This window comes from Clytia hemisphaerica, unplaced genomic scaffold (genome assembly GCF_902728285.1).
Source record: "Clytia hemisphaerica strain Z4C2 unplaced genomic scaffold, Clytia hemisphaerica genome assembly, whole genome shotgun sequence".
Taxonomy (NCBI): Eukaryota; Metazoa; Cnidaria; class Hydrozoa; order Leptothecata; family Clytiidae; genus Clytia; species Clytia hemisphaerica.
This window is the reverse complement of record NW_027103635.1, coordinates 66,224-138,312: the sequence shown is the minus strand read 5'-3', so window position 1 is coordinate 138,312 and position 72,089 is coordinate 66,224. Positions and strand designations below refer to the sequence as shown.

The window sequence follows — 72,089 nt, the reverse complement described above, 5'->3', positions numbered from 1 at the left end:
ATCAAATCAATAACTCTTGATTGAAGGCGATATATCTTTCGGTAATTAGTTATTAGAAAGTAAACAAAGGATGGCGAAAAAGATGGGCATATTTATCTTTGTTATAAGCATGTGCTTTATAAGAATCAAATCAGTAACTCTTGATTGAAGGCGATATATCTTTCGGTAATTAGTTATTAGAAAGTAAACAAAGGATGGATGAAAAGATTAGCATATTTATTTTTATTATAAGCATCTACTTTATAAGAATCAAATCAATAACTCTTGATTGAAGGCAATATATCTTTCGGTAATTAGTTATTAAGTAGTAAACAAAGGATGGCGAAAAAGATGAGCATATTTATTTTTATCATAAGCATTTACTTCTTAAGAATCAAATCAATAACTCTTGATTGAAGGCAATATATCTTTCGGTAATTAGTTATTAGAAAGTAAACAAAGGATGGCGAAAAAGATGGGCATATTTATCTTTATTATAAGCATGTGCTTTATAAGAATCAAATCAATAACTCTTGATTGAAGGCAATATATCTTTCGGTAATTAGTTGTTAGAAAGTAAACAAAAGATGGCGAAAAAATGGGCATATTTATCTTTATTATAAGCATTTGCTTTATAAGAATAAAATCAATAATTCTTGATTGAAGGCAATATTTCTTTCGGCAATTAGTTATTAGAAAGTAAACAAAGGATGGCGAAAAAGATGGGCATATTTATCTTTATTATAAGCATGTGCTTTATAAGAATCAATTCAATAACTCTTGATTGAAGGCGATATATCTTTCGGTAATTAGTTATTAGAAAGTAAACAAAGGATGGCGAAAAAGATGGGCATATTTATCTTTGTTATAAGCATGTGCTTTATAAGAATCAAATCAGTAACTCTTGATTGAAGGCGATATATCTTTCGGTAATTAGTTATTAGAAAGTAAACAAAGGATGGATGAAAAGATTAGCATATTTATTTTTATTATAAGCATCTACTTTATAAGAATCAAATCAATAACTCTTGATTGAAGGCGATATATCTTTTGGTAATTAGTTATTAGAAAGTAAACAAAGGATGGATGAAAAGATTAGCATATTTATTTTTATTATAAGCATCTACTTTATAAGAATCAAATCAATAACTCTTGATTGAAGGCAATATATCTTTCGGTAATTAGTTATTAAGTAGTAAACAAAGGATGGCGAAAAAGATGAGCATATTTATTTTTATCATAAGCATTTACTTCTTAAGAATCAAATCAATAACTCTTGATTGAAGGCAATATATCTTTCGGTAATTAGTTATTAGAAAGTAAACAAAGGATGGCGAAAAAGATGGGCATATTTATCTTTATTATAAGCATGTGCTTTATAAGAATCAAATCAATAACTCTTGATTAAAGGCAATATATCTTTCGGTAATTAGTTGTTAGAAAGTAAACAAAAGATGGCGAAAAAATGAGCATATTTATCTTTATTATAAGCATCTACTTTATAAGAATCAAATCAATATCTCTTGATTAAAGGCAATATGCCTTTCGGTAATTAGTTATTAGAAAGTAAACAAAGGATGGCGAAAAAGATGAGCGTATTTATTTTTATTATAGGCATGTGCTTTATAAGCAATAAATCAATAACTCTTGATTGAAGGCAATATATCTTTCGGTAATTAGTTCTTACAAAGTAAACAAAGGATGGCGAAAAAGATGAGCATATTTATTTTTATATAAATGTCTACTTTATAAGAATCAAATCAATTTCAGAATTTTTTGCGTTTTCACTGTGATTAATGTGAGCGATAACTTTTCTTTTTGAGATGTGAGCGATCATCTATCCCATGTCATCTCAAAAGTAAAGTTGAAACCAAGCTTTCTTCCTCCAACTTAAATTTTATCGATAAAACGAATTTAAAATCTACACATGTGTAATCTTGCTTACTTAGGTATATTTCGATAGGAAGCTCTGCGGGGCATTCTTAGCGACAGCTACTTGCTAGTATATGTTGATAATGACCTTCATTTTTAAGGAAATATTTACTCACAATTTTGCGATTCTTGTTCCTAATAATTTTCCAAACTTTCACTGTAAAGCATTAAAAAGCTTTAATCAGCATTTAGTCGTTATAAGCATTTGTAGCGGGTGGCAGTTAGTGAAAGCTATGGCTAGTTAATAGAACTTATCAAGAGTCCCCCTTAACTAACGTTTTTTTCGAGGTCTGAAAATCAAATATCTGAGGCTACCACGGGTACCAACGGATTCAGTGTGAAAAGTAGATAAAGAAAATGGGCTTATTTGTTAAGTTTTGACTCTGGTGCCGAGAAATGGCACTTTGAAGGCGAAAATTAACGTTTTTGGTGTTTTCCGAGGACGTCAACATTTTGCTGGGAGCATTTTTTTAGGAACAATCTTTCTTACAGCTGGCGGCTGGATAGCTCTAATTTATTAGTATCCATAATTCTAATTGGTATTGTTTGTTAACTTTCGATGTCTAGATCTCGACAGACAGGTTTAAGTATTGAAAACTATCGATATTTTCAGCTGAGTCAGCAGTTTTTCAGTATATACACACCTTAGATTAGACTTATGTTATAGTCTAAGACGAATCACTATCTAAGAAAAAAGCCCAAAGCCGAAGAAAATTCGCAAACGGGTTTTTTTGCCGAAACGAGTTTACAGTCGGTAGAGTTGCCAGTCTTAGACTATATGATTTTGGCGCAAAATACAAAAACAGCCAAAATCGTATGAATTTGAGTTTCTGTATGCGAGGCCAGCCGTCAAAAATCAAAACAAAATAAAAACAGGCGGGAGAGAAAAACTGAGATTCCAAGAAATAATATCTTTCTTTTTGGATACCCTCTCCCTTTTATTCCCTTTATATTTTCTTGGAACTACACTTTCTTTTCTAAGAATAACAAATTTTTATCAACAGTCATATTTTTTTTAAAGTTTGTAATTTCTTTGCAACAAGAATATCTAGCTACCATAAGCTTTATAAGATTCCTTAAAAACATGAAATCATAATCCTTATTTTTATTCCTTTTATATGAAAAAGTCTATTTTAAGAAAATGAAAAAGTTCTAGTATCTTACCCCACCACCATTGCTCAAAGACAAAAGCAAACATAAAAATTATTGAAAGCTTGCAATTTGTGACTTTTACGTTGATAAAAAAAACATAGTGGATGAAGAATCTCATGATAATTTTTGCAGGGGAAGTAAAAAAGTCCCAGCTTGTAAATTGTAAATAGCTTTTGCAATATGTCGATCTGGCTTTGATTTGAGCTTGAATTTCTTTCCACCCAAAGAGTTTTTGAGACATTGAAAAAGAAAAGAGGATGAAAGGAGAATCATCCATGTTAAGAAATCCCAAGAAATAATAAAGTTTAATGGAAAAATACCAATCAGTAGTTTCTTTCCAAATTTTCTCATAAGTGAAAAAAAGATTGAAACCTTTGAGACTGAAACTACAACCTTTAAACGATTCATTGACCAAAAGTCAATAAAAAACTTTCGTGAAGCCTTATCAACTATGAATTGGGAACTTGTAACAGAGACACATCATGCAGAACATTCATTTCATGCTTTTAACGAAATTTTCACAAGAACATACAAAAAGACTTTTCCAAAACAAAAAATCGAAACAAAACCAAAGACGATTAAATTTCCGTGGATGACAACAGGATTATTGAAATCTTCAAAACGCAAGCAAAAATTATATGACAAATTCTTGAAAAATAGGACCCTAAAAAATGAAAACGTCTACAAGGCGTATCAAAAACTCTTCGAGAAAATCAAGAAAAAAGCCAAAAAGAACTATTTCTCAAAACGTATCAATAAATTTCAAGGAAATTCCAAACAAACATGGAATGTAATTAAAGATATTATCGGCAAATCAAAAACTTTAATAAATTTCCCCAAGAACTTACTTACAAGAACATCAACTATGATAAAAAAGAAGATAGCTGATATTTTTAACGACTTCTTCTCTACCATAGGAAAAAATTTAGCATCAAAAATACCACAAACAAATCAAAATGTTTTGTCATATATTGAAAACTACCAAAGCTCTATGAATACAGAACCTTTAACTCTCGACGAACTTGATAAAGCATTCAAATCTCTACAAGCTAACAAAAGTCCAGGAATTGATGAGATTGACGTCAATGTTGTCTTTAAAACATATGACATTATCAAACCTTTTCTTCATCATATTTTTATAGTACATACTTTTCTGTAAACGCAGTAAAGTTGACGACCTACCTTTAAGACTCCCTTCCTTACGAATTAACGATACAGAAATTAAACGAGTTTACGATACAAGCTTCCTTGGAGTAATAATTGACGAATCCTTAAATTGGAATAAACACATTAAAACCATTGAAAATAAGATATTTTCTTCAGTGCATATATATGACTTTATTATATTCTAGTTCTATGAAGTTTTTTTTTTTTTTTTTTCCATTTGATGTTTAATTATTTTCAATTAATTTAATTTAGATAGTTGATAGCTCACTTATTTATGTCAAAATACTGGTCGTGTTTTGCAAGGTCCAGTACACTTTTACACAGCCTTCGGTGTTGCAATCTATGCAAGTTTTACTCATTCTATCTTACGCTCTGTCGTGATTCTATCTCACCGAGTTCTTAGATCTATTTTGTCGCTTACTTTACCTCTAGCCACCAATAGTACTTGAACCTTAGTCTAGTCTAGCTTATAACATTATGTTATTACTTTTTTTTTAAATATATTCGTTTTTTTTTATAATAGCACACATTGCGATGGCCTCAGCTAGCATACTCAGATACTCGGATTTGTTTAGGTTTTAGTCTAGCTCTATCACTATTCACATTTTACCCCTTATACTTCTTAATCCTAATCATTTTATTCGTCATACTAGCCCACCGCTTCGTCCCTATCTGCTTGTCCGCATACGGCCCCAATTTTTCTTCAGTATACTACCAGGTTATTTTACAATTTTTTTCTAGACATTGCACATATATTATATACAGAATTTTCAGGTGAAGAGCCAAATGTAAATTTTGGAAATGCCAGAAATATATCATTATTATTATTATTATTATTATTATTATTAAGATCTCTAAAAACATCGGAGTTCTTTTTAAAGCTAAGCAAGTCCTTGAACTAAACTCACTCAAAAAACTTTACTTTGCATTTATTCATAGTTATTTAAATTATTGTAACATAAGGGAGTGGTCAGAAAGTATCTACTAGGGGGGGGTGGAGGATTCTAGGGGGGGTTCCAAAATTTTTTCGAGGGTTTAGGGGGGGGGTTTCAAATTTTTTTTGAGGGTTTAGGGGGGGGGTTCCAAATCTTTTGGGCAACTCAAGAGAAAATTTAGGAAGTCTAATTTCATAGTTTTACGTTTCCAGATTTCAAAGATTTTTCGGCCTGGCGGCCGACAACTCAGAATTTATTTTATTTGATATATGTACATGTCATACTAACATTATTTGGGCATCATCGCCTTGCCCTTTTGGTTTGTAGCATTGAGCTAAATGAGGGAAGTAGATTAGTGGCTTTCACAGCTCATCAGAGTGGTTTGAAAAAGTACTTTTTAGAAAGAAATTTGTCTAAACAAAGTGTCTTTTAGCTAAAATGGTGGTGAAAAACATCGACATTTTCTCCCTTCGGCGCAAACCATGGTTGTGCCTCCTTAGTCTCTACTAATATCTTATAAATTATATACACAGAGCTTTGACAGACCCTGGAAAACCTGAAAATATAGGTTTATAGGGAAATTTCAAACTCAGAGAATTTTATTTTTCAGACTCCTTTTAACAACAGAATAGCTTGTATTTTAGGGTCTCGAGTATCTGATCTTCAAAATTTTCTCCCTTCGGGGCCAACCAAGGTGGCCCCTCAGGATATTTGCTAAACTATCTCCCTTACCTAATATCAGTAATTTTGACATAAAAAACTGTCATACAAACAAATAATACTTTTTGTACCGCATCTGTACGAATTCTTTTTTTGCGTAAAAATTTTTCTAGTGGGGGGGGGGGTGCGAAAAATATTGGGCCTTATGGGGGGGGTTCGAAATTTTTTTCCAGGCTAGGAGAGGGGGTGCGAAAGTATTTTGGGATTTTTCAAAATATCCTCCACTCCCCCCTAGTAGATACTTTCTGACCACTCCCTAATATGGGGTAGTACTTTTAAATCGAACTTAAAAAAACTCTTTAGTAAACAAAAACATGCACTCCGCATCATGTTTGGTGTAAATAAATTTAGTCCGGTTAATCATCACTTTAAAGACTTAGGCGCGCTTAATATCTATCAAATAAACATCTACCAGACAATTGAATTTATGCAAAGCGTTAAAACTAAAACCTGTCCTGACTTATTTTTGAACCAATTTCCTCAAATAAATCATAAATACCAAACAAGATACTCAAAAAATGCTTTTAAAATACAGGGTGCGCGATTAGATGTCAAAAGGTTTGCTATTAGATATAGGGGTCCTTTTATGTGGAACAATGTTCTTAGTAGTGATCTCAAAGAAACTTGTGGAGAAAAATCAAAACTATGTTTCCAAAAGGCTGTAAAAAAATATATCTTTAACACAGATGTTGAGAAATATTACTAAATGACAATTTATCACATAGGTGTAAATAAATTATATAATCCTTTTTGGACCTACCTTGGAGGTCCTATAAATTAACCGATGTCCGTTCGTCCGTCCGTCTGTTCGTTCGTTCGTTCGTTCGTTCGTCCGTCCGTCCGTCTGTTACCAGCTTTTCTCAAGATTGGCTCATTAGTTTTTTCTGATTTTTGGCACAATGATGCAAAATGGTAATGCCCAAAATGTGACGGAGCCCGATTTTCGAAAAAAAATAATTTCCGGCCGAAAATGCCGGAAATATACCGGAAAAACCGGTTTTTTGGCATTTTCTCGAGATTTCATCATTAGTTTTTTCAGATTTTTTGCACAAAGATGCGTATTAGCAATGCCCAAAACATGGAAGAGTCCGATTTTTGAGAAAAATTCTTTTCCGGCCGAAAATGCCGGAAATATGCCGGAAATCGCCGTTTTTGCAGATTTTCATCGGACTTTTTCCTTATAATTGGTTGTTTTTCATTCAAAAACATTACTAATAGCAATGCCCACCATCATGCATATTTCAATTTTCAATAAAACTGATTTTTGAAGCCGGAACTTTTTAAAAATTGCCGGAACAGCCGATTTTCGCCGGAAAAACAGTATTTCTTGAATTTCTCGAGCTGTACTTTATATTTTTTTATGAGATTTTGCACACTGATGTAAAATGACAATACCTAAAAAGTGACGGAGCCCGATTTTCGAAAAACATTTTTTTCTGGCCGAAAATGCCGGAAATATGCCGGAAAAACTGTTTTTTTGGCATTTTCTCGAATTTTCATCAAAAGTTTTTTCTGATTTTTTGCAGAAAGATGCGTAAAAAAAAAAAAAAAAAGTATAAAAACCCTAAGGAAGATTTAAAATGACACTAAATTTCTTATATGAAATAACTGATAAATAGGTATATAATTCAACCATGATAAACTAATGATCCTAAACTGTTCTCTGATGCAGTACCATATAATAGTCTCGACTTATTCCAGAAGGCTGGTGTAAAAGTTTCTTCGAAACTCTCCCGCCGATTTTTTCCCGTATACCGCCATAACGCCATACCGCCATATTTTCCCGCCTTTACTATCACTGTAACGGACGATAACATCGTCTAACCTTAGATATGAATTATCTCGAGATCTAGAACCCGGGGGTTTTTTTAAAAAAAGAAGATAAAGTCCGCAAAAAAAAGAAAAAAAGTTGTTAAAAAAAGAAAAAAGTCCGCAAAAAAAGAAAAACAGTTTTCAAAAAAAAGAAAAAAGTTTACAAAAAAAAAAAAAAGTCTTCAAATCAAAAAAAGAAAAAAACTCTGCAAAAAAAGAAAAAAAGTCGACAAAAAAAGAAAGTTTGGATGTCCCTTCTCGGCTTCCGTAGAATTCTTTCAGATTATGAAAATGTTTCCAAGTATATAAAAATGAGATTTTTTTTTTTTTTGCATTCTGTCGGAAATTATGAAATTGTTCCCTGTTTTGAAAGACTTTTACTTTTTGGCATGTATTTCAAAAATTTTAACTCCAATGCAATCATCTCATTTTGAAAATATAATTTCCTTTGGTTTTCTTACTGTAAAATATTCTCCTTTTTGTCATTCTTTCATTTTAGATAATTGCCCTTTTTGGCTATATAGTATTTCTGGAAATCAGTGCTTAAAATAACTAGCCATAACTTTCATTAAGGTGCCACCGCAGCAAAACGAACACATAGAGTTGAATTTGCGTTCAAAAGGAATGATCTTAGCCCTACAGTAATTTTTGTTAAGAGTGACCTCATCTGAGACAAAATTCTTTCAAATGCCAGCAAATGTGTCAAGGGAGTGATTTACAGTCTACTTAGAGTGACATCCGTGCCTTGTCTTAAACGTTTTTTATTAGAACGATTTCATAGAGTACGGGGCTGAAATTTGGCCAAAACCTAAGAACAAATTAAGAAGAATCTGAGTCTCAGATTTCAGAAATTACTGAAAAGTACATGTGTGAAATCAAGTGCGTATTACTTATGGGTAATGAATCAACGGATCCTGCACTAATGTACTTCCCACTTCCCATTAGTGCAGGATCCGTTGATTCATTACCCATAAGTAATACGCACTTGATTTCACACAGTGACTGTTGATGGACTAGTTGTCCGAAATCGGGGCTCCGTTGGGCTAATGCCTCTCCCCAATGTACATAGCTTAACAGTTCTCTCAAAGTTAGCGGGTTGGGTGGAGATTGGACACTAGCTGTGTCTCAGTTAGTGGCAATTCCATTGATTCGTAGAATTCAGGTACCGGATGGTGAACATTGAGCACGTCGCTCCCCTCGTCTACTACGAACTAGTGTAATAGCAACGAACCGATAGCGCAGTTGGGAGAGCAATCGCCCGGCAAGCGAGAGGTCGTGGGTTCAATCCCCACTCGATTCGTTACCTTTGAGAAAACTGAAAAGTACAGGTTTCCATTTTCATTATTATTGACATTTAAGCCTGAAAAACTCATATTAAATTAAGATCAGCCCAGCCAGAATCATATGACTTACTGGTTTTTCCTATGAAAAGCGTATATCTGAAGATACTGCTCTTCATATGTTATTTCACTAACGTACACCTTTATCAACATAACTGTACGAATACTTTGAGTAGAGTAATATTTTTAATCTATGAAGATCGCTTAATAACTACTTGTGGTATAAAAAGGGAATTTCCCAGAAAAGGGAATCTCTCTCTCCAGGGATAAGAAAAAGACAAACTGAGATTTCAAAATGAGTAATCAGATCAAAATAACTCTGGAAAAGTCTTTTTGATGATAATAAAATAATAGAGAGACCGTAACTAAAGTTACTGCATCCAACTGGTTACTGCATTGTTGTTCTCAGTTGGGTTCAGCTTGGATATATTCCGTGATCCGTAGGTTTGGAAATTTGCAAATATCTTTTCTGATTTGCCAGCTGGAAGGAATTCCCCGAAATTAAGAACAGTTCCTCGTTTTCCAGGGGAGAAATCTTTACTTCAGAATAGTTATATTTTTCCAGCTAGGAGGTAAAAAAAACTTTCAGAACAGGCACGGAGTTACCAAGCGATTGATTTTATGCGAGTTAACTGTTCTTATCTACCAGGGCTGACAAAATCTTATAAGAACAGATCGCTAAATTCCAGCTCGACTCGACTGAAGGACTTTTAAGAACAGAAACTTAATTTCCAGCTAACAGTTTAAGCATTTGTGCGAACAGATCGACAATTTTCAGATGTTCTACACAGATGAAGAATTTCAGCTGCCACTCCAGGCAACCACATTCAGAAGGAAAAGAACAGATCTAGAAGACTTTTTGACTTTTTTTAAATTCCCTCAGAACAGATGAAAAATTCTTAGACATCTTATTTTTTGGATATCAAACTATTTTTTCATAAGAACAAATAATATTTTTCCAGCTTTTCCCAATCTTCAGTAGAACAGACCATGTTTTTCAAGGCTGATCCCTATCTTCAGTAGAACAGCCCACTTTTTTCCAGCAGACTTTTTTCTTTAGTTCGCTAAGAACAGACCACCATATCCAGCAGGAACGTGCCTTCAGAACAGATATTTTGAAGTCCCTCTTCGGTGGATGCTTTCGAGGTTTGAACCTACAGTCAACTTATGAATAATCCTGTAAATACTGGCAATTACATAAATGGATTTTTGAAATTCTTAGGGGCTTGTGTTGCTTGATGTTATCTGAGATTTAAAGCACTTTGAAATCTTTTGAGGACATCAATTGTTTTAACATTTGTAAAGGAAATATTTATCCGCATATTTGCAACTCTTGTTTTAGTAAGTGAGGACAGCGCTAAATTCGAATTCCCCACTGTAAATTTTTTGAGGCAGATTATACATCAGATTATAAAAATACAGGACGGGTCTCCTGCCTAAGAAATGGTAGGTAAAGAGCTCCTTTTAATCATAACTTCTTTTCCTCTTGATGAATTTTTTGAAATTTTCAGGAGAGATCCATAAAATTATCATCAATATCATGTTCAAATATCAGAATCATTCTCTTTAAAGGAAAGAAAATATTGACAATGTTTACATTCCTCTAACATTCTACAGTGAATAAAGTGTGCATTTTTACCAACTGTTTTTACGGTGGAACACGGTGGAGATAGCAAGACTCCCAAACGGTGTATTCTAAGTTGCTTTTTTAAGGGGGGGGGGGGGCGTACGGGGTTTGCGATTTCCGAAATACCGAATAATTTTGCCAAAGTTTCCGAAATTCCTTAAAAAATACTTGCAATTCCGATACTGATTTTTAGGGTTTTTCCCCCGCTTTGAATAATTTTTGATTTTTCATGTATAAATTCTGAAAAAGGGGATAAAATCGAAATCGCGTCGAAATATCTAAACTTTTTGATATTCACGTTTAAGTCCTAGCAAAATCAAGGCGTTTATGTGCGCCTAAGCGCACTTAAGCGTGCTTCAGGGCTCTGTCCATAGTGAATTTTTCATAATTGTGGTGTATAAATTGTGTTTTCCTGATTGATGTAACCAACAAAACTATGGTCTTTTTGTGTTAGACCAACTATTCCTGAATCTGAAAATTAAAAAAATGCATTGAAAAAATTTGACGAAGAAGAAAATGAAGACATTTGCGAAGGCTAACTATTTTAACTTTGAGGACCTTAGTTTCGGCGAGGAAAAAACATTTTGAAAAGATTTTTGCACTAGATGGTGTATCTTTAACCAAACTACCTATTGATTTTCGGAAAATTTTTGTAAAAGCTTATTTGTCTCAAAATATTGAGGATAGTGCTTTTTGACCCATTTTTCATCCCAATTTTTCATAGAAAAACAGCAATAACTTTTGATTCATTAATTTAGAAAGATTTTCCGAAAAATTTAAAACAGCTCAATTCTTTGCAGACAGTTCAAAAAGATTTTGAAATAAAAAGGTTAATAACCCATTAAAACATTGCGAGGATGGCAGTCATTGCTTCACGCTAGGATATTGGACACGCATCTCGAATTTTTGCGCGCGCGTTTTTGTTTGTTTGTTTGCGTTTGTTAGTATCGTATGTTCCGGCTGAAATGATATCCCGTAAAGTCGGCTTCCCGGTAAAGTTTCATAGCTTTTCCCTTTTAGCATGCGCGGCGGACGCTTTTCCTTTCTTTAACTATTAACTTTCGATAATTAGTTCTTACAGAATAAACATTAGGTGGCGAAGAAGATGATCATATTTATTTTTCTTATAAGCATCTACTTTATAAGAATCAAATCAATAACTCTTTATTGAAGGTAATACATCTTTCGGTAATTAGTTCTTACAAAGTAAACAATGGATGGGGAAGAAGATGAGCATAACTATTTTTCTTATAAGCATCTACTTTACAAGAATCAAATCAATAACTCTTTATTGAAGGTAATACATCTTTCGGTAATTAGTTCTTACAAAGTAAACAATGGATGGTGAAGAAGATGAGCATAACTATTTTTCTTATAAGCATCTACTTTACAAGAATCAAATCAATAACTCTTTATTGAAGGTAATATATCTTTTGGTAATTAGTTCTTACAAAGTAAACAATGGATGACGAAGAAGATGAGCATATTTATTTTTCTTATAAGCACCTACTTTATAAGAATCAAATCAATAACTCTTTATTGAAGGTAATATATCTTTCGGTAATTAGTTCTTACAAAGTAAACAATGGATGACGAAGAAGATGAGCATATTTATTTTTCTTATAAGCATCTACTTTATAAGAATCAAATCAATAACTCTTTATTGAAGGTAATATATCTTTCGGTAATTAGTTCTTACAAAGTAAACAACGGATGGCGAAGAAGATGAGCATATTTATTTTTCTTATAAGCATCTACTTTATAAGAATCAAATCAATAACCCTTTATTGAAGGTAATATATCTTTCGGTAATTAGTTCTTAAAAAATAAACAATGGATGGCGAAGAAGATGAGCATATCTATTTTTCTTATAAGCGTCTACTTTATAAGACTATGTTAAAATAAGGAAATTTTTAGTTGCGATTTCAATTCTTATTTATCAACTTAAAATTTTTCAACCACCAGTCAAAATCAAAATGCGTAATCCATAACTTACTTAATATCGACAGTCTCTCTCCAATGCATTGCTTGTACCGGCTTGTACTTCTTTAGAAAAGATTAACGAAAGATTCTATGATTATTAGAATTAATGAATTAAAAAAGGTATATCTATTTCTTTTTTAGCTTTTTTCGGAGATTCGAAGACATTTATTTCATCTCAAAACTCATCATACAATTTGCGAAATGTTCGACTTTCAAAGTGGCAGTTAGTGCAAACTATGACCTAGTTATAAAAGAAGGTGATGCAACATATTATTAACGTCTTCTTGAAGTTCATAACGTCATTTTTGCAATTGAATTCTTAATTACTTTGATTGAAAGGATTTGATTAAAAAGCAATTTATAAAGGCAATTATTTGTTAAAAGTGTTAAAGAACCTAAAACAAATTTTTTATGTCCAAATACTAAAATCAATTTTTCGACTATGGTCAGAGTCCATAAGTGCGCTTAGCGAATGTACTCACTAGAAAGCAAAAATGTGTTCGACGCACTTAAACGCACCTAGGCGCACTTAAACGCGATTTTTTGCACAAGTGAGTACCAAGCTTTAGGCTTCCTTGTTCTTATTAAAAAAGTCGTCATCTAATTGAGAAAAAAGTGCATATAAACCTATTGGCATTCGCATGGAATATCAACGAGTTAATCCACGAGAAAAAATAGAGAAGAAAATTCTCTTTATCTTTTTCAATCATTAATATAGGTATTTATTCCTCACTTCTGGAGACTTTTAATTGAACATTTAAAAGGATTACTTGCAATTAAGATATATTCCGCCTTGTAGAAGCTAGCTTGATCTTATTTTCCTTAATCCATTCATGTCTGACTTTCACAATATATAAAAGGATGGAATTAGCTAACTATCCATAGGGCTTATTGCATATTAATAGAAAATTTAATCCCATAATACAAAACCTTAGACTAACCCTTTTCTTTAAGGACTGTATCTTAAACAAGTTCAACAAGATTTTGTATCCCGCTGCATACGGTTTGTTGACTAATTTCGTCAGTCCCTTTAAGTCTCAAAATTAAAACTCTACCCTTCCAACATTAGAGCGCTTCAAAATTATTTGTGGTTTTCAAATTTTGCTGGGAATTCCCCTTTTGTCTCAAATATTTCGACCATGATTGTACAGTGAAAGACTTTGGATAGATTGCAATATTTTGCATGTTGCAAAGATACGGAGAAGCAGAATTATCTTGTAAGAAAAGGCCTAAAGTTTCTTTTAAAGCATTAGCTTAAGCATTAGCAAGTCTGTGTAGATTTTGCATGAGCTCAAACTATTTATTTTTTTATATAAGCAACTCCAACTTTCAGGTCAGGGCTGGGGTTGCTTAGCATTGAAGCTCATTTTTACAAACATCTGCTTTAACCACCTCTGATATTAAACCATAGTTAGTCTATCCGGTTAGGGCTATTGTTTGCAACCATCTTATAGAGGAGATTTATTGTTTAAACAATTTTTTGGAGCTTTGGACTGTGGAATGTTTTTATTAGATTAATCATATGATTTTACTCGGCTTGGTGCAAAGTTTTTCATTGTCAAAGCAATTTCAAATCGAGACAATGCTAGCATGCGAAATTCGTCCGTTGATTGAATAATGGGTGATTAGATCTTTTATGAACTCGAGGAAAATAATAATTAAGAAACTCTTTTGAAGGTCACAGTTGCTTGCAAGGTAATTTTCTCAAGACCCTAAGATGTATTTTTGGCTGATGTGACTTATTCGCATACAATAGCTATTATAGTATTCATTTGATTTCATAATTTTATTTGTAAAATTAAAAAATATACACTTCTGTCTGTTTCACGCTGAGTGATTGTCAAGCATGATTTCCAAGTGACTAGACTAGCAAACTAGTCTGTTAATTAATCATGTGAGAGGGCGGGAACATAAAGGCAGCGGACGTTTGCTAGAATAGGAGCTGCGTAGGAAAACGAGCAAAAGTTTGTGAGAGGCTGCTGCTTTCAGCCCTTGCCGCCGACAAAATTTCTTCCTTCGCTTACCTTACTCCTACGCTCACTTTTCCCGCGTGATACCGTTCCATCCCGACTGACGTGCCAGTCTACCAAGTGACATGTACGCAAATCGACCTTTTGTCCCGCTGAACGCCCGCATCCTCTCTTTGTCCTGCATTTTTAAATATTCAGTACAATTACGGTAAAAGTCACATAAAAATCACAAAAATGAAGAAACACAGCCAATAACGAGAAAAAAGATTAATTAATGATAAAAAAAGAGAAAAATTAGACATGTTTTGTAATTTTCCAATCAATTCAATGTTGAAAATTTTTCTAAGGGGGCTCTGATGCAATTTTTTTTTCTGTACATGGACGGGAGTATTATCGACGGTCGGGAGTATCTCATCTTTGTTGTTTGGTTTTGTTGTTTGGAATTGCTTAGGTCAGGGTTGCTAGTAACAGCTTGTCACTGTGCCGGATGTATACTGGGCGCCTTCCCCGCAGGGTTGCTAGTAACGCCTCGAATTTCAGTCAGGTTAAAAAAAGAGCAATTTTACCCATATTATAATAACATTACCCCAGTCTTTCTATAAGTATTTCCAAATTTTGTGTTCTGCTGTGCGAGTGTGTCTCAACAGATAGGGCGCTGGGTTTCTCATCAGAAACTCTTTCATTTGGTGGGTTCGAGCCCCGGTCGGGTCGATATTTCAAGGTTTAAGATAAGTTTAAGGTACTCCCGCCCGTCGATGATACTCCCGACCATCAAGATGAGATACTCCCGACCGTCGATGATACTCCCGACCGTCAAGATGAGATACTCCCGACCGTCGATGATACTCCCGTCTATGTACGGAAAAAAACTTGCCCGGGCTCTCTGCCCCCAAAACCCCATTGGAAATGCCTAGCTCAATTTTTGTTTCACTCGTTTCACTCGCACACTGTCCCATCAAATTCAGAATTTTGAAACTTGGCAACTATGGTCAAGTGTAAAACTACTTCAAAAAAATCTCAACAAAATGTACAAAAGGTTGTTAAGGAACATAATAATTCAATATACTGTAGAGTTAATAAAAGATAAAAAAATGCTAAAAGAGACCGTTGTGAAATGTAAAAAGTTTAAAATGCCGTTGTAAAATATAAAGAGTTTTAATCTTCCGGAGGGACTGCTTTAAAGCTATTAAAATCGGTGTATTGTCTTATTGTTTTCATTCTGATAAAAACAAAGAGTTGCACTATTCGCTTTGTGACTTTCCCACTCCTTCCTGAAGAATTGTCATTTCAACTGGACGGCATATTTAACGCGAGCGAAGCGAGAAAAATAAATTCCTGCAGAGTCGTTTCAGACGCAGTAAATGTAAATGATACTCTTCTGATATCTTTTGACTTAAACAAAAACTTATGTCACAGATCCAAATATGGTTAAAAGATAACACACCCAGGGCGAGAGAGTCAAGAGGGTTAGAGTCAAACGTTGTAGAGATTTCGTTTTTTTATTTGATCGTGCTTATTTATTTTTTTTATTTATTCTTTATTTAAAGTTGGGTAATAAAAATAGATTTACATAAAGTAACTCTAATAAAGTCCAACTATTATAATTTCAAAAAATAAAAAACAATTTAAAAACAAAATTAAGATAATTTATGTACAAGCCTTACATGTGCAGATTGGTGTAATAGATGTTAGAGCGTTTTTAAAAGAGACTAAAGAGTTCTCATTTTTAATTGATGAGGGTAATTTATTCCAAGTGGATACAGCTCTAAAATCGAATGTGTTTACACCAAAAGCTGTGTTATATCGTTTGTATAATGGCAAAGCTAGGGATTGACCGTTACGGAGCTGATAGACTGATTGTCTAATTGTGAAAATTTCATGCATAATCTTTGGACCAAGATTATGGATAGATTTGAAGACTTCACAAAGAAGGAGTTTTAAATTACGAGAATGTATGGTTTGAGTATTACAATTAGTCAAGAGAGCTTCGTAATCCAACCCACTATTGGTCATAACTCGAAGTGCCCTATGGTGGCATTTCTCAATGCCTAGGAAATTTCCTACCACTAGACTTTCAGTCCATAGTCCAATTTCCCTAAAGTTGTCTTATTAATGCGCAAAAGCATATTTGGGGGAAAATTGTTTAGTAATGCACTACAGTGTACGGCGTTTTGGTATTCTCCAAATATTAAAATATAAGAAACGAAAGCTGGATATTGTTTGTTGAACAATTTTTGAGCAATTTTGACGTCTAGGTCTGTATTTTTTACTTTTCGTTTTTCGACGTCAGTTTTATAATTTTGTTATGTTTTTTATTATACATGCTTGTCTTCAAAATTGAATATCTTGAGTTTCACTAAAGCTTTTGAAACAAAAGTTTCAACAGCGCTTACTTATATGCTAAGGATTAATTCGATGTAAAAATACGTCAAAAATTGTTTTTGAAATCATTTTTCAGTAGGAGTGGAAAAAAAGGTGAAACTTTTGCATAATCACCAGGAAATGAAAAAAACTGGTAGGGACACATCAATGGTTTTGCTATGGAAAGTTAGCCCTATTTATCAGTAACAATTTGGCAAAGTTTCGTTTGAATTCCATAAACCGTTTAGAAGTTAAATATAATTTTGAAACAAAATTGACATAAAAAAATAACACTATTTTTGCATTCTGGTCCGTAAAATAGACACCTACAAGAAAATTTCGGACAGCAAACAAGTAAATTCGGAAACTTCAGACACAGTGCTACATGATGAAATATGTTTGCACGTGCCTCTATGACTGTCATAGTTGACCTCCCCCAGCTCCCGGACTATATCTGTTTTTGCTACCATCTTTGCTGTTTTTTTCCCGAAAATTTATTGCATAAATTAATTCTATAAGCACTATAATTCCTTCTTTACTGTCAAATTCCTTAGGCGGAGAGTCGATTGTTTTTACATAAAAATAATCCTTTTATGGAAGTTTAAAAGCTATCTCTTAAATTTCTTAACTCCTTGAATGTGCATCTCAGAAAGCGAAGGCACATAAATAGAACATTTAACAATGCTCTTCATTCAATAACTATCGCGATCTTGGATGTGAGGAGTTGAAAAAAAAGAAGCTTCGGAGGATATTGAAAACATCAGTAAAGATTTCTAAAGGTATTTCAGTAACTATGAAATTTTCTAAAATACTTTAGTCCTAGCTAGCGTAATAAATTCTGGTAAAGACTCTTATCTCGGGGGGGTGGGGTAGGTGTTGATGGCCTTGCAAACGACGGGAATAACCACTGAGCTTTTAATCGGAATAAAATCTCGAAATTTTCTTAAGGGCTCTGGTCATAGTCAAAAATCAATTTCAGAATTTGAAGATAAAACCTTATGTTTTTGCTTCTTTGGCATGTTTAAGAACAAACTGCTTTTGAAAAAATGAATTTAAGTAATTACATCATGAGTAATTAAGGAATAAGTGTGGCATGGACCTTAATAAAACGTCAAAACGACGCTATTCATATACTTTTCACAAAAAAAGCCTAATCTCCTTTGGGAAATCTCATTTTATTGTTTCAAACTTTTTTTAAGTTAATGACAAATAATTTCTTTATTTAGATTTTTTCGGAAAAATTTTCTATTTGGCTACATCCCAAGGTATAGCTGTTTTTGTATGGAAATTTAGTGGAGAAAATTGCAGAAAATGAGGTTTTTTGGAGATTTTAAAGAGGCCCCCCCAGTCGACCCTCAATTCACGTATTCACGCAAATTTTTTTGCCAATTCACGTATTCACGCGCGAAAAAAACCATTTTCACGTTCACGCGCTGATTTTGCTTTTAATTCTTTTGTTAAACAATTGTGACCTTATTGGGCTAAATTTGACCTTTTTATGGCCAACATAACGTTTTCTGCAGTTTTTTGACCTTATTCTCGACAGCGTCGACCTATTAAGACCTCTTACAATTATTGGAGCTTTCATAGGGCAATGTTTAAGGTCTGTCTATCACGTCTATCACGCCAAAGTTACAAAAAACTGGCGTACGGTGGTATAAACCCTGCCTGAGTTTGCTTTTTAAGGGAGGTAAGTGCAAAGTTAAGCCTTAGCTTTAAGGTTTCCCCCCGAATTTTCTTCGTCGCAGGCCCTAAATATATTTTATTTTGAGAATAAATTTAAATCGAGGTTTGGCCCAAATTCATGGTCTGGAAAGTCGCGAGTCAATGAAGATTGATTATTTTCAACACTGACCATTTACTGGTACAAATCTGGTACGGCGAGTGACGTACCTGCCTGACACGGTGCGACGTCACAAGATTTTTTTTCTGAATGTTCGAACAGTTCAATGATGCAATCATGAGTTTATTTACGGTTTCGGATAAAATGTCGATTTTGGTTTTAATTTGCGTTCCGAAAATTAAAGATCAGAAGCGTGCAATTCAAAAGGGTGTTCTGAGTGATGCTATTCACACGTCGGCAAGCTCTCAACTAGTAACTTCTTGCAAACTGTAGCAAAAGTTAATTGAAAAACAAACCCATCCAACACCAATGATGAACAGGGAAGGAACAATATGTAAGGAACAGACAGTGTCAATGATAGAAGAAAGACATCCATACATAAGGAAGACCACAAGGGCAAAAGTTAAGTATATGGGTTTGTTTTGATCTTACAGATCAGATATTACTCTTCGTTTCTAGCTGGGCTTGGATGCATCGAACATGCACATTAAGTTTTCTTTCTTTGAGAAGTTTTAAAATGACATACTGTATCGAAATGTCCTTTTAAAATGGTCATTAGAGAATCAGGTTTAGTTCATTGATGTGTTCTAGAGAAAGATTCACGATCGCATTTTTTACAACATGTTTAAACTTTCGCTTGGAAAATATTTGATTCTACAATTCCCTCTTTCAAAGCATCAAAAACTTTATATTGTTAAATCATACTATGCAAAGTCTCTTTTTCCTTTAAAAAATTGCTCAGTCAGAAAAACAATATACTTATGGCAGTCGCAAAATATTTCTGCATAATGAACAATAATTGCACGGAATAAAACATTAATTTCTGTTCGATTTCTTTTCATGGATTAACGAGGTAGGTAACACCGCAATAACTGTCATTAGTCGAAAGATAATTGTTGATTTAGAAGGTACTGTATACGTTATAAAGGCTGTAGTTTGCAAACAGAGGAGATGTGTGAAGACGTCTTTATTTTTGGTGATAGGTAAGCTGATTTCTCAAGAACTTTGAGAGTAGACTGCACTCTCAAAATCCTTTTGACATCAAAATTTAATTTGTTAAGCTAGATCTCGTTCTTTTTGTTCACCGTTCTTAAAACTGTACAGTTAGATGTCCCAGACATGTCCACTTTTCAAAATCGAATTATTGTTCGGAATTTTCCTATTAAAATGCTTAAAATAATACATTTCGAGCCAGAAAGACATGATTTCGTATGTGATTTAAAAGGAATAACTACTGCCACTTGAAGAAATATGTAGACATAAAATGTGGGTCTGATTCTTTTTCGGCGGATAAAATCATTAACCTCTTACTTTTATAGTTTGATAATTTCCTTTATAAGTTCTCAAAAAAAAAAAAAAAAAAAAAAAAAAAAAAAAAAAAATTGAACTAACATAATTTTAAAGAAAATGACAAAACGGCAGGTCAGATTGGAATATATCCTTGCTTGTAGAATATTGGGGATAAAATGACTTTCGGACATATGCAATATTCATACTATGTAAAAATAATGATAATAATAACAACAAAATAAAATAGACGAGAATCGATTTACTACTGTCAGCTCATATTTACGGATTGTTAGCAAATAAATATTGAAAACATTTGATATTTTTTTATAAGATTGATATCTGAAAGATTTGAACCAGAACTATGACTTGTTATTTAACTTAATGACTAAATGACGCATAAATTGATCTTCAGATTAATAACTAAGCAATAAAAATGTAACCCCATGTTGAATCTTCGACACTAATTCATATAACCCTGTTAAAAGTTTGTCTTGGAGATGGCTAAGTGCAAATTTCGAGGTAGATCTTGTACATAATTCCTTTATCTGTTTTCACCGATGTTTGCGATCTGTTGTCATTGTCATTTTTGTGAATCTCGGAATGTGGACATTTTATTGGCAAAAACTATATATTTCTAGCCAAACTCTGATATACGAAGAAAACTAATAATTTTCATTGAGAATTATAGAGTACCTCCTAAGTGGGATTTGGCACTGCTTCCCAGTATTCGTCAGACGAAAGGCTTACGCGCGACCTTTTTATATGAAGAATTCTATATTTTACAAAAAAAAAAAAAAAAAAAAAAAAAATCTTTGATTTGACTGGCCCATCTTCCGATGAAGTCATTACATATAACAGGAGTAAATCATAAAATTATATGGTATCATTTGAAAAACGATTAGATGGAACGAAATCAAGGGTCTAAGTAGATGCTTACGTCAAATAAGTAGAACGACAAAATGCGTTCCATATAGAACGATTACTGTATTAAAGATATAATGAATTTCAGGCAATTCAATTTCTCAATGTTATTCTTTTTATGTTGCTTTAAAGAAAATATACGAAAATAAATCTAGATAACATGTAATGCGCACCAAAGTACAGTAACGGTGAATTCAATAAAATGAAATAGTAGTGTTGATTTATTCGATAACGGAAAATTATTTAAAACAGAAAAACATTTCACATCTTAAAGCTATTTCAAATGCAAATACTCTTGAAAGAGGCAGGAAGGGTAGAAGTCGAGGGCAGAGATGAAGAAGGGGCAAAAGTCGAGGGCAGGGATGAAGAAGGGGCAGAAGTCGAGGATAGGGATGAAGAAGGGGCAGAAGTCGAGGACAGGGATGAACAAGGGGCAGAAGTTGAGGACAGGGATGAACAAGGGGCAGAAGTTGAGGATAGGGATGAAGAAGGGGCAGAAGTCGAGGATAGGGATGAAGAAGGGGCAGAAGTCGAGGACAGGGATGAAGAAGGGGCAGAAGTTGAGGATAGGGATGAAGAAGGGGCAGAAGTTGAGGATAGGGATGAACAAGGGGCAGAAGTTGAGGACAGGGATGAACAAGGGGCAGAAGTCGAGGATAGGGATGAACAAGGGGCAGAAGTTGAGGACAGGGATGAACAAGGGGCAGAAGTTGAGGACAGGGATGAACAAGGGGCAGAAGTCGAGGACAGGGATGAAGAAGGGGCAGAAGTCGAGGATAGGGATGAAGAAGGGGCAGAAGTCGAGGACAGGGATGAACAAGGGGCAGAAGTTGAGGACAGGGATGAAGAAGGTGCAGAAGTTGAGGATAGGGATGAAGAAGGGGCAGAAGTCGAGGACAGGGATGAAGAAGGGGCAGAAGTTGAGGACAGGGATGAACAAGGGGCAGAAGTCGAGGACAGGGATGAAGAAGGTGCAGAAGTTGAGGATAGGGATGAAGAAGGGGCAGAAGTTGAGACCAGAGACAAAAAAAAAAAAAAAAAAAAAAAAAGGCAGAAGTCGAGGGCGGAAGAAGAAGGAGTAGGGATCGGCGTCAGAAGGAAGAGGAGATAGAAGTAGGTTACTGTCATAGATACAGCTTAAAGCCAACATTCAGCCCATCTCTCGCTTATTCTAAAGTTAACGAGATGATTAATTTTGAAGGGCAAAAAAGAAAATGTTTGAAATATTCTTCCAACGTATAGACAATGCTACACCTGTTGCTTTTATTTTCAGGAGATTGGATGAGAAAAGTCGTGGGGCAAACAATCGGACGAGCCGAGCAAATTGAAAACGACAGAGTTGGTATGTGTCCTAATTTCGAGATCAAGTCAAACAATGGCCGATTCAATGCCAAACCATGCGTTAATTCCGATTATAACAGACGTGAAAATTATCTGATAAGATGAATGAAAACGCAATATGCTGACCGAAGGAGGACAAAGACAAAGGAAGCAAAGGTCGCATGTAATCTGATTATAGTTGATGATAACGTTACGTATATATTTTACTAGATCATCAGGGTAGATCCCCTTCCACACATGCTCTTAGTGTACAGGCTTGGACCCGACTATTACTATTAGAATAAGTGTGAAACCTGTCTCGTAAAATTTGTGTCTTTTTCTTCCTATCCTTTTTGAGGGGGGGGGGGGGTGAGTGTCTCATTTTGGAGAAATAGTAAATAAATAAAGTTATTTTCGGTTCGAAGATAAGAAAATAAATGAGTTTATTTACGGTTTCGGATAAAATGTCGATTTTGGTTTTAATTTGCGTTCCGAAAATTAAAGATCAGAAGCGTGCAATTCAAAAGGGTGTTCTGAGTGATGCTATTCACACGTCGGCAAGCTCTCAACTAGTAACTTCTTGCAAACTCTAGCAACTTCACCACAGTTCCATTAGCTATTAGTTACTTCCCTTAGCAATTTATGTAGATTTTAAGTAGACGATGATATATTATCATACATAAATAATTGTGAAGGAGTACATATACGGTGCGAGGGAGTACATTATACGGTGCGAGGGAGCACATATACGGTGCGAGGGAGCACAAGACAAAAACTATTAAATCATTGTGTATACTTTTATAAAATAAAGGTAAGTGGACAGTTAGAAGAGGATGAGGGTATCTGACTATGAAGCATAACTCGAATTTTCAATTCCTTACGGTTTCTTCCAAACAGCTCAGTTTTCAGAGGCAGTCTGGGCACCCAATTTTGACCACCGGGGTTTGGAAGTTTTTGTCCGGGGGATGTCGAAATTTCAGTTGATGATAACCTTGTGAGAATCGAAGTGTAAATGGAAGGAATGTGTTTGTGATAATAAATATGTGACATGAGTAACGTATAATGGTATGCAAAGGATAAGAACGGGTGTATTTTTAAGCGTGTGAAGTTGATTTTTATGTAAAGATGAGTAGCTAATATTTCCATTATATTTAGTATTTGGTAAGGAAAATAAATGTATTTATTTTGAGAGGCTTGGACCCGACTATTACTATTAGAATAAGTGTGAAACCTGTCTCGTAAAATTTGTGTCTTTTTCTTCCTATCCTTTTTGAGGGGGGGGGTGAGTGTCTCATTTTGGAGAAATAGTAAATAAATAAAGTTATTTTCGGTTCGAAGATAAGAAAATAAATATAAAAAATTTTCGAACTATCTACCTACTTTTGTAAATTATCGAAGAATCAAATACCCTTCACTGTCTCCAAGTTCATGCAGTATCATTTTGTGTACTGCATTTAGTAACAATATAAGCGATTACAGAAAGACGACCATCATTAGCGCCGACGAAGAAAATTTTCTCATTTAGACTTTTTTGTTTTGGCTCAAAACACTCTCGCATCACAAAATGCGCCGTTAGAAAAATAAGGAAAAAATATGTGTTTCTGTTTCAATTTTTGATTATTTTGAATAACTTTACAATGGCAATAGGTCAATGATATGAAGGATAATGCGAGCGAAGCGAGCAAAAAAAAAATTACATATTTAGGTTTATTCAGTTTTGTTTTAGACAATAATTTGCTTTTCACGTTCACGCTCAAAATCTCGATTCACGAATTCACGCTGGTAAAATCATATTTTCACGTTCACGCAGATATCTCAATTCACGTATTCACGCGTTGAAAAAGTCCAATTCATGTATTCACGACAGGAAAAAGGGTCATTCACGCGTCACGCCAGCCCCTGGGGGAGCCCCTTTAAAGGAAAGATAAAGATAAAATTTTCCGAAATTGCATTTTTAGATACTAAATAGATACATCACCTGAACCAAAAAAAAAACTCTTCGTTTTCTTCTTCATTTAATTTTTTCATCTCAATTTTTCGATTTTCTATATACATATAAAAAAAGTTATACATTAATCTTTTTAAAAGAAATTGCCATTTAAGTTGGTGTAAAATCGAAAAATTGGGTATATCCAGAGCCCTTAAATTTTCAAGTTTTCTATTAAGCTTTTTTCACATTTACGTAAAATTTTACTTAAGACCTTGAAGGGTGGGGAATTTCTCTAAGCTTACGTAGTGTTTTGAGACCTTATGTAGAGTTTACTTACGTTCAAAAAGTTTTGAACGGAAGGAAAAGTCACGTAAGACCCTCTTAATCAACAAAAAACTCTACATAATGTCTGAGAAATTCTCAAAAGACAGCCTTACGAACGATTTTCCGTAAGGTCTAAAGTAAAATTTTACGCACATGTGAAAAAAGCTTTAGGGGGGCTGACTTTTAATTTTTATGACCAGACCTGGGACTGCGGCACAAGACCAATAACTTTTGATTATATACACTACTGCATTGTAGCAAAAATTCGGTATAGGTTAACATTCTTACAGTCTAGCGTTCAAAATCTAATGTTTTCACACCACATTTCAAACTTGGAATGGATTTGGTGAGCCTCCTATTCCATTTCAACGCCTTAACAGATCCAATCCCTCCCTCCTTGCCGGGGCAAATAAGCAATGTAATTGCAGTTTATATTTCGATACTAATAGATCTTTTCATAAATTACGTCACGAACAACACTTGCTTCGTATTCAAACAATTACCATGTCCCTTGATATGGCGCGCCGAATTACTTTTTATTACCAACTTTTTTTTCGACACCAACTTTTTTTTTCGACACCAACTTTTTTTTTCGATATCACACTTTTTTTTTGATACCATTTTTTTTCCTTCCTACCAACTTTTATTTTCCAGTACTAACTTTTGTCTCGATTACCTGCTAACGTTGATTACTCAAAGTGTAAAAATGCCTTTACGATTATATAGCGGTAAAAACATGCACATGTGCATCTGATGATCACAGATTTCTGTAAAGCCCGAAGTGGTAGATGTAGTGCTTTAAGCTCTTCCAAGCATAAAAGAGTGAACATCGGAAAAAATATTTCTGCTATTATTTCCGAAAATCCGCAAAGCTTCTGATTGGTTAAGCGCTGAAATTCTATTATAATGTCGCGTGACTTTTAATAAAATCCGTTGGGAGTAAATCACCATGGCAATAATCTCAAAGCAGGGAAAGGGATGTTCGTAACCATTGAGTTTAAAGCCCGAATGGCTAATTTAGAATCTCTAACATTTCCCAGACGAGAAAAATTGAAGCCACTGATTTCCCATCCAGAACGTGCCTAGGACGCGCCACAATCATGAAGACAGATTGTATCTAGCGGCTCCTTTGTTTTGAGGAATGATTTTTTTTAATCTAGTTTCGATTTTACTTTCAATCTGACGTTTTTTTAAAAAACTCACCCGGGCGTTCTGGATCGGAAATAAGTGGCTTCATTTCCCATACAGGAGTCTCCAGTCTAGGTTTGGAGGACAATGTTCGTAACGTAATTTATGAACAGGTCTATTCATACGATTGCTAGACAATTTCCCAGGTGAACCTCTTATTTGAATAATAAGATTAGCCCTGGAAGCCACTAGATTTTTATCGCTAGTATGAGGCAATTTTCAGAAAAGATTTAAGTATTTTGATTTTTTTCGAAAAAGGGAAAAAAGAGAGGGACAAAGGGAGGGGTTTCACTTTTACGGTATGACGGTATTGGGCCTTTTTACCCCCGGTAAATCGGTATTACGAGAAAAAAACGACGGGATTACGGTATTTCATTTTCTACCAGTATCGGTAAATTGCCTGTTTTTTTAGTCGGTATTTCGATATTTTTATCAATAAAAAACCGGTAAGTGTAAACCGCAGGTTACAGGTTGCAGGTTACAGGTCACAGGTTACAGGTTACAGGTCACAGGTCAGTGTTGGTCAACTTCAATTACTGTAAAACACAAAGAAAATGTCTGAAAAACAGTTGTTAATGTCAAAAATATAATTCCAAAGGTATTTTATTGATCTAGAACTATTTTAAAGCTAAAAATCTACCCACGTGCTAACCATGTGATTTCACGTTTTATACCGTGTATAACACGGACCTGTAATACTTGTATTATATATTACATCTATATCACACATGTAAAAAAATTATCTTTTCAATGTTATACGCATGTTACGTATGTTATATACAAAGAATAAAGAAATATTCGAATATTGATCTCACCTTTGCTTTAAACAGCCCCCTAACAGGAAAATAGCTATTTCACAATCACTATGTCATATCTCATTTTATCTCCTGCATCACCTTGGGTATGATAACAAGAATTGATGAAAATAGCGTCAATGAGATTATATTTTATAAATGTTTCAATATTTTTATCCCCTGCTTTGTATTTTTGATAAAATGACGTCACCTTCTTCATCCCTCTAAAACAGCTCTCTTGGAGTATTTATTTTTTCAAAACCTGTCAATCTATATCCACTTGCAGCGTCAGCATCCTATTATGCATGAAGAATATTTTATTGTTACTTGGCGTACAGAACCTCATACTTTGAGATAACATCATTATTTACATAATTTAAGTGTCATTTGTTGTCAATATTTGGGGTTGATGATTTGTCGTTTAAGTCTTCTAAATAACATTATTAACATATTTTGATATTACATTTCCATTACATATAATATTTTCAGGAACTTATGTTATGAGTTGTATGTTATGAATTGTATGTTATGAGTGCGTTACAGTTTTCCGGTCTGTGTTTTGTTAACCTGTAACCTGTGACCTGTAACCTGTAACCTGTGACCTGTAACCTGCAACCTGTAACCTGCGGTTTACACTTACCGATAAAAAACGGTATTTGTACTAGTAATCGTCAGTAAATAATCATTAGTAAATCATAGTTTTGAAAAAGAATCTTTTTCTAACTTTTATATTTTTGTAAACATTCGAAAACCTCCTTTTTTTCTTTTGTTTAAAAAGAAAACATTGCAGTGTAATTTTTCTTTGTTTTCAATTAAAAGAAGCTATTGCAATGTAAAAGTTCTTTTTTATATTGAAGAAAAATATAAGTTTAGTTTTATAGTTTTATGCAGAAAGATTTTCAAAAAAGATAAGTCAATTCCACTATTTTAAGCAGTAAAATTTTCTTGCTCGCTTCGCTCGCACAATCTTGGATGTCCTATTGACTTATTGTCATGGTGAAGTTATTCTAAATAAGCAAAACTTTACGACATTTAAACAAATATTTTCGATATTTTTCTGCGGGCCCTTTTTTTAATGACAACTTTTGTGATGCAAATACTGCATCCAAAAGATGAGTCTAGATAAAAAATTTTCCGTCAGCACTAAATAATATGGTCGTCTCTCCGTATTCACTTATATTGCTACTATAATACAATACACTGATACTGCAGTAACTTAGAGACAGTAAAGGCGGTATATACTCCTTCAATAATTAGTAAAAGTAGGTAGTTCTAAAAACATCTTGTATAGCATCGAACGATTAAAAAATAATTCACATCATGATGCACATGATGCGTTTTCAGGCAATCTAGGCATTCTAAAATTTAATTTTTTTCTTGGGCGAAACTCTTGGAACGCCGCACCGGGTACGGCAGGTACGTCGCTCGCCGTACCATATTTTTGCCAACAAATGGTTAGTGTTAAATAAAATCAAAAATTGTGTGACCAAACAAGGTATACTTGGCTAACAATAGCGTATTAAGGCCGTTTTTCAATAACAAAGGAGAGCGAAAATTGTCGAAAAATTTTCGCGCTCGCTTCGCACGCGTTCTTATTTTCCATTTACTTTTTTTTCCTCCGAAAGCGGGGGCTAAACTTTAGAATTCGCGTCCTCTAGTTGCACCGCAGCACCACCTCTATGAAGCCTGTGTTGAAGTCTACGGCTTCGCAGACCATGATTGGCCAATTCCTCGATTTTAAATTAATTCTGAATATAAAAGACATCTTACGGGTCTGCGATGAAGAAATTATTGGGGAAAAGGCTTAATTTTGCATTTGCCTCCCGTAACACAAGCAAGTAACTTTGGCGCGGCAGACCTAAAATCTTACTTTATGAAAGCTCAAATTGCTGTAAAAGAGGCCTTAAAAAGTCGACGATATCGAGAATAAGGTCACAAAACTAGCAAAAAACTTTATATATTGGCGAAAGTGTTTGGTATAACAATAGGTCAATCTGTTTAAAAGAAGCCATAAAAAGGTTAAATTTAGCCCAATAAGGTCACAATCGTTTAACCAAAGATGTAAAAATGGACGTGAAAATGGTTTTTTTTTCGCGCGTGAATACGTGAATTGCCAAAAATTTGTGCGTGAATACATGAAATGAGGGTTGACTGGGGGGGCCTCATAAAGTACAAGACTTGTTTGTACAGTTTCTATTTTGTTACTACACAATAGATTTGCTAACTGAAAATTCATTATTTTCGAAAAAAAACATAAATATAATATCGGTATCGGTATTAGGCTTCCTTCACCGACGGTATTACGGTATTTTACCCAAAATTTTGTCGGTAGAACGGTATTTAAGACCCCTGAAATAGGGTTGGTTTTTGGTAGCAATATTCAACAAAAAAAATATTCATTCAACAAAAGCAAATTTATATTCAATAATTTCATTTTCATATTCAAGAGATTAAAAATTGGTTCAAGATAAAAAAATTATCCAAGAATGATAATTATATGTGCAAGAAAAATATGTGCAAGTGATTTAAGTGGCCTGGTCTTCATATAGTTCTACATATTGAGGAGATTGTTCAAGTACGTAATATAAGCGTAGTAGTTCGTTATATCAAACTCCCTAACAATTTTTAGTATAATACTGAATCAAATGTCAAGAAGAAGGTGCCCCCCCTGGCTAAGGAGAGAAGGAGGGCACTAACCTTGACGGTCAGTAGGGCCGCTGGAGTTTGAAAAGTGGACCCTGTCAGATATGATTGTTTAGTAAATTCTCCCCTATGTAATAAGCGCTGTGGTGTAAAAACTCTCCATAACTCTCTTTTAGCAAATATTTTGGTTTTTGAACCCGGGAAATAGGTTATTCAATGTTAGGGAACAGATAGTTTTCCAGACAGACTATTGAAAAAAGTCTTTGGTGGATGCTTAGCCTTCCTTTCGCATTGTAGCTTTTTCCCAATCCTGGTGCGAAAAAGAGTTTTCTTATATAATATGATAGAATAAGCTACAATATTACAGTATTACACCGTATTACACTTTAATATTCTATTATACTTATAGGTATGTCGCTAATATGCTAACTTATATGAAGATCCATCCACTCTGCGACTTGGACCTCTTTTCATTTTCTCGAACAACTATTTTAGTAGTGTTGAATATAAAAAGCCCATATGTCGTAGTGTTGAATATAAAAAGCCCATGCTTCTAATCGTAGTTTACTTTTTCTTGAATGAATATTTCTTTTCTTGAATGAATTTTATTTTTCTTGAATGATTTTTTTCTTCTTGAATATAAAAATGAGATTGTTGAATATAAATTTGTTGTTGTTGAATGGATATTTTTTTAATTGAATATTGCTACCGAAAACCAACCATATGATGGAAAGAAAAATGAGCATTTTTGGATTAAAAGTTCCACAAAGATGCAAAATCGGATTGTATACTATGGTTGGTTTTCGGTAGCAATATTCAATTAAAAAAATATCCATTCAACAACAACAAATTTATATTCAACAATCTCATTTTTATATTCAAGAAGAAAAAAATCATTCAAGAAAAATAAAATTCATTCAAGAAAAGAAATATTCATTCAAGAAAAAGTAAACTACGATTAGAAGCATGGGCTTTTTATATTCAACACTACGACATATGGGCTTTTTATATTCAACACTACTAAAATAATTGTTCGAGAAAATGAAAAGAGGTCCAAGTCGCAGAGTGGATGGATCTTCATATAAGTTAGCATATTAGCGACATACCTATAAGTATAATAGAATATTAAAGTGTAATACGGTGTAATACTGTAATATTGTAGCTTATTCTATCATATTATATAAGAAAACTCTTTTTCGCACCAGGATTGGGAAAAAGCTACAATGCGAAAGGAAGGCTAAGCATCCACCAAAGACTTTTTTCAATAGTCTGTCTGGAAAACTATCTGTTCCCTAACATTGAATAACCTATTTCCCGGGTTCAAAAACCAAAATATTTGCTAAAAGAGAGTTATGGAGAGTTTTTACACCACAGCGCTTATTACATAGGGGAGAATTTACTAAACAATCATATCTGACAGGGTCCACTTTTCAAACTCCAGCGGCCCTACTGACCGTCAAGGTTAGTGCCCTCCTTCTCTCCTTAGCCAGGGGGGGGGCACCTTCTTCTTGACATTTGATTCAGTATTATACTAAAAATTGTTAGGGAGTTTGATATAACGAACTACTACGCTTATATTACGTACTTGAACAATCTCCTCAATATGTAGAACTATATGAAGACCAGGCCACTTAAATCACTTGCACATATTTTCTTGCACATATAATTATCATTCTTGGATAATTTTTTTATCTTGAACCAATTTTTTAATCTCTTGAATATGAAATGAAATTATTGAATATAATTTTGCTTTTGTTGAATGAATATTTTTTTTGTTGAATATNTAATTATCAAGAATTTAAACAACCCACAAACTCATAAACAAAAAGAACGGCCAAAATTATCTCGTTCTTGTAAAAAAAGCGTGCAACAAAATATTGCTCTGAGATTAACCTTCTTAAAAACGTTAAATGAGCGTCGGCTGTCAGCTCGTTTGAGACAGGGGTGTAATCTTGGAGAAAAAATTAACTTATTACGCGTTTTCTTATAGGAACAATATTATAAGAATAGCAGGCTGAAAAATAGGCAAAACCTAAGAACAATCTGATTTCAGAAATTACAGTACAGTAGACAGACAGACAGTACTCAATTTTAACAAGAGACTGTATTTAAGAAAATCGTAAGAGAGCCTGAATTTTTCATCAAACAAAGCCTGAGTCTGAGCCAAAATTAATTGGTTCTTTTGACAAAGAATGCAATTTCCTTTGGTAATCCTTGATCGTAAATTTACTTCAATACACGTTTTTTTTTATTAAAACACCTAAAATTTCGCTAAGCCTGGATGTGCTAATTTATTTAGAAATTTTCAACCTAAAATGTTCTAAAATGCGTTCTTAATTTTTCAGACTACTCTAAATCAACAACACCATGCAAAATAAAGAGCACTTAAATTTGGCAAAATTTGGACAATATTTGACTCTCGACTTTTGAAGATCCACCCCTAAATTCGGTTGAAACTGCTTAAAAAGAGGAAAAAATTGTAGTTTCGTGTCATTTTTTCCAAACTGAGGCTGGGCATGTTCTTAAGATGTTCTTAATTTTTCGACGAATTTCAGCCTATATGTTCTTATAAACTAGGTTCTAATAAAAAAAAACGTGTACACCTTTTCGACCGTGCTGCCAATTCCATCGTGGGCATTTTTTGTCCGCTTTATCCTACTAAAACCGTCCCAGTCCACAAAATGTGTCAAAAAAGGATTGGATCGAGTTTTAGGGGGATAATTAAAAAAATAAGTGGCACGCGCCTGACCTGGCGACTACGGTTGAAAAGGTGTATAAATGAGAATATAATTCGACCCTCTTTGGTTTAATAAAAAGGACAATAGAGACCAGGGGGGGTTTCCATCTAGGAGAAAATCGATTAAGAAATACAATAGTAATGACACGATTCCTTTTTTGAGTCATAAATTGATTTTCTCTAAGCTCTCTCATTATGGTTAAATTTTTTTCACGGAATGTGGTTTTTGTATATTCAACCGTTGATACATATCTACACCATACAAGTTCAAGCTGCGTAGTAAAGCTTGTTCGACAAAAATCATTTGCGTAGTAATCACCACCATCGAAATCATGTACGTATTTTTTACTCATTTGAACTGAATTTGAACTTTTCAAATCTTAATGGAACTTCTCCTCGTTACGTCCTTTGTCTTATGAGGTTCCCAAACCTACCTCTTGTAACAATGACAATATTGAGGGGAAGATCGATTGTGTTCGTAAAAGTGATTTAGAGCTTTTGTTTCGTTTATGTTATGAATTGTTATCGACAAAGGGAGTGTTAATCGATTCTTTTCTAAAGATGTAAACCCACCCTAGCTCATAAGTATTAAATCAATTAATTTAGGTAGTTATGGGCGCGTTCACACTGGAAGATTTCCTTAGTAAAACTGTAGTTATAAAACCTTTGATTTATGTTTTACAATAGAAGCGTGCATGCAACAAACAGTTAACTGCATTGCTTTGTCACTTTCATTTGATTTTTCTAAATTAAAAGTCACAAGCTCTTTTGTCTTAAAGGTAGGGTAGGATCAACCTTTAAAACAAAAGATTTTATCAAGGAAGCATAAACCATGCATAAACCAAGGTGCAATGAACAACATGGGCCCCGGCGAGTCATTTTGAGTGAAGGGGCCAACATTTTGGAAAAAAATGTCGCCCACCATGGTTAAGCGACGAAGAAAATTTTTCACTTTTTACACCCTCAAAACACCTTAAAACGATATCTAATTGGGAAGAATAATAGTTTTTGTGGTTTGATTTGGTCTCAAACCAGTTTAAAATAGTAACTTTTAAAAACGTATGACATTATCTACCCCCCTGGTTAACGGGGCCGACGAACAAAAAGCTTTGCGATGTCAAAACACGAATGAACTGAGGAAAAATATAGAAGCAGTGCAAAAAGGGTTGTTGATTGGTAATGACGAATGCAGTTACCCAGCTGGCACACAACGTTGTTTCAACGTTCATCTAACATTCACAACGTCCATATAACGTTAGATGAACGTTGAAACAACGTTGTGTGACAGCTGGGTATTGGGTACAACGATTACAACAAATATGTTTATGGATTTAAAGGGATGTATGAATATCAATATCAACCAATCACAGGCAATATCGGAACTCTCAATAAAAAAGAGGCCTTAAGCAAAATCAATAACATGTTATTATAATAGATCTCGTCAACATACAAAGAACAGTAAAAATCCAGTGTATTCATCCCTCATAAATCTCTTTGTTTAATTTTTATGGATTTAATTATGGAAACCTTCCAGTGTAAACGCGCCCTATGTGATCAAAAAAATATACAAAAGAAAATATAAGTGGAGGGAAATCAAAAAAGACGTGAGGGATTGATGTTAAAATTATGTAAATTACGGCTAATCAATTACAGTAATTAACAATTTTGGGATGGATTGGGATAGAAAACCAGCTTCTCTGATTACCCAAAGTGCTATTGAAAACAATTTGTTTTATCTAAGTTATATATACGGCCCGTCCTAAAAAATAGGCTTGTTTCTATATACTAGTGTCATGAAAATGGATTTACGCTTTTTTGCTTTTGAAAGATTGTTATTCAAACTTTCAGTGTGAAATGACAAATTTTCCACTATTTTGTTGCCTGGAAAATTCTCATCACAATGATACTTAATTGTTTCGAGAAAGTTTGGTCAAGCTTTGGGAAAAGCAGACTTAATTTCTTACTTTCTTTCATTCAGGCGTTTTATCTAATGATGCATTATATCATTAGAATTTCTAGGAAATTCTGAGCAAGAAAAATATAGTTATCTTTTGGTCTGAACGAAGTGTTCCCAAAATAAAAGCCCCTAATTTTACGCATAATTAGATTCAAAATAAAAGAATCACGTCACACCACGCTAATTATGTATAAGTAGTTTTCTTTATCAACAACAAAATAAATCCATTAACCAAAACAAACTCCCTTAAGGGCAAAGGACCTGGTATATGCCGAGCCATATTTCCATTGTTTTCAAAAAGCTGTTTATCTATAATTTACACTTCTCTACGCAAACGATTTATAAAATCATTCTTGAAGTTTTCAACAGAGGAGAATTCGAATTAGCCTGGATATCCAGGCTGTAAATTATTTCACAGTCTAGTTTTAGATATTTTATGTTCTGATTTACAGCCTGGTCTCCCTAGAGCGTTTTGCATTCTCATATGAGAATGCAGTCCGCTTGCTTGCGCTCACTTCGTTAAAGCCGTAAGGACCAATCTACACGGTGTTGAGCAATTCTAAAGCAAAAATAGGATAGCCCTCCAGTTGCTAGTGAAGATAGGGCTTTCTGTTACATGAAAACATGAAAAAGAAGAAAACAGAGGCAAGTTCATTTTCCAAGAAAACATGGTTGGTCATGATAATGCATGCAAACTTTTTTATGGACTTTGGTGTAATCTTTGGATGTTTTAAATAGTTTTAGATATTGGAAGACTGCTTTTTATTAATTTCTGTTTTGCTGCCCTGGGTTGACTAGGAAACATGGGTTTTCACTTTCATTCTCTAGGGAGACCAAGCTCTATAATTTAAGAACTTTGTATGTTGAGGTAAATTTTGTTTTTAAATATTTCCCGTTTTCCAAAAGGGAAATATTTATTAAAACGGGCTTTCTCCATAATTTCCCGTGTCAAAACGCCTTCCGTACGCCCTGACTGACGCCCGTTTTTAATTTCACAGCGAAAAATGCACCCAGTGAAGTATAAGTAATGTATCATGATTCGAGTCGACTGATAAACTATATATATAATATATGTTACAAGTTCCTCACGGATTCTCAAGCCCGGTTATAATAATAAAACTATTACATGTTAGTAGCAGACCCGACTGGCAATTGTTGTGTAGCAGGTTGAAACATGAGTTTTTGCTAGAAAGATGCAGTTTGTTTTCACCAAGTTAAATCTTTAAAATAAATCAAACTGTGTGGTTTTCTTTACTTCCAAACAACCTACCAATAGTTTTGGAACACTCCATAATAAAGGAAGATGGCTGTTCTTGTGGATTGACTTTCTGGTTACCCCATATAAACACGATGTGACATGAAAGTGAAGAGACATGATTTGTTGGTTATTGTTTGATTTCTTGACTTGTATATCTCATGGCAAATGGGATAGCAAATGACTTTTCATGTATTGATTGGCTCTACATATGATACCTCTAACTTTGAACACCTCCAGAATGTTGAAAAAAGCATTTTATGAGATAAGTTTCGATTGTAATTTTCATGGAAATTTTTAAGCGACAGATTTGACTTGGCGTCAGTTTTATTTGGTTGATAAATCTTTAGCTTCACCATGACAGTGGGATGATTTTCAATAAACTTTTGTTGTTATACACAGTCACTCTTACACATGATGACTCCAGCCATGATTGGTATCAGACAGTCACTCTTACACATGATGACTCCAGCCATGATTGGTATCAGACAGTCAGAATGTTGGAAAAAAAACATTTTACGAGAAATTGTTGATAGAAATTATATTGACTTATTTTTACAATTTTGGTGGTGTGGGTTTTGTTGGTTGATAATGTTTACACCGTGGGATCCTGTTACGGTATATTGATTGTTGTTTGTTGGAATACACCGTTTAACAGTCTCGCCATCTCCACCGTAGAGGCGGTAGGTAAAAATGCTCACTTTAGTACTGTGGCTGGAAGGTTAGAGAAATGTAAACATTGCCATTTTTTTTCCTTCCTTTAAAGAGAATGTTTTAGATGTTTGAACATGATATTAATGACAATTTTATGTATTTCTCCTGAACATTTCACAAAAATTCATCAAGAGGAAAAGAAGTTATGATTAAAAGGAGTTTTTTACCTACCATTTCTCTGCTGGGTTTTCTTATGAGAACTGGATGTTTACCTACCATTTTTTACGGGGGAGAGTGAAGTTTCTTGTAATATGCATGATACAGTAATTATGCATGGCTGTATCATTGTTATGCTGGAGTACATAATTATTCAATATGGCTGCCTCTTTAAAAAAAGGTCTACTGTTTACAAGCTATTTAAATGCTTTAAAACTTTGAGCCACATTTTTTTCTTTGTTGCTATTAAAGATAGATTTTTACTTTGTCGTAATGTAAATTTATTGTAAAGTTTTAGTTTTTGAGTTTAGTTCATCTGCAGAAGTATTTTTTCAGTAATCCTTAAATCTTGTGAATGAAGTAACATTTAACCAGACTTATTGCCCTCATTATATTCAATTCAATTCATGTATTTTTTTTAGGACTGATAAGTACATATTTTTAAACACCAAATCAAAGCAAACAACATGCCAGTTCTTTCTGGACAAATATATATACTTTATTATGTGTGCTTTTTTATATATGTCAATAATGACCTTCATTTTTAAGGAAATATTTAGTCGCAATTTTGCGATTCTTGTTTCTTAAATTTTGAGCTTGGATATCCAGGCTAAATTCGAATGAGCAAAGATGAAGTTCTGGAAAATCTTTCTACTCTTGGCTTTCATCGCAGCCATCAAGATTTTTTTTTTATTTAATTTTCTATTTTAATGACCAGCCGGGTCATTAATTTGAGGGCTATGCATGTTAGCCTCCACTGATATGCAAGTTACCCGATCTTACGGTATAGGTTTGGTTTCCATGTTACATTCACATTGTCAAATAACACTGCAAAAACGTTATCTGTCTGTAATTCATTATTTTATTACATTATTTCTGTTTTTATCTAGGCGAATATGAAATTTCTGATGAAGAATTTCCATTAGATAATGGTGAAGATTATGTAGAAGATATGGCTGTACATGGCTCTCAAGATGAAGGTACTCCCTATTACCCGCTTTTTTATAAGAGCGTGAGGCTTAAAATTGGCCAAAACCTAAGAACAAATTAAGAACAAATAATCATTTGCCTCAAATTTCAGAAATCACAAGGAATGATTTTAACAGATTTTAAACCCTTTAAGTTTTTAAGTAAAATAGAATAAGCGTATTAAGAACACTTTGGGAACATTTAAAATACTTTAGAACATCCAATACTGACTGATTCTTACTAAAAAAGCGTGTGTCTCAATTTTAAAAGATTCCTCTTGAAATCGATTCTCCAATTCCCCTTGAAATCGATTTAGAGAACGTCGACTGTATCCTGACCTCATTGATTGATAAAAACACAGTGAAGTCTCCAAATCGGAACCGCTCGGGGAACACAAATTTGTTCGAAAGGTTATAGGGTGAGGTTCGTAAGACATTACCGAGTTTATGTATTCGAGATAAATCGAGTGGGACAGTATAAAGCAAAGTTGACATGCCTCCAAAATCACTGTCCGCTTTGCTCGACGACGGTAAAAACACCAAAATACTGTCGTCTGTTTAAGTGAGCAAAAGCGATATAGAGCCGTACATCGAATATCGACTTTGTTTTGTATCGATTTCACTTACCGTCGCCCTCGATATCCTCCGATACATGAAATCGGTAGGGTGAGTTTCGTAAGACATTATTAGAGACAAGAAAACAGACATTTGGAGAGACAGACGAGGTTCGATAAAAGTGATTCTACTGTGATTATTTCTTTGCTTTTTGCTTTTAGTTGAAGACCCATTACATGGATGCCCCCGTCCTAGAAAGAACAAATGTTCAAAGAAAGTGTCACGAAAATGTAGACGTCGAGGAGCAAATATCCAGTGTGGTTTCTACAAAAAGTAAGCCTTTTTCCTCCTGAATTATAGAAATATGGTACTGGTCTTTGAGGTTGGGAACATTGCTTTGGCCCCTTCTTTAGGGAGTGGGGTAGTGGAATTTGAGAATGAGGATCGTTGTTTTTTACCACAACGACTCGAAAAATAGAATTTTTTTCAAACTACAAATTTTTGACTTTTCGAAAGAAAACAATATAATTTATATTGTATGAGTAGTTAAAATCTCGATTGAAATCTTATAATACTTTAATTTTTGATACAGGTGCAAAGTTTGTTCTCGAAGATTTTCACTATCCACGAAATGTCACGTGGCTGATAAATGCAGATTGAAAGCTCGCGTGATGCCGTGCAAAATCACTTACTCGGGCTGTGGAAGACCAAAGCGTTCCTCGTGCAAGAGAGCTGGCAATCGACGATATTGTCTCCTCCGCAGCAAATGTGTCAAAGCTTGCCGTAAGAGATGCAAATATGGGAGAAACGGCTGCAAAAGGAACGGCGTCTTTGTCAGACGTCTTAAGATTTGACTTAATGAAATAATCGACAATTTTTCAAAACATCATATACAGAACAACTTTTGTTTGAATAATTCATTTAGAATCTTGGTTTATTTGACTAATGTAACAAAATTTTTAAGAATATAAACGTTCAAGCGTTATAAAGTTATAAATGTTTTTAAATAAATTGAAGCCTTTCTAGTGGTTAAACATGATGTCAGTCAGAAAATAAGCCAATTAAACGACGATAATATTCTATTATAAAATTTTCATAACATTTGAACATGGGAGAAAAATTACTTGCAATATATCTTAGTGGAATGTTCTGGGAGTTGATATACGATATCTACCTTCCATTATTTCAAAAAAGCAATCTTTAAATTTTTGAGACTCGGAATTTTCTTTTCAACGCTGTATAGCTTATAACACTTGAATCGTCCATGAAAATGGCAGACAAAACAAGCTTTAGTTTTAGGCCATTTTTGGCAATGTTTAGCGGATTGTTCATTGGAGCATATCTGACTGGGTCTCCGATACTTGGGTGTCTTTAAATAAGGTCAAGTGGTAAACTTGAAGAGGGGAAAAAAGATCTTTAAGTTCTGAAAAAAGTTAAAATACCCAAAATTGCCAATATGAGTGTATGTATTTACTATTGTTTGAGCCTTTAAGATCTTCAAAAATACGAATGAATATTTAGATTTAGGCTGGCCTCATCGTGAAAAGTTTGCTCTTCGGAAAACTTGGCTAGTTCAGTTTTCCTAGTATCGTTTATTTTCATCTTTCTTTAAGGCCTTTTATACACGAGGATGGAATCATAAATTATAACAGATTTTTAAAAAGAAGAAAATTTTGTCTGCTTTGAAGTATATACAGCTTTTTTGATTAAAAGATGACGAGCAATATAAATCATCTTCTTGGTCCTAAGGGGGTACTAGTCTTGATTGAAAATGGTTGAAAAATTCTGAAAATTTTCAAATACTTATTTTCTGAATTTTTGAAGGGATGAATCTGAAACAATCCTGTCATTCTCATTAAATTTTTTATAGTACTGTAAATTTTATCTAAATTTTTTATCATAAAAAATGATCAAACAGACGTTGAGCATAACAGGAGACTTGAAAAACTCACGAAATTGACCAAAACCGACGTTAGACTTGGAGGAGAAGAAAAATTATCGTTTTAACAAATATTTCCTTCTCAAAGGAAATATTTAAAAATAAAGGAATGCCATTGTGGTCCATTCAGATGCACACAGTCGAGAAAAGTTGAAATGCGCCAAATTTTTTTCAAGTGCATAGTACTTTTTCAGGATGCAATCTTTTCTCCAAGCTGAAAAGATTGAAGCCATTAAGATGATCGCAGTGCAACCAATGAAGAGACGTGCCTTCAGGAAGCTAAACTTTTTGAGTTTATAGCTATATACTTTCACTTTATGGTGTTTCTGTATGACTGTTTGTGTACCTTAACCACCGTTAAATGCCTTCGCTAAGTTCCCTCCTAACTTGGAAAGCCAGAATTGGAGCCATTTCACCAAACTACTGGAACGTAAGTTATATAGGCTATCACAACTGCATGAAAATTTGAACGTGCGCATGTAAAGTTAAACGAATGTAAACAAACTTTTTTCAGGTTTTTGAAATAGATTTACCACACTGAAAAAATAGTGAAAGCACTCTAAGGGGCCCTCCCAGCGGTTTGCGTGATTGCGTGAATGGGCATTTTCGGTTGCGTGAATGCGTGAAAATTGAAAAAAAAAATGCGTGAATGCGTGAATTGAAAAAACTTGCGTGAACATGAAAATGTACTTTTTGATTGCGTGAATGCGTGAAATCTGGGCTATTTTGTGCGTGGAGTACGTGAATTTTCCCTTTTTTCCACCAATTATGAGCAGTTTTCCCGATTTTCCAATGTTTCCCCGATTTTTCCCGAAAAATTGGGTTATTGCGTGAAACTCGAGGAAAATCTGAGCGAATGCGTAAATTTCGAAAAGAAATTGCGTGATTGCGTGAATTAAGGGTCCGCTGGGGGGGGGGGCCTCCTCTAAGTGAGGTAAATCTATTTTGAAGACCAAAAGAAAAAGTTTGTTTACCTTGATTGACATTCAACATTCATTAAACCACGTTTGGATTCAACATATGCGTACATTCAACTTTTTTGTACTTTGCCGGTTGTTTTACTAAGTTAAGAAGGAGCTTCTTGAGTTACGACCATATGATGCTATTTAAAGCTCAAGAAGCTCTATAAACAATAAAGGTAGTTTTTAATAAAATAACAGAAAAAGATAATTTAGAGTTTAAACAAAAATATCAAATTTACATTTGAAAACTTGAGCAAATTTCTTTAAACATTCCGGAAAAATAATTGAAATCATTGCTGAAGTGAAATTCTGACTAAATTACAGTAGTTAGTATTCAGTTTCAAAGACAAGAAATAAAATTTGCAAAATTTGACATACAAAACACCTTTTCCAGTCAATGAATCAGCTCATCATTATAACCAGTCTGCCATTTTGTTTGTTTTGATTTGCACAAATAGCATTGTAATTTGTGTTAAAGCATGCACTTTTATAATTTGCATTTATAACACTCGCTTCAGCTATTCAATGCTAAATCAAAACTAATAAAATGTAATATGTAACAATGCTAATAGAAGAGACTAACTACGGAGATGGTTGTGCGACAAAACAAACAACAAAATTTCGAGATTCCAGTCCAATATCTATGCGTGAAACTATGAGTGCCTCCTTGTCGCTACGCTCCTGCGGGGGCAAAAATAGAAAAAACAGCCAATAGCCTCATCAAAGACTCCTGGGTACCCTGAGTATCAGAGGTTGATTTTTCAAAGAATATATTAACCTCTGAAGACCAATAATAGAAATTTTATCGCACATGTGTCAATCTAATCACTGTAGAAAGAATCAAAGATGAAGAGCAAATATTACCTTATTAATGTCTAGCAGACTGTATCAGTATGCAGTTTACTATTAACGAATTCCCCAGAAACCTCCAAATTTAATTGAAGTGAGTTTCTTTCGAAAGAAATCTTTTACATGATCCCCAAATGTAGAACAGTAATTACTAAACTATTAATTATGGAAATGTCACTTTAATTGAATCGAAATAATAGACAGATATTATGTTATGATTCTCTATCACTGACTTTTTTAAAAAGCATTGGTTGTATTTTTTAGTTGTGTTTTCAGCGACGGGAATAAAAATTTCAACTTTGAACTTCATCCAAAATCTTGGATGGTCGTCATGGATACTTTTGTCTGCGTTGATTGCGCGCTGAATAGAATCTAGATTGGTCGGCACAGCGTCGATATATGATTTCGACCTGTGCTTTTCACAGTACTCCCTGGGGCAAAAGTGATAATATTTATATTCTTCAGATTTTATGTATATAAAAATGTAATACTGATTTGATTGAATAATATTCAAAATATTTGTGGGTTTTCAAGGATAAATTGGGCTTTATTTCGTCAAACAAAAATCTTGGTCTTTATTTCTTCACTTAGTAATACTTTTTCAAGACGAAATCTTCTTCTTTTCAAACTATCTTAGAATATTTAATTGGCGCAGAAAAAAGGATATGTTTTTTTTTCGAGAAAGAAAATTACAACATTTTTTATTGTTATTGCTGGTCGTTGCACCCACAACCACTTCAAAATGCAGGAAAAAGGTAAGTTACCTTACAAAGTGTGAACAAGGAAGACTCAAAAATGAAAATTGCTCATTGACGAAAGTTTTTTTTAATAGTAGAGTCATACCAGAGCCAAACAATTGAAGTTTATTTTTCTGGTAAAATCTCAGTCTATAAGGCGATAAATTATTTCGTTCAAAGACAAAATAGTGTGCAAAGAGTTTTGATTTTTTTTCAGATTCCAGTGAATGATCATGGTATTCAACCAACCACCATAATCAGTGAAGGTATGTATTCCTGTTATTTTAAATGTCAAAACCTAAAATTTTCCACTTTTATTCGGGACACACAGTATACTTTAGGAGAAAAACCTTTCGCGAGCAAAAATTTTTTGTGATTTTTGCGAATTTTCGCGAAAGTAAAAGTCATTGAAAATTCTAAACAAGGATATTTGCAAAGGTTTATTCTCATTTTTATCGTACGATTCGCGAAAAGTTTATGATCGCTAAAAATATTTTTTCTTTAAATTCGCAAAAGTAAAATGTTGTCCATTTTACAATTTTTCGATCGCGAAAGTTATTTCTGCTTGCGAGAGTTTGTGCACCTAAAATAAATGCGATCTCTAATAAATTTTCCATGGGTTTTTTTTGAAAAAATTTTCATTTTCCAGGGGGTATCCACAAGAAATCTTTTTTGATTTGAAAAGGTTCGTTACCCCTGACAAGTGACACATTCTATTATCAAATTTTGCCTGAATAACTCCAGCAGCACACAACGCTGTTTTGATGTTTATCTAATGTTAACAACGTCCATAAAACGCGAGTTGAACGTGTTGAAACAACGTTGTGTGCCAGCTGGGGACCCTCCTCATGTACATAACACTTTCAATATATCTTTCAGCCAAAGAATTACAGAAGAACAATTTACTTCTTTTCATTCCCATTCTTTCCACTGAATGGAGTGTACAATTACAGTTCAAACTTCTTTCCGAGCATGCTGGTGGAAATTGGTGTAATCACTGCGTGAAAAGCTGTCTTCAGGAATTTTCCAAATTTGGAAAATGTCATATTTCCTGAAATTTCCATAAAAAAAAGTCGTATTTCCTGAATTTTCGAAATCTGACCTTTTAATTTACAAAAAGATCTGAAAGCTGATATTTTCGGATATTTCAAAATTCGAAATTTCACATTTTATGGTCTTCTAGAATTCAGGAAATGTGAGATTTCTAAGTCGTAAGAAACATTTAAAAGATGAACTTTCCAAGATTTCCAAAAAAAAAAAAGGTGACATTTCTCATAATTTCAAATGTCAAGATATCCGAAATTTTGCAATGTCAGAAAGACCATGAAAGATAACTTTCCCAAATTTTTCAAAATGTCATATTTCCTGAAGTTTTCACAAAAATAGTCGTATTTCCTGAATTTTCAAAATCTGACCTTTTAATTTACAAAAAGATCTGAAGGTTTATATTTTCACATCTTTCAAAATTCGAAATTTCACATTTTATAGCGCTTTTCAAAGTTCAGGAAATTTCAAATTTTTAGTCGCTAGAAAGACTAAAGATGAATTTTCAGAGATTCTTAAAAAGATTTTTCGCTATAAAGGGTTGAAATATTGAGGAAAATGCACACTGTATGACATGTAAAGGGTATGAATTTCACCAATTTTTCAGAGAAGTCCTAAGATCACAAAAATGGAAAAAGATTCTTTCAAATGTTGGTCACGACTCAGCAAATTTTGTGAAAAACGGTCGAAAATTCAAAGTTTTTCTAACAAAGAAGGTTGAATAAAATATATTCAAATAAAAAGTGTTTCTTTCCTGTTATTATTCCTTATATGGAAGTAATTGCTCTCCTTAAGACTTTATTTGAACTATCTTTGCTATGACGTAAATCGCATATTAGATTTGTTTATTATTTTCAACAAAAGAGAGCGAAAGAAAGAAAAATGTGGTTTATTATCTTAAATCAATAAACATAGTGTTGAGCCAATTATATGTGAGTATTTAATCATGTGACTTTTGAGCGAACATGTGAAAAATTTCGATTTTATTTTGTTATTTTTCTCGAAAGTTCTTTGTAAGATGAAGTTGTGTGTTGGTTATGAATTTTTAACTTGTAAAATTATATATTTTCTTATCATTTAATGTTTTGATTTTCTTTTCAGAAAAAACAATACTTGAAATGGAAACAAATTCAGTCACAAACAACGCAACCATGGAATCATTTTACTGTACCTTCAAGACTTTTAATTGAAGCCTTTGCTCGAAGAAATATTGTTGCAGTCGGTAAATTAAATTGAATTCTTTTGGATTTCCAATGGACAGAGTATTGATACATTACGCTTCAGAATGACAGACTTTACCATTCAGATCATTGGCTTGAAAACTTAATTAAAACTCATATCTCCTTCGCTCCAGACATAAACTTGTAGAATGGGTAAACTAAACATTCATCGGAAATCTCAGAAATCACAGTTTTAATGATACACTCAACAGATTATTATACACAAAATTTCAAATACTGTATGCAAGGTTCTAATAACTAGACTCGACAGGAATTTGATTGATGGTGAGATGGTGGATTTGATGGATTTTTTATACAATATCATAGCTTTTTTTATCTTTGTGCTTTGAAATGAAACATGTTAAATAAATATTTAATGTTATGTATTATTTGTTGGTTTGCCATTTTTTGTATCCTTGTAGCGTCAAGTTGGTAAAATGATTAGATTAACGAAGATTTTATGGTCATCTTTCCTCACATAGTAATTTGAAGCTTTTTAAAACCTATTAAAGACGACTTTTAATTATAAGGAATACCAGGAAATATGAAATTTCCAAGTTATGGGAATTTAGCAAATGTCACATATTGGCGTCTCCAAATTTGGAAAATTTGACATTTCCATTCCTCAAGAAATCCCCAAAAAGATGAATTTAAAACATGAAAAAGATCAAGAAAATTGACATTTCAAAGTCTGGGAATTTAGCGAATGTCACATAGTGGGGTTTCCAAATTTGGGAAATTTGACATTTCCATTCCTCAAGAAATCCCAAAAAAGATGAATTTTAAAACATAAAAAAAGATCAGGAAATTTGACATTTAAAAGTCTGGGAATTTAGCGAATGTCACATAGTGGCGTTTCCAAATTTTGAGAATTTGACATTTCCATACCTTCGGAAATACCAAAAAAAGTGAGATTTCCAGACATTTTTAGGTATTTTTTGGTATTTCCAATGAACTGGAAATTTCGGTTTTCACCCAGTGAATATTATGCATGTTACAAAGGGACAGGATAGGGATGTCTAAGGAGATCGGGTACCAGCCGTTTTCTTTAATAAGGTAAGCTTTTCTATTAACATTTTGGTATACTTAAATACTTATACCTTATTAATATAAATGGAACTAGCTATATGCGTAACGTCGCACGCTGCGTGTCCCAATCCAGCAAATCACTATACATATAAAAAACTCTAAAGAAAGAAAGGTAGCTGCCAAAATAATGATACGATTTTCATTTTATGAAAGAGATAGAGGAGAAAAAAGACAACATTGCATTGCAATTTTTAACCAAAATTAAGTAAATAGCTTAGAAGAATTATTTTTTAGATCTTTTTAGCCGTCTTTTCTTGCCATCGTGGCTGGACATTCGAGAGCGACTTTGAAAAACTTTGATAGGTAGCCGCTATTGTAAACAGAACGTTATAAAGATTGTTTGAATGAGAATTCTTCAACAGCAAAAATTATATTTGGGAATAAGAAGGTTGATTTTAACCCATCCAGCTCCGATGTTCATGTATAGAAAATAATATATGAATTTATTTACGGTTTCGGATAAAATGTCGATTTTGGTTTTAATTTGCGTTCCGAAAATTAAAGATCAGAAGCGTGCAATTCAAAAGGGTGTTCTGAGTGATGCTATTCACACGTCGGCAAGCTCTCAACTAGTAACTTCTTGCAAACTCTAGCAAAAGTTAATTGAAAAACAAACCCATCCAACACCAATGATGAACAGGGAAGGAACAATATGTAAGGAACAGACAGTGTCCATGATAGAAGAAAGACATCCATACATAAGAAAGACCACAAGGGCAAAAGTTAAGTATATGGGTTTGTTTTGATCTTACAGGGGATCAGATATTACTCTTCGTTTCTAGCTGGGCTTAGATTCATCGAACCTGCTAAAACACATTAAGTTTTCTTTCTTTGAGAAGTTTTAAAATGAGATACTGTATCGAAATGTCCTTTTAAAATGGTCATCATAAAGGCTGTAGTTTGCAAACAGAGGAGATGTGTGAAGACGTCTTTATTTTTGGTGATAGGTAAGCTGATTTCTCAAGAACTTTGAGAGTAGACTGCACTCTCAAAATCCTTTTGACATCAAAATTTAATTTGTTAAGCTAGATCTCGTTCTTTTTGTTCACTGTTCTTAAAACTGTACGGTTAGATGTCCCAGACATGTGCACTTTTCAAAATCGAATTATTGTTCGGAATTTTCCTATCAAAATGCTTAAAATAATACATTTCGAGCCAGAAAGACATGATTTCGTATGTGATTTAAAAGGAATAACTACTGCCACTTGAAGAAATATGTAGACATAAAATGTGGGTCTGATTCTTTTTCGGCGGATAAAATCATCAACCTCTTACTTTTATAGTTTGATAATTTCCTTTATAAGTTCTCAAAAAAAAAAAAAAAAAAAAAAATTGAACTAACATAATTTTAAAGAAAATGACAAAACGGCAGGTCAGATTGGAATATATCCTTGCTTGTAGAATATCGGGGATAAAATGACTTTCGGACATATGCAATATTCATACTATGTAAAAATAATGATGATAATAACAACAAAAACACCCCTGTCTCAGTGACCCGGTGGCATGATTTCAGTACATGATTTTTTTCAGTACATGGTTTCAGTACATGATTTTTTCCTACGTCACTGCAGTAATCAAATTTTTATTGTACTCATTTGTGAATTGAGATATAAATTGAATAAAAACAGCGACAATAAAAAACAGTTCTTGAATTCCCAAGCCATTTAGGATGATTACAAATGAGTGCAATAAAAATTTGATTACTGCAGTGACGTAGGAAAAAATCATGTACTGAAACCATGTACTGAAAAAAATCATGTACTGAAATCATGCCACCGGGGCACTGAGACAGGGGTGTACAAAATAAAATAGACGAGAATCGATTTACTACTGTCAGCTCATATTTACGGATTGTCAGCAAATAAATATTGAAAACATTTGATACTTTTTTATAAGATTGATATCTGAAAGATTTGAACCAGAACTATGACTTGTTATTTAACTTAATGACTAAATGACGCATAAATTGATCTTCAGATTAATAACTAAGCAATAAAAATGTAACCCCATGTTGAATCTTCGACACTAATTCATATAACCCTGTTAAAAGTTTGTCTTGGAGATGGCTAAGTGCAAATTTCGAGGTAGATCTTGTACATAATTCCTTTATCTGTTTTCACCGATGTTTGCGATCTGTTGTCATTGTCATTTTGTGAATCTCGAATGTGGACATTTTATTGGCAAAAACTATATATTTCTAGCCAAACACTGATATACGAAGAAAACTAATAATTTTCATTGAGAATTATAGAGTACCTCCTAAGTGGGATTTGGCACTGCTTCCCAGTATTCGTCAGACGAAAGGCTTACGCGCGACCTTTTTATATGAAGAATGCTATATTTTTACAAAAAAAAAAAAAAAAAAAATCTTTGATTTGACTGGCCCATCTTCCGATGAAGTCATTACATATAACAGGAGTAAATCATAAAATTATATGGTATCATTTGAAAAACGATTAGATGGAACGAAATCAAGGATCGAAGTAGATGCTTACGTCAAATAAGTAGAACGACAAAATGCGTTCCAGATAGAACGATTACTGTATTAAAGATATAATGATTTCAGGCAATTCAATTTCTCAATGTTATTCTTTTTATGTTGCTTTAAAGAAAATATACGAAAATAAATTTAGATAACATGTAATGCGCACCAAAGTACAGTAACGGTGAATTCAATAAAATGAAATAGTAGTGTTGATTTATTTGATAACGGAAAATTATTTAAAACAGAAAAACATTTCACATCTTAAAGCTATTTCAAATGCAAATACTCTTGAAAGAGGCAGGAAGGGTAGAAGTCGAGGGCAGAGATGAAGAAGGGGCAAAAGTCGAGGGCAGGGATGAAGAAGGGGCAGAAGTCGAGGGCAGAGATGAAGAAGGGGCAGAAGTTGAGGATAGGGATGAAGAAGGGGCAGAAGTTGAGGACAGGGATGAACAAGGGGCAGAAATCGAGGACAGGGATGAAGAAGGGGCAGAAGTTGAGGACAGGGATGAACAAGGGGCAGAAGTCGAGGACAGGGATGAAGAAGGTGCAGAAGTTGAGGATAGGGATGAAGAAGGGGCAGAAGTTGAGACCAGAGACAAAAAAAAAAAAAAAGAAAAAAAAAAAGGCAGAAGTCGAGGGCGGAAGAAGAAGGAGTAGGGGTCGGCGTCAGAAGGAAGAGGAGATAGAAGTAGGTTACTGTCATAGATACAGCTTAAAGCCAACATTCAGCCCATCTCTCGCTTATTCTGAAGGGCAAAAAGAAAATGTTTGAAATATTCTTCCAACGTATAGACAATGCTACACCTGTTGCTTTTATTTTCAGGAGATTGGATGAGAAAAGTCGTGGGGCAAACCCCGGGGGGGGTACTAGGTTTGCGAGGTGACGGGTATGTCCGAGCCAAAAATCGAAAATCGACCCTTTGAGAGACAAAATTTTGGTGATTTTGGGACCCTTTGAGAGACTTTTTCCTAAATTTTGGTCCATTTTTTCCAAATTTTGGTTTGATTTTCACCAAATTTTGGTCAAAATTCTTGGAAATTGTGACCCTTTGAGAGAGAAATTTTTGATTTTTGTGATTTTGGGACCCTTTCAGAGACTAACTTTTGAATTTGTACCCCTTTGAGAGACTTTTGAGGAATGAGAAAAGGTACCCTTATGGCTCGCACATACCCGGCACCCATTTTGCCTAAGTACCCCCCCCCCCCGGGGGGCAAACAATCGGACGAGCCCAGCAAATTGAAAACGACAGAGTTGGTATGTGTCCTAATTTCGAGATCAAGTCAAACAATGGCCGATTCAATGCCAAACCATGCGTTAATTCCGATTATAACAGACGCGAAAATTATCTGATAAGATGAATGAAAACGCAATATGCTGACCGAAGGAGGACAAAGACAAAGGAAGCAAAGGTCGCATGTAATCTGATTATAGTTGATGATAACGTTACGTATATATTTTACTAGATCATCAGGGTAGATCCCCTTCCACACATGCTCTTAGTGTACAGGCTTGGACCCGACTATTACTATTAGAATAAGTGTGAAACCTGTCTCGTAAAATTTGTGTGTCTTTTTCTTCCTATCCTTTTTGAGGGGGGGGTGAGTGTCTCATTTTGGAGAAATAGTAAATAAATAAAGTTATTTTCGGTTCGAAGATAAGAAAATAAATGAATTTATTTACGGTTTCGGATAAAATGTCGATTTTGGTTTTAATTTGCGTTCCGAAAATTAAAGATCAGAAGCGTGCAATTCAAAAGGGTGTTCTGAGTGATGCTATTCACACGTCGGCAAGCTCTCAACTAGTAACTTCTAGCAACTTCGCCACAGTTCCATTAGCTATTAGTTACTTCCCTTAGTAATTTATGTAGATTTTAAGTAGACGATGATATATTATCATACATAAATAATTGTGAAGGAGTACATATACGGTGTGAAGGAGTACATATACGGTGCGAGGGAGTACATTATACGGTGCGAGGGAGTACATTATACGGTGCGAGGGAGCACATATACGGTGCGAGGGAGCACAAGACAAAAACTATTAAATCATTGTGTATACTTTTATAAAATAAAGGTAAGTGGACAGTTAGAAGAGGATGAGGGTATCTGACTATGAAGCATAACTCGAATTTTCAATTCCTTACGGTTTCTTCCAAACAGCTCAGTTTTCAGAGGCAGTCTGGGCACCCAATTTTGACCACCGGGGTTTGGAAGTTTTTGTCCGGGGGATGTCGAAATTTCAGTTGATGATAACCTTGTGAGAATCGAAGTGTAAATGGAAGGAATGTGTTTGTGATAATAAATACGTGACATGAGTAACGTATAATGGTATGCAAAGGATAAGAACGGGTGTATTTTTAAGCGTGTGAAGTTGATTTTTATGTAAAGATGAGTAGCTAATATTTCTATTATATTTAGTATTTGGTAAGGAAAATAAATGTATTTATTTTGAGAGGCTTGGACCCGACTATTACTATTAGAATAAGTGTGAAACCTGTCTCGTAAAATTTGTGTGTCTTTTTCTTCCTATCCTTTTTGAGGGGGGGGGTGAGTGTCTCATTTTGGAGAAATAGTAAATAAATAAAGTTATTTTCGGTTCGAAGATAAGAAAATAAGTTAGCGTCTCAAAGTTAGTTTAGTGGTAGGAAATCTGCAAAAAGTGCGAAAAGACGATGGTTGAACGCCCTGAAGAAGAGGTTTTGGATAGCTTCGTTAGATTTTCGAAAATTTTTCACAAAATGCTTTAAACAAACACGTTTTAGCGTATTAATACAAAGAGATAGAAAATAGAGGAGGTTGCACGCAACTGTTTTAAAGCCAGGCGACTCTTGTTTTCTATTCAATTTCCTTTGTTTTGCAACAAAGAAAAATCGCCTTTGACGCGAGCTGTGTTATGCCGCCAATCGAGAAGGAAGCAAACATGGCGGGTCGAAGCGGTGATTTTTCTGCTGTTATTTTTGTTATGTCTATTCGAGTTATGACTAAAACAACGTCTACAGCAAGTACTACATTGTTTAAAACATCTCAAATGCTTTTGGATATATTTATTTCAACCAATCAAATGATTTGTTTACGTTTTGACCAAGGATACAGTGAAATTATCATCGAAGAAAGATGGCCTGTCTTGTTGAGTAGCTAACAGCACCTACTGATGGAAATCACTCGAAATCGAAAAGATGGACATTTTTTCTCAAATAGGGAATAATTTTCCTTGGTAGAGGATGCCTTGAGGTATGTATATCTGAAGTTTCTAGTGTGGTCTGGCTCTTTTCACTGTGGTCTGGCTCTTTGAGTTCAGCCCATAGACCTTTTTTCAAAGAGGTCACCCTGTTGAATAATTATGTAGTCCAGCAGAAAAACAATGATAAAACCATGCATAATTATTACAATATACATGATACAGTAATTATGCATGGCTCTATCATTGTTTTTATGGCTGGACTACATAATTATTCAACAGGACGTCCTCTTTGAAAAAAGGTCTATTTTTCATGTACTCAACTCGACTGACTAGGTTCAGGTTCTTGTTGTCTTTCACTCTGGCAGTGAATTTCGAAAGGTTTGCTTCTTGATTTGTTTTTTTTATTACTGAAGGAAGAGATGGAAGTCTTCTTCTTCTTGAAAGAATTTGAATTTCATCGAACAAACCTACCCTACCTTGGCTTAGTAAAAACGTAGTGTAGATTATTATGCGACCGGTGCATGATAAGCCAATTCATCATAAAAAGTAAGACCGTAGAAAACTTAAAGAGGCAACTTCTTTTGATGCTTTCAATGCTTTGAGAGTTGATGTTATATTAATGATTCTGTTAATTTTCATCCTGAGAAAATCTGTGAAAAGTGTAGAGTTGTTTGTACGAAGTTTGAATCAGCGTTGAAAGGCACCCAGAAGCACCCAAGCTGAAAAAGTAGGAAGAAATAGAAAGTCAAGCATAACTCAACTCAGCGTGTTAAAGCAACACCAGGTATTGATACTGGTGGTTTCGCAGATTTTGTTGATGGAGAGAAAATTTCACGATATTAAAGAGACCGTGTGGCTTGTCTAATTATTGATGCTGAAGACTTTATATTTCGTTATTGGGTGAAACAGGGGGGGGCAAGCAGTTAGTACAAGAAATCATCCGGACTAACTGATTTTTGACGATTTTTTTTTTGACCACCACCATTGACAGTTAGTACACTTGTACTAACTGTTTTTGAATTCTATTTTTTGGGTACCACCCCCTAAAATCGGCTCCTAGGCAAAATAATGGGGGTTTAATGAAAAAACAGGTAACAACGGGCAGGATAATCCGTATTAGACATTGAAAAAGGGTCTGTCAACCAGGATTTCTATAGCGAAAACGAAAACGGATTATATAAACATCAACGAAAGTTTTTGTAGGTAGGCAATAGCAACCGGTTCAAATAAATAAACGCGCGGGAAAACGGGGAAAACAAACCAATCGTAGGGGTTCTTTTGCTGCAATATGAGGATTTAGTGCGAAAACGGAGCGATCTGAGGAAACACGAGATTTTGGTGTCATGTAGTCATACTCGAAACACTGAATTTTCAAAAAAGTTTAGCCATATAGGGCAATTTAGTATATATCGCGCGCACATTTTACCAAACGAGATAAACATCAACGATTTTAAAAGAATGGCACGACACAGAAAAACAGAAGCAAAATTAGAGCTAACCAAGAACAGATTTCAAACAAAAAAGCGCATATTAAGCCTTTGGAAAGAAGATCTGGTAGTCAGAGCTTCCTAGGAAATGCAGTTAGTACTGGTTAGTACAGTTTTTTTTCTTGAACTTTTCTCAGACACCACCCCTTTGGCAGTTAGTACACATCTGTACTAACTGCTTTTTAACATTTTGAAAGATTGACCACCACCCCAAAAACAGGCATGATGTCTGAAATTGACCAAGTGACCCCCCCCCTGGGTGAAATAAATGAGGAAATCTGTACGTTGGAAAGGCAATGTTATGAGGAGGGCCAACAAGCAAGACAATCGGCCTCACATGTTTTAGCTTTTATTGTACTACTTACGAGGTATCTACACTGGATTTACTTTTGTTTTTGTTTTTTCCCTACTACTGCATCTGCTTCAAGTGATGAATTATATTTCCTGTAGTCTGGGAGCTGTTAAAGTGTTGGAATTATATTGAGTTTGAAGGTCAGGTGTTTGGTTTCTGATGGAGCATTGTACAAACCGTTCATTTTATAAAACTCAAAGAATAAGGTAGATAAAGTCCATTTCTTCAGTATTAATCTGATGTGCTTTGGATAGAAAGCTCTATTTCATTTGTGAGTACAAAACAATTTTGAAAACTCTCAAATGAGAGTCAAATGAGAATCAATGGTTTGTCTATTATTTCCAGAGGATATATACCTTCGATATTATTAATGATGATTTGTTTGAAATAGTATTATCACTACCAGGTGTTGAAATTCAAAAAAAGGATTGAAATTGTAAGGTCTCCTTTCCTTTTAGCTGGACAAACACTCGATCAGTTGGATCCGTGTGGTACAACTCTGGGAGTTCGAGAATACCATAATCCCAGGGCTTTACATGATCAAATTAAGATGAGAACACATCGACTAAATAGGATGACATTTAAACTTGCAGCTCAGGTAACTTCCATATTAACTCAAAAATTTTGCTTATGAACATTACTAAGCATACAATTATACAACAGTTATCATTTTTTATATTTTTCCTTCTTATTTTTGACCATGCTAGGTGAAGTCTGAGAATTAGGTCTGTCTGAAATAAAATGGCTTTTTATGACAATAAAAATCCCATGATATGATGTATTCAGTTGTTGTCCATGACATTGAAATAATTTAGTCTATAGCTACAAGTCTGCTTGTTCTTAGTCTGATTTTAGTTTGATGACTAGCTTGATATAAACAGAAATTTTAAATAATTTTTCTAGACAGTACATAAAAACAAAAGACAAACGTTTCGTCATTTTTATCCTATATTCTTCAATGGGATTAGTTTTTGTAGGTATTCTCACCACCTGCTAGTTCCCTTTAAGGGGAGGGTTAGGTGTTACTATTATCCAGATAATTCTACTCCATATTATACAATATGTGAAATAAAATCTCATGATTTTAAAAGGGCATTTTTTATTTGATAAGAGATAATGTTGACAGTTTACTTGTGTGTTGTGACCAAATTATAAATTTTTATCATTTTAGTGGCTGACGAATACATTTTTGAAAGGTGGGAAAACAGAGGCACTTTCCACACCTGGCTTGCTAAAGAGGAAAGAAAAAAGGAGACTGTACCTGGCTATTCAAACTGTTGAAGGGCTGCAAACTACAGGTTTGTAATGATTTTGCCTTCAATTTTTTTTTAGTTTGAAATAGTACAATGTTAATTTTTAAGCAATCAATGTTTCTGTGAGTGCTCCTGGCTTTGCATGTTCTGGAGTTTTTTTTTTCAAAATAGAAAACCAACACTTTCTCCATCTTTTATTCTTTCATTCAGACTTTTTTCACTTTTCATCTTTAGTCAAGACATTCACTTCATTGATGCAAGAGCTGCTTGTCGAATATCCTGGATTTTACACTTTGGGTGGTCGTCTTAGTCAGCCAACCTCAACCCCAACTTATGGGCAGGTCGTTCTGATTTTTCTATTGTTAAATTATTGTTATTCAATTGTTTTGTTAGATTTTAGCTGGATTTGATTTGGATTTCCAAATGTTTTTTGTGAAGTTTCAAACAAAAATTAATTAAGCAGAAAAAGTAAATACACATACATACAGACAGAAAGGATACCTCTTACCTTCACACTTGTGACAGTCTGTGACATGAGGTGAAAAATTTGAAGTTTATAATCTCTTAAAGTTTTTGATCATCTTATATCTGCATATCTTCTCTTTTCTCTCCAAACTAGTCCAAACTGATCTAAAATTATCAATCTCAATACATTTGTTAGTAGATATTTATCTTTTGATGATAGTTTATTATATGATTAAAATATATTATGATTTTTGTAGAAAAATATACATTTTTTAGCTCATAAAAAAGCTAAAATGGACAACTGGTGCTAGATTTCTCCCTATACTTAGCTTACCTTATTTGCAGCTATATAGACTCTCATTGAAGTAAACCTTTCTTTAGAACGTGAGAAAGTGAACAGTATATTTCAAGAGAGCTAATATCTAAGAATAAATTTCCAAAAGACTCGAGCTGTCAAAGAAAACAGTAGCCATTTTTTACCATTTTTTTGATTTGTCTCTCTGCTCGTTCTACTTTCGTTTTCAAACACCTTTTTACGGCGTCGATAGTATCTTTTTGAATGAAACACCGATTGTCTCAATTTAGTCGGTTCCGTAAACTTTTCCCTCTTTTTTTCTTCCCTCATTAATTATTCATGATCATAACTAACATAGTATAATAGAAAGAGAAACGTGCAACCTCCTCTATTTTCTATCTCTTTGATTAATATATAGATTCGCACCCTCAACAAAATTAAGTTTTATTACGATTATCTTATTTTCTCTCAAGCATTAATTTTTAGACAAAAGAGAAGCAATTCAACCTAATAAGCAGGCCAGTGAGATTTTAAGCTCGATTATTTTAAAGAGAATTGCCGTATGGAACAAAAGAAAATAGTCAAAGATCAAAGAAACTTATCGTTAACTTCGATTGAAATTGATAGCAAGTTGTGGGGCCTAAGTTTGTTGATATAAATGACGGGTTTCTAAATCACGGCACCATTTTCAACTTTCTCCCAACCTGCCCAACTCGAAAAAAAGAAGAAGAAACCGGCAGCATCACGATGGAGCGCGTGACGTCACCCGCGCGGCAAATTATACGCTTGTGATTTGTTCATTATATGAGGGCGGTGTGCGTTTTTTTGACAGGCGCCCTTTAATTCTCCAATTGGCGTCAGTCATTTTGAAGTAAAACAAAAAAATTTAAAAATGGCACACTTAAAGTGAATTTTCATTTGTTATGGTCTCCTGGCCAAACTTAATGTTAACTTAACTAGGTATCTTTTCTGCTCGTCAAATTAGTTATCACCTTAATTAAGGTACTTTTATAAGAAATTCTCTATCCTTATATACTCTTGACAGACTTTATTTTTCATATAATCGCATAAACTCAAAAAACCAGTTGTTCAACACTCAAGCAGAAACTTTTCGGTTTTACGCCGTCTTTAGTGCTTTAGATAGCACGATCAAAAGAGCGAAAAACTTTTAAATTCTAAATAAAGTGAACAAAAAATATGAAAATGTGTTGTCTTTTTTTGGTGGTTTTTATCCTTTTTGAGTGATTTTAGGCCAAAAAAAGAGAATTTTAGAAGGAAAAAAAGATTTTTGCAATTTTGCTTTAACCCTTTAAGTGCCATAAGTCTTTTTTTCTAAGTTTTTTAAAGAAAATGGCTAGTTCAAGAGGAGAGCTTCGCCCCCTACTCTCAGGTACCTAATAGCCGCCCCCCCCCGCTAATTAATTTTCCACCCATGACATTCTTATTCCAGCCTCCCGCTTATTAATTTTTGAGAAAATGTTTTTGAAAGTTCCCTCTTTTGTCCTAATTCTGCAGTATTAGCCTTCTTTTTAAACATTTTCCACCCAGAACATTTTTATTCCAACTCCCTTGATTTTTCATTGGGCTATTAGGTACCCGAGAGTAATACATATACACGTTTTTTTTTTATAAGAACATCAAAAATTTTCGAAGCCTTCGGATGTTCTTAGTATTTTGGATTTTAAGCCTAAAAATGTTCTTAAAACGTTCTTATTTTCAGAATTTTTTGAGCATTTTGATGAAATTTCTTAAGAAAATGCATGTTTTTAAGTCTCCAAAGCATTAGAATGTTCTTAGAATGTTCTTAAATTTTTGGGCCTCGAAGCCTTATGTTCTTATATAGTTTGTTCTTATAAAAAAAAAACGTGTAGCCTATGTCAAATACACTTGACATGGCCACGGAAAGGGTTGAATTTCAAACATAATATTGTCTTTTTTTTTCAATTTCAGTCCAATATGAAACTTTCAATATATTCAGCTGTGAATGGCACTATAAGTTATAATCTTGAACATACGATCCAATATAACACAGAATACAATGTGGAAATTTACCAACGTTACAAAAGTGGAGGTGTTTACAAATATTCCATACTTCTCAATGGGGAAGAAATCCACTCAACCGTTAATACACAAGCTCAACAATTTTATGGCATGGAAGTTTACATTTCCGATCCTTGGTATAACGCATGCAATGGTTTGGTTAAAAATGTCAAGATCACTAACTTTCTATAATTTCATATTTTGACAGACTGAAGCGCATGTTGTAGTAATTTAAAGGTATATATTTTTGCGGGGATTTTAATTTTGGCGGATTGGTGAAAAACATTTGATTTAGTGCTTGCTGGATTTAATCGTTTTTCAAGACTTAAAACAGAGTTTGGATAATTGGCTCTGTCAAAAAATTTGTTGAGCGTTTTGAAGATTAAACTTTTGTTTTGGGTTCCTTGACACTTTTAACAAAAAACTTTCTTTACAAGTTGTTTGGTAATTTATCCTGTCAAGAGTAATTAAGAATTTAGTTACAAAAATCAGGCAGAAAATTATATTTTATACATGGCAAATATCAAAAATTTACTATGGTCAGAGCCCTTACATCTGCCGAGATTTCCTTATTCATTATGCCGGAGAATGTTATCTAAAACTTTGAATTGTTGAAAAGTAACGAAGAGAAATAGAAATGAAGAAAATTATTTTCGAATGACTGGTTGAAAAACCATGACATCAGATTTTTTTTAAACATTTTTTCAACGGTGTATAGCTTTTTAATATATGAGTAAATACGTGATAAAAAACTGTTGAAAAACACCATTTTAATTCCTTATTGAAAGCAATTGTAAGTTAAATTTCAGTTATTTTTATTGATCTTTCAAGTAGATTCCTTTAGGAAGTAAGAATCATCAGTAGCCAACCATCTTAACCTGATAACAGCTGTTCATAATTTTCTTACGCGCACGGTAAAACTCTGAAGGCACTTGAAAATTAAACATCTGAGGAAAATAGTCCTCCCGTGGAAAATTCTACAACAAGAATCTTGTTGTGCGCCGGAAAGTCAAAAACTGATACGGCGCCCTATTCATAAACACAATTACGCAACTTTGTTGTCATTCCTAATCCTTTTAGATGAATGCGATCCTTACCATAAAGATTCCTTTTTTGAGGGGTAGACCTCTCTTGGCTTAATGACCAATTAAGCAAAAAAGGCAGCATAAATAGATTGGCTGCCATAAAAGTAGCAGAATGTGTAGTGGGATTCTTTTGTAAAAAATTGGTCATATGGGAAAAGTGTTTTCTCTCCTGATAGAGTTGAAAAGCAAACTTTCATCTGTATTGATTTGATACAAAAGACGAGGAATCTTGTCACAGAAAATGTTCATTAGAAGGCTGTAATTCTAAATCCCTTGATATGCGAGTTGATGATTTTTAATAAAGTTTTCTTCAAATTCAAAGGGTTGTAAACGCTTTGACAACTGTTTTGGGAGTCAGTAATGCTTTCCTATCAATTTTCTTTGTTTACAGCTAATCGATTTTCGCCAGACAGTCTCAGTGAAAAACCACCCTACACCATACAAGTTCAAGCTGCATAGTAAAGCTTGATCAAAATAGTTATTTGTGTATTTGTCACCACCATCGAAATCATGTACGTATTTTTTACTCATTTGAAATGAATTGGAACTTTTCAAATCTTAATGGAACTTCTCCTCGTTACGTCCTTTGTCTTATGAGGTTCCCAAACCTACCTCTTGTAACAATGACAATATTGAGGGGAAGATCGATTGTGTTCGTAAAAGTGATTTAGAGCTTTTGTTTCGTTTATGTTATGAATTGTTATCGACAAAGGGAGTGTTAATCGATTCTTTCCTAAAGATGTAAACCCACCCTAGCTCATAAGTATTAAATCAATTAATTTAGGTAGTTATGGGCGCGTTCACACTGGAAGATTTCCTTAGTAAAACTGTAGTTATAAAACCTTTGATTTATGTTTTACAATAGAAGCGTGCATGCAACAAACAGTTAACTGCATTGCTTTGTCACTTTCATTTGATTTTTCTAAATTAAAAGTCACAAGCTCCATTGTCTTAAAGGTAGGGTAGGATCAACCTTTAAAACAAAAGATTTTATCAAGGAAGCATAAACCATGCATAAACCAAGGTGCAATGAACAACATGGGCCCCGGCGAGCCATTTTGAGTAAAGGGGCCAACATTTTGGAAAAAAATGTCGCCCACCATGGTTAAGCGACGAAGAAAATTTTTCACTTTTTACACCCTCAAAACACCTTAAAACGATATCTAATTGGGAAGAATAATAGTTTTTGTGGTTTGATTTGGTCTCAAACCAGTTTAAAATAGTAACTTTTAAAAACGTATGACATTATCTACCCCCCTGGTTAACGGGGCCGACGAACAAAAAGCTTTGCGATGTCAAAACACGAATGAACTGAGGAAAAATATAGAAGCAGTGCAAAAAGGGTTGTTGATTTGTAATGACGAATGCAGTTACCCAGCTGGCACACAACGTTGTTTCAACGTTCATCTAACATTCACAACGTCCATATAAAGTTAGATGAACGTTGAAACAACGTTGTGTGACAGCTGGGTATTGGGTACAACGATTACAACAAATATGTTTACGGATTTAAAGGGATGTATGAATATCAATATCAACCAATCACAGGCAATATCGGAACTCTCAATAAAAAAGAGGCCTTAAGCAAAATCAATAACATGTTATTATAATAGATCTCGTCAACATACAAAGAACAGTAAAAATCCAGTGTATTCATCCCTCATAAATCTCTTTGTTAAATTTTTATGGATTTAATTATGGAAACCTTCCAGTGTAAACGCGCCCTATGTGATCAAAAAAATATACAAAAGGAAATATAAGTGGAGGGAAATCAAAAAAGACGTGAGGGATTGATGTTAAAATTATGTAAATTACGGCTAATCAATTACAGTAATTAACAATTTTGGGATGGATTGGGATAGAAAACCAGCTTCTCTGATTACCCAAAGTGCTATTGAAAACAATTTGTTTTATCTAAGTTATATATACGGCCCGTCCTAAAAATAGGCTTGTTTCTATATGCTAGTGTCATGAAAATGGATTTACGCTTTTTTGCTTTTGAAAGATTGTTATTCAAACTTTCAGTGTGAAATGACAAATTTTCCACTATTTTGTTGCCTGGAAAATTCTCATCACAATGATACTTAATTGTTTCGAGAAAGTTTGGTCGAGCTTTGGGAAAAGCAGATTTAATTTCTTACTTTCTTTCATTCAGGCGTTTTATCTAATGATGCATTATATCATTAGAATTTCTAGGAAATTCTGAGCAAGAAAAATATAGTTATCTTTTGGTCTGAACGAAGTGTTCCCAAAATAAAAGCCCCTAATTTTATGCATAATTAGATTCAAAATAAAAGAATCACGTCACACCACGCTAATTATGTATAAGTATTTTTCTTTATCAACAACAAAATAAATCCATTAACCAAAACAAACTCCCTTAAGGGCAAAGGACCTGGTATATGCCGAGCCATATTTCCATTGTTTTCAAAAAGCTGTTTATCTATAATTTACACTTCTCTACGCAAACGATTTATAAAATCATTCTTGAAGTTTTCAACAGAGGAGAATTTGAATGAGCAAAGATGAAGTTCTGGAAAATCTTTCTACTCTTGGCTTTCATCGCAGCCATCAAATGTGATTTTTTTTTATTTAATTTTCTATTTTAATGACCAGCCGGGTCATTCATTTGAGGGCTATGCATGTTAGCCTCCACTGATATGCAAGTTACCCGATCTTACGGTATAGGTTTGGTTTCCATGTTACATTCACATTGTCAAATAACACTGCAAAAACGTTATCTGTCTGTAATTCATTATTTTATTACATTATTTCTGTTTTTATCTAGGCGAATATGAAATTTCTGATGAAGAATTTCCATTAGATAATGGTGAAGATTATGTAGAAGATATGGCTGTACATGGCTCTCAAGATGAAGGTACTCCCTATTACCCGCTTTTTTATAACAGCGTGAGGCTTAAAATTGGCCAAAACCTAAGAACAAATTAAGAACAAAAAATCATTTGCCTCAAATTTCAGAAATCACAAGGAATGATTTTAACAGATTTTAAACCCATTTTAAGTTTTTAAGTAAAATAGAATAAGCGTATTAAGAACACTTTGGGAACATTTAAAATACTTTAGAACATCCAATACTGACTTGCTTGCTTACTTGCTTAGATGCTCAGGCCTGAACAGGCCCCTTGCTCCTCATGACCAGGTCTTTCCAAGCTTGACGGTCCATGGCAACTTCTTCTAGTTGAGCCAGTGCAGAACCAGTATCAACATACATTTGGTCTTTCCATCTCTTTGGAGGTCTTCCACGCGGTCTGGGGTTTGTGAAGTCGTCTTTGAAGGCAATTTTGACGGGATTATCCAGGTCTCTGCGGATAACATGGCCAAACCAGGAGAGACGTCTCTTTCTAACGATGTCAACGATGGTGGTGGTGACTCCAAGCCGGTTTCTGATTTCAACATTACGAACACGGTCCATTAATGTAAGGCCGAGAAGTGATCTGAAACATCTCATTTCGAAAACTAGCAGTAACTGTGTATCTGATTTTTTCAGAGTCCAGGTTTCCGAGGCATAAATTGCTATGGGGACGATGAGCGCGTTGTAGAGTCGTAGTTTCAGCTTCAGGCTTATGTCTTTGTTACGCCATATTTGATCTCTTAAGCGTCCAAAGCTGGAAGATGCTAAGCCCAGTCTTCGTTTGATGTCGTTTGTAGTGCCTGGAACGTTACTTCCCAGGAAAACAAAGTCACTGACATTCTCAACGTTCTCATTGTTGATTTGAATGGGTACTGGCGAGTCACTGATGGTTTTGCATTTAGATGCGTTGATCTTCATTCCCCATTTGGAACAAGCGGTCTCAAGTTCAGCTGTCGATATTTCTAATTTTTCAAAGATTGCGGTCACAAGTGTAGTGTCATCAGCATACCTAAGCTCCGTGGACATATTTTCTTTTAGTTCAAGGTGGTCATCGAGACTCTTCAGCTCATCCATAACGAATTCCAGGAATATGTTAAATAGGACTGGAGATAGCAGACAGCCTTGTCGTACACCAACCTTGACCTTGAACCAATTGGTGATTTGTTTGTTAACAACTACAGCACATTCAGCATTTGAGTAGATGCTTTCAATGATATCAACGATACGTGGGTCAATACCAATCGCACGCATCATTTTCCATAATGCTTCCCGCCAGATGGTATCGAAAGCTGCCTTGAAATCAATGAAGTGAAGGTGTACTTTGACGTTCCTCTCCCTAGCTTTCTCCAAAATTTGGCGGACAATGAAGATTGCATCGACTGTTCCTCTGTTTTTTACGGAAACCAAACTGTGAAGGGCGAAGAAAAGATTCGGTTCTTTCTGTCATTCTCTTGAGGAGTATTCGCAGGAAGACTTTGCTAGGTATCGATATCAATGAAATGGCTCGGTAGTTTTCTGGATTTGACTTACTTCCTTTCTTATGTACTGGGTTTATAAGGGATTTAGACCAGTCTTTCGGTGAGATGGTATCTCTTTCGACTTTTGTGAATATGGCATGGAGCATTCGGACCATTGGTTCACCACCAGCGATCAGGACCTCGGCAGTGATCTCGTCAACTCCCGGGGCTTTCCTTTTCTTCATTTTCTTTACAGTTTTTCTTACATCCTCTATCGATATCGCTGGGAATGACTCATTCTCGGCTGGGTTAGAGATTTCATTGATGGCATCATCTTTGTGCGGAAATTCCTTGTTCAGGTGTGCTTTGAAATGGTCTTCCCATACTTTCAAGAGTTGAGCTGGGTCGGTGTGCTTTATGCCGTTTTTATCTTGCATCAGGTTAGGATTAGCACTGCGTTTGTCTTCCAATTCTCTGACTGTTTTAAAAATGTTGAACGAGTTATTACGCTGAAAGTCATTTTCCATTTGAACAACTTTTTTCTCAAGATTTTCTTTCTTATGTTTGTTGATGGATTTCTTTACGTCTTTATTAAGTTCTCTATATCTTGCTACGTTTACGGCATTACCATCTTTCAGCAAGGCTAAACGGGCCTTGCGTCTTTCCTCGCACGCTTTTTCAACTTCTTGTGGGAGACCATCAACTTTTCTGTGCTTAACCCGTCCGATCAGTTCTTCAGTTGCTTCATTGGTGACTTGCTTGAACTCATTATAGACGGTGTCAAGACGGTGTCAAGACGGTGTCATTATAGACGGTGTCAATAGTCACACGATTCTTCTTGGTGATTTCAATGCTATAGTTGGAAAAGACCAACACGAAAACTTCAGTGATAATGTTGGCTATTTTGGTTTAGGAGTCAGCAATGAGCGTGGCTGGAAACTACTAGAGTTTTGTGCTATCAATAATCTTGTCATTACCAACACGTTATTCAAACACCCGGAAAAACGCCGATTTACCTGGGTCTCACCGAACGGAACCCACAAAAACCAGCTAGACTATATTATTACCGATATTCGCATCAAAAGGAGAAATTGAAAGACCCTGACGTGCTCCATGCTTTCCAACAAAGAATCGGCGGATACTTCGAACCCTTACTTCAGCTTGTTGAAACAAACGATATTGACACCGTCTAATACTGACTGATTCTTACTAAAAAAGCGTGTGTCTCAATTTTAAAAGATTCCTCTTGAAATCGATTCTCCAATTCCCCTTGAAATCGATTTAGAGAACGTCGACTGTATCCTGACCTCATTGATTGATAAAAACACAGTGAAGTCTCCAAATCGGAACCGCTCGGGGAACACAAATTTGTTCGAAAGGTTATAGGGTGAGGTTCGTAAGACATTACCGAGTTTATATATTCGAGATAAATCGAGTGGGACAGTATAAAGCAAAGTTGACATGCCTCCAAAATCACTGTCCGCTTTGCTCGACGACGGTAAAAACACCAAAATACTGTCGTCTGTTTAAGTGAGCAAAAGCGATATAGAGCCGTACATCGAATATCGATTTTGTTTTGTATCGATTTCACTTACCGTCGCCCTCGATATCCTCCGATACATGAACTCGGTAGGGTGAGTTTCGTAAGACATTATTAGAGACAAGAAAACAGACATTTGGAGAGACAGACGAGGTTCGATAAAAGTGATTCTACTGTGATTTATTGCTTTTTGCTTTTAGTTGAAGACCCATTACATGGATGCCCCCGTCCTAGAAAGAACAAATGTTCAAAGAAAGTTTCACGAAAATGTAGACGTCGAGGACCAAATATCCAGTGTGGTTTCTACAAAAAGTAAGCCTTTTTCCTCCTGAATTATAGAAATATGGTACTGGTCTTTGAGGTTGGCAACATTGCTTTGGCCCCTTCTTTAGGGAGTGGGGTAGTGGAATTTGAGAATGAGGATCGTTGTTTTTTACCACAAAGACTCGAAAAATAGAATTTTTTTCAAACTACAAATTTTTGACTTTTCGAAAGAGAACAATAGAATATATATTGTATGAGTAGTTAAAATCTAGACTGAAATCTTATAATACCTTATTTTTTGATACAGGTGCAAAGTTTGTTCTCGAAGATTTTCACTATTCACGAAATGCCACGTGGCCGATAAATGCAGATTGAAAGCTCGCGTGATGCCGTGCAAAATCACTTACTCGGGCTGTGGAAGACCAAAGCGTTCCTCGTGCAAGAGAGCTGGCAATCGACGATATTGTCTCCTCCGCAGCAAATGTGTCAAAGTTTGCCGTAAGAGATGCAAATATGGGAGAAACGGCTGCAAAAGGAACGGCGTCTTTGTCAGACGTAAGATTTGACTTAATGAAATAATCGACAATTTTTCAAAACATCATTTACAGAACAACTTTTGTTTCAATAATTCATATAGAATCTTGGTTTATTGGACTAATGTAACAAAATTTTTAAGAATAGAAACATTCACGCGTTATGAAGTTATAAATGTTTTTAAATAAAATGAAGCCTTTCTAGTGGTTAAACATGATGTCAGTCAGAAAATAAGCAAATTAAACGACGATTATATTCTATTTTAAAATTTTCATAACATTAGAACATGGGAGAAAAATTACTTGCAATATATCTTAGTGGAATGTTCTGGGAGTTGATATACGTTGATATACCTTCCATTATTTCAAAAAAGCAATCTTTAAATTTTTGAGACTCGGAATTTTCTTTTCAACGATTGAAAACAGACATTTGGAGAGACAGATGATGTTCGATAAAAGTGATTCTACTGTGATTTATTGCTTTCTTCTTTTAGTTGAAGACCCATTACATGGATGCCCTCGTCCTAGAAAGAACAAATGTTCAAAGAAAGTGTCACGAAAATGTAGACGTCAAGGAGCAAATATCCAGTGTGGTTTCTACAAAAAGTAAGCCTTTTTCCTGAATTATAGAAATATGGTACTGGTCTTTGAGGTTGGCAACATTGCTTTGGCCCCTTCTTTAGGGAGTGGGGTAGTGGAATTTGAGAATGAGGATCGTTGTTTTTTACCACAAAGACTCGAAAAATAGAATTTTTTTCAAACTACAAATTTTTGACTTTTCGAAAGAAAACAATAGAATTTATATTGTATGAGTAGTTAAAATCTAGACTGAAATCTTATAATACCTTATTTTTTGATACAGGTGCAAAGTTTGTTCTCGAAGATTTTCACTATTCACGAAATGCCACGTGGCCGATAAATGCAGATTGAAAGCTCGCGTGATGCCGTGCAAAATCAATTACTCGGGTTGCAGAAGACCAAAGCGTTCCTCGTGCAAGAGAGCTGGCAATCGACGATATTGTCTCCTCCGCAGCAAATGTGTCAAAGTTTGCCGTAAGAGATGCAAATATGGGAGAAACGGCTGCAAAAGGAACGGCGTCTTTGTCAGACGTCTTAAGATTTGACTTAATGAAATAATCGACAATTTTTCAAAACATCATTTACAGAACACCTTTTGTTTGAATAATTCATTTATAATCTTGGTTTATTGGACCATTGTAACAAATTTTTTAAGAATATAAACGCTCACGCGTTATGAAGTTATAAATGTTTTTAAATAAAATGAAGCCTTTCTAGTGGTTAAACATGATGTCAGTCAGAAAATAAGCCAATTAAACGACGATAATATTCTATTATAAAATTTTCATAACATTTGAACATGGGAGAAAAATTACTTGCAATATATCTTAGTGGAATGTTCTGGGAGTTGATATACGATATTTACCTTCCATTATTTCAAAAAAGCAATCTTTAAATTTTTGAGACTCGGAATTTTCTTTTCAACGCTGTATAGCTTATAACACTTGAATCGTCCATGAAAATGGCAGACAAAACAAGCTTTAGTTTTAGGCCATTCTTGGCAATGTTTAGCGGATTGTTCATTGGAGCATATCTGACTGGGTCTCCGATACTTGGGTGTCTTTAAATAAGGTCAAGTGGTAAACTTGAAGAGGGGAAAAAAGATCTACATTCAACTTTTTTGTACTTTGCCGATATCTTGTTTTACTAAGTTAAGAAGGAGCTTCTTGAGTTACGACCATATGATGGTATTTAAAGCTCAAGAAGCTCTATAAACAATAAAGGTAGTTTTTAATAAAATAAAAGAAAAAGATAATTTAGAGTTTGAACAAAAATATCAAATCTACATTTGAAAACTTGAGCAAATTTCTTTAAACATTCCGGAAAAAAATTGAAATCATTGGTGAAGTGAAATTCTGACTAAATTACAGTAGTTAGTATTCAGTTTCAAAGACAAGAAATAAAATTTGCAAAATTTGACATACAAAACACCTTTTCCAGTCAATGAATCAGCTCATTATTATAACCAGTCTGCCATTTTGTTTGTTTTGATTTGCACAAATAGCATTGTAATTTGTGTTAAAGCATGCACTTTTATAATTTGCATTTATAACACTCGCTTCAGCTATTTAATGCTAAATCAAAACTAATAAAATGTAATATGTAACAATGGTAATAGAAGAGACTAACTACGGAGACGGTAGTATTTTTTTTCTGTTCCGCAAGAATCACTCAACAAGATTGTTGATTTGTACATAGTGGAACGTTTTTCTCTCACTTTGAGTGTGTGTCTCAAATTTTAAAATGTCTTTACGACCGGCAAGACAGCTCAATGATTCAAAGATTATTCGGTCTTTGAAATGCAACATCATGCCTCTGGTAAGTGGAATAAATTTAGTTATCTATTTTTAATTTGAATTTTTTATTTTTATGTACTTTATTCATATGGAGGGATATTCTAACGCCGTAGCCTCCTCTGTTTGTAGCTTTTTTTTCGTCCGTTACCAAATAAAATATTTGAAAGTAAAATTAATCAGAAAAGTTTTCAATATGGGCTATCACTTTCTTTCTAGATAAAGAAAAGTGACACCGTGACAGCATGCAGGGTGATGTTCACGGAGAGCAACAGACTCCTTGTTACAGACATCAAATACCGTCTAGACAACGCACTGGCAAACATGGACATTAAGTTTTTCATCTCGTGCATATCTGGCACAGAATCAAATCCGAAAGACAAAAATCCAAAAGAGTGTGAGCTTGGGAAACCAATTCCGTTTCGTGTCTCGGTGACTTATTTTATTGTCCATTTAAAGTCCCTGTTACAGCCGCACCAAATTTATCAGAAGTTCCATCATACGGCTGACATCGAGTTTGACATCAAATCCCTAAAGTGTCATCGTCCAAAGTCTGAAGGTGATGAAGTTGACGCTATTGTGTTGGCCTACTTGAAACAGACGGTCAAGGTATGAGTGGTTTGTCTTAATTTTCTAAATTACTGGTTGATGTTGTTCTGAGTTGATTATGATTTCTAGTTGAATCAAGTCCCAGTTGGCACACAACGTTGTTTCAACGTTCATCTAACGTTATATGGAAGTTGTGAACGTTATAAAAACGTGGAAACAACGTTGTGTGCCAGCTGGTGTAAGATATATTCGAGGTTCAAGCACTTAGAGATGCCTCAAAATTAGACGCTATTTATCATTTTTTTTTATTTTATCTATCCTAAATTTACACTACAACACTTCAACATTTTCAACAAGCTGTTCTTTTTTTCTCAGGACCACAACCAGAAATGTATTAAGGATTTGATTACAGATAGCATGTTGCACTGTTTTAAAGCGGCAAATCCTGCAATGTCCGACGAAGAAGCAACCGCTCATTGTGAAAGCAATGAACAAAAACCATGCCGTTTATTTTGTGCTGACTCGAGAATCATGGCTTCCTTTTCAAACGCAAGTCGATACCTATACGAGGATGGCCTACTTCACATGAACGACTCGACCGACGAGATAGCAAGGCCAACAGTGGAACCACCTAAAACTTCAATATCAAAAGCGGCTGATAAAATTGCAAAAGTGATGAACCAACTCGATCACAGATTGTATCGTGGCAACATCTACGCAAAAAACAAAAATGGTAACTTTCGCCTTTGAGCATCAAAATATTTGAACTTATGTTCCGTTGCGTGTATTTTTTTCAGTTGGAGAAAAAATGAAAATATTTTTGGAACTGTACCAATCCTAAACGTGAAATGGGGCATAAAATTATTTAATATAGTTGGTACTATATTTTTCCTAGCTCAACCGTATTTTTAAATTACTCTCACATTCTGTTTTAAACCTTTCTAATTTCTTTTGCAGCTCGATTTACTTTCGAATTATTTCTTGATGTTGGAGCGTATCTTTATAAATTGCAGTTGAACCCTTCATTATAAGAACTAGTCCTTGCAAATGAATCACAATTGAAGAAAAATATGTCGAACGTACATACTGAGGTAAGTGTTTAGACTTGTACGTCGTAGGACTGTGTGGTACATCATTAAACCTTTTGAAAGACCGTAAACATTAGGAAACTTTTTATTGGAAAAATTTTTTAAAGTTTCATTTTCTGAAGTGCCTCTAAGAAATACAAATGGCAAAGAAATATGGTATTTTGAAAGGTTTGTGCAAAACGAGGAAGGCCGCTTAGTAGGCCAATAGCCCGTATGATAGCCCGTCGTTTTTATGAGACTTTGTATTGAAAAGACCATTAGGCCGTCGATTTTGCAAAATGGTTCTGAAAAATTCGAACGAGAACTTTATATATTTGCAATATTTTTCTGAAATCGAAGAAGGCCGCCTAGTAGGCCATTAGACCGTATGATAGGCCGTCATTTTTATGAGACTTTGTACTCAAAAGACCGTTAGACCGTCAATATTACAAAGGGAATATGAGAAATTCGAACGAAAACTTTATATATTTGCAATATTTTTCTGAAATCGAAGAAGGCCGCCTAGTAGGCCATTAGACCGTATGATAGGCCGTCATTTTTATGAGACTTTGTACTCAAAAGACCGTTAGACCGTCAATATTACAAAGGGAATCTGAGAAATTCGAACGAAAACTTTATATATTTGCAATATTTTTCTGAAATCGAAGAAGGCCGCCTAGTAGGCCATTAGACCGTATGATAGGCCGTCATTTTTATGAGACTTTGTACTCAAAAGACCGTTAGCCCGTAAATATTGCAAAAGGAATCTGAAAAATTCGAACGAAAACTTTATATATTTGCAATATTTTTCTGAAATCGAAGAAGGCCGCCTAGTAGGCCATTAGACCGTATGATAGGCCGTCAATTTTATGAGACTTTGTACTCAAAAGACCGTTAGACCGTCAATATTACAAAGGGAATCTGAGAAATTCGAACGAAAACTTTATATATTTGCAATATTTTTCTGAAATCGAAGAAGGCCGCCTAGTAGGCCATTAGACCGTATGATAGGCCGTCATTTTTATGAGACTTTGTACTCAAAAGACCGTTAGACCGTCAATATTGCAAAAGGAATCTGAGAGATTCGAACGAGAACTTTATATATTTGCAATATTTTTCTGAAATCGAAGAAGGCCGCCTAGTAGGCCATTAGACCGTATGATAGGCCGTCATTTTTATGAGACTTTGTACTCAAAAGACCGTTAGACCGTAATATTGCAAAAGGAATCTGAGAAATTCGAACGAAAACTTTATATATTTGCAATATTTTTCTGAAATCGAAGAAGGCCGCCTAGTAGGCCATTAGACCGTATGATAGGCCGTCAATTTTATGAGACTTTGTACTCAAAAGACCGTTAGACCGTCAATATTACAAAGGGAATCTGAGAAATTCGAACGAAAACTTTTATATTTGCAATATTTTTCTGAAATCGAAGAAGGCCGCCTAGTAGGCCATTAGACCGTATGATAGGCCGTCATTTTTATGAGACTTTGTACTCAAAAGACCGTTAGACCGTAAATATTGCAAAAGGAATCTGAGAGATTCGAACGAAAACTTTATATATTTGCAATATTTTTCTGAAATCGAAGAAGGCCGCCTAGTAGGCCATTAGACCGTATGATAGGCCGTCATTTTTATGAGACTTTGTACTCAAAAGACCGTTAGACCGTCAATATTACAAAGGGAATCTGAGAAATTCGAACGAAAACTTTATATATTTGCAATATTTTTCTGAAATCGAAGAAGGCCGCCTAGTAGGCCATTAGACCGTATGATAGGCCGTCATTTTTATGAGACTTTGTACTCAAAAGACCGTTAGACCGTCAATATTGCAAAAGGAATCTGAGAAATTCGAACGAGAACTTTATATATTTGCAATATTTTTCTGAAATCGAAGAAGGCCGCCTAGTAGGCCATTAGACCGTATGATAGGCCGTCATTTTTATGAGACTTTGTACTCAAAAGACCGTTAGACCGTCAATATTGCAAAAGGAATCTGAGAGATTCGAACGAGAACTTTATATATTTGCAATATTTTTCTGAAATCGAAGAAGGCCGCCTAGTAGGCCATTAGACCGTTAAACCGTCAATATTACAAAGGGAATCTGAGAAATTCGAACGAGAACTTTATATATTTGCAATATTTTTCTGAAATCGAAGAAGGCCGCCTAGTAGGCCATTAGACCGTATGATAGGCCGTCATTTTTATGAGACTTTGTACTCAAAAGACCGTTAGACCGTCAATATTGCAAAAGGAATCTGAGAGATTCGAACGAGAACTTTATATATTTGCAATATTTTTCTGAAATCGAAGAAGGCCGCCTAGTAGGCCATTAGACCGTATGATAGGCCGTCATTTTTATGAGACTTTGTACTCAAAAGACCGTTAGACCGTCAATATTGCAAAGTGGTTCTGAGAAATTACAAACGAGAACTTTATAATTTTGAAAGATTTTTCTGCAATCGAAGGAGGCCGCTTAGTAGGCCATTAGACCATATGATAGACCGTCGTTTTTAAGAGACCTTGTATGCAGGAGACCGTTGGACCGTCAAAATTACAAAGTGAGTCCGAGAAATTAAAATGAGAACTTTAAGATTTTTCCAATTCAAGAAGATCTTAGTATGCCACAATGATCTTCATTATGTTTTATTTTCAGTTGTTTCCGAAAATCAAAGTGGATTATGACTTCATCGAAGTGAAGAACAACACATACTTGAAACTTTCAAGTAGAGCATTTGTCGATTGTCCATTTTCTCCTGAAGATCATGGTGTAATTACCCCGCGTAGTTACCACGATTTTGATCCGCACCGAACCACATGTCATGGTGGTTATCTTGCTTCAGCCATTGAACGTTGGTGTCCTACACTAGAAGACCAAGCGAAATTGGCTCACAAAATATATATGTGCATGTTAGCGTTTCAAGTGCCCCATAAAAGCAAGAGATTGGTTTTGGTCGGAGATATTGACATTGGAAAGACATCAGTGATGAATATGTTTTTCGGTCTTATTCCTGAGCAAAAGATTGCCACAATTACCAAAGAGCGTGTTTTTGGTTTGTCAATGATAAAGTCTGACACGGAGCTGTTGATAATTGATGAATGGACCAAGGATATGACACCTGCAGACATGGTAAAGGTTTTATTCCAAGGAGGAAGATTTCCACAATCAGTGAAATTTGAGGATCCAAAATTACAAGAATGAATGCTGGGGTGTTCATTACCTGCAACCATGTTCCCAAATTTCCAAAGAAGGATAGAAAGTCTGTACTCAGAAGAATTGCCGATGTCAATACACGTGAGCTGGAGGTACTATGCCCAGAAGCACCTGAGTGGATTCGCAAAAACGCAATGCATTGTTTGAAGTATTTAATTGA

At 34.5% G+C, this 72,089-nt stretch overlaps 2 protein-coding genes, 4 long non-coding RNA genes and 1 other non-coding gene across 8 annotated transcripts; all 7 read left to right on the top strand.

The window, feature by feature from the left end:
- Nucleotides 1-8,924: 8,924 nt before the first annotated feature.
- Trnaa-ggc (transfer RNA alanine (anticodon GGC)) lies at nucleotides 8,925-8,997 on the top strand. Its single transcript has one exon. It is a non-coding gene; the product is annotated as a tRNA-Ala (tRNA).
- A 10,323-nt stretch (nucleotides 8,998-19,320) lies between these two features.
- On the top strand, nucleotides 19,321-22,679 carry LOC136802717 (uncharacterized). Its single transcript, XR_010846044.1, has 2 exons — nucleotides 19,321-19,804; nucleotides 22,306-22,679. It is a non-coding gene; the product is annotated as an uncharacterized lncRNA (long non-coding RNA).
- On the top strand, nucleotides 20,143-22,679 carry LOC136802715 (ribosome-binding protein 1-like). The gene has a single exon (XM_067059468.1). It carries the CDS (start codon nucleotides 21,316-21,318, stop codon nucleotides 22,141-22,143), a length of 828 nt encoding a protein of 275 aa, XP_066915569.1. The 5' UTR covers nucleotides 20,143-21,315; the 3' UTR covers nucleotides 22,144-22,679.
- Nucleotides 22,680-32,232: 9,553 nt separating this feature from the next.
- LOC136802714 (uncharacterized) lies at nucleotides 32,233-38,493 on the top strand. The gene is made up of 4 exons (XR_010846043.1): nucleotides 32,233-32,302; nucleotides 36,941-37,030; nucleotides 37,795-37,906; nucleotides 38,166-38,493. It is a non-coding gene; the product is annotated as an uncharacterized lncRNA (long non-coding RNA).
- A 3,453-nt stretch (nucleotides 38,494-41,946) lies between these two features.
- On the top strand, nucleotides 41,947-43,049 carry LOC136802720 (uncharacterized). Its single transcript, XR_010846048.1, has 3 exons — nucleotides 41,947-42,078; nucleotides 42,278-42,326; nucleotides 42,940-43,049. It is a non-coding gene; the product is annotated as an uncharacterized lncRNA (long non-coding RNA).
- Nucleotides 43,050-50,760: 7,711 nt separating this feature from the next.
- LOC136802712 (uncharacterized) lies at nucleotides 50,761-55,334 on the top strand. Of its 2 annotated transcripts, none has more exons than XR_010846041.1 (4): nucleotides 50,761-51,132; nucleotides 53,380-53,519; nucleotides 54,093-54,219; nucleotides 54,409-55,333. It is a non-coding gene; the product is annotated as an uncharacterized lncRNA (long non-coding RNA). The 2 variants fall into 2 exon arrangements; XR_010846042.1 differs by lacking the exon at nucleotides 50,761-51,132 and adding an exon at nucleotides 52,855-52,937 and having other exon boundaries at nucleotides 54,409-55,334.
- Nucleotides 55,335-60,493: 5,159 nt separating this feature from the next.
- On the top strand, nucleotides 60,494-66,209 carry LOC136802713 (uncharacterized). Its single transcript, XM_067059467.1, has 6 exons — nucleotides 60,494-60,636; nucleotides 60,848-60,937; nucleotides 64,129-64,240; nucleotides 64,500-64,747; nucleotides 65,220-65,331; nucleotides 65,588-66,209. The coding sequence occupies exons 1-6, from the start codon at nucleotides 60,585-60,587 to the stop codon at nucleotides 65,847-65,849; spliced, it is 876 nt and encodes a 291-aa protein (XP_066915568.1). The 5' UTR covers nucleotides 60,494-60,584; the 3' UTR covers nucleotides 65,850-66,209.
- The last annotated feature ends 5,880 nt before the right edge of the window (nucleotides 66,210-72,089 follow it).

What these genes read in the sequence shown, in the direction of transcription:
- LOC136802715 (XM_067059468.1), top strand. Translation starts at nt 21,316, where the DNA reads ATGCAAATACTCTTGAAAGAGGCAGGAAGGGTAGAAGTCGAGGGCAGA.
- LOC136802713 (XM_067059467.1), top strand. Translation starts at nt 60,585, where the DNA reads ATGAAGTTCTGGAAAATCTTTCTACTCTTGGCTTTCATCGCAGCCATC. An exon ending in TTTCATCGCAGCCATCAAAT is followed by an intron (nt 60,637 to 60,847) that starts GTGATTTTTTTT and finishes GTTTTTATCTAG; the next exon opens with GCGAATATGAAATTTCTGAT. An exon ending in CAGTGTGGTTTCTACAAAAA is followed by an intron (nt 64,241 to 64,499) that starts GTAAGCCTTTTT and finishes TTTTTGATACAG; the next exon opens with GTGCAAAGTTTGTTCTCGAA.